Raw genomic sequence first — 62,672 nt, 5'->3', positions numbered from 1 at the left:
CTCGACATTTCATTTTTCCATACGTTTTTGCATACTGAAGACTATTGGCAACTTTTTTCCTCAAGAGAATTGACTTATCAGTCTGATATATTTCGAAATTGTGCATTTAAACCTATCTAAAAATACATATTTCATAATGCTCGCCGAAATAATACAAGAACTACGAGTAAATTTGTTTAAGTCGCGGTGCAATATCTGCAAAATTTTTACAAGGAAAAGTGAAAAATATCTTCGCTTCTTATTAGGCTTGATGGGCCCTTGAATGGAACAATAAATGTTTCAATAATGTTTAAAAATCCGGCATTCACTAAATCTACGAGATACAGATTTATCGATACTACGATTCGATAGTATCTAAAAGTTACCATACCACCTCAGATTGTCCTATATGTCCTATATGTTAGCAAGGTCCTGGAGAGGAAGCGGCAGATAGGGACCATTGCACTCCGCCCCACTGTGCACCATATTCAATAAATTAAAAAAGTAAACCAAACGGTAATTTTAGAACTCTAAAAAGGAGATTAAAAGGTTTGAAAGGCCTTTTGTTGGAACTTATGAGCCTTTTGAAAAGCCCACAATCTTTCAGTTTTGATTAAAAATGGACTTATGGTAAATTTTTGAAAATTCAATTGGCGAATAAAAAAAGAACTGCAAATATAGAGTATTTTAAGGAGTTTAGAGAAGGTTTTGATTATTTTAATAAAAAAAAAGACATTGCTGCTTAAGATCGGTCAAGTGTTGAACTTTGGACAAAGGAAACACGGATTTTGACCTGGACTTATCCTCCTTTATTACTACACAAACAACGTTTCGGAACTTTATGGCTCTTTCTTCAGGTATGCAAGTAACTAGTGGGAAAAGGGGGGTCACTACAAATTTTCACTACACTGTATTCACAATTGGACGAGATGGACATCACAAAGGTCAGAACGATAATTTTGATCGTTCTGACCATTGTGATGTCCATCTCGTCCAATTGTGAATACAGTGTAGTGAAAATTTGTATTGACCCCCCTTTTCCCATAGTTACTTACATACCTGAAGAAGGAGCCATAAAGTTCCGAAACGTCGTTTGTGTAGTAATAAAGGAGGATAAGTCCAGGTCAAAATCCGTGTTTCCTTTGTCTAAAAAAAACAGACATTTTAACTTCAGAACGGTTTTTGGTTTTAGGGAATCTACCAATTTTGCCTAAAATAATCTAAATTCGAATTTTGGAAGCCTAATTGATTTTTTTGACCTTTGAAAAAGCTTTTGAGAAAGCTTTTGAAAAAGCTCTCGAGATTCAAAAAACATTTTACATTGAATTTTTTATAATTTTACCGAGATTTTCTTTAAGGAAAGTTATCTCTAGTTGCTTTATGTAACCTTTTAGCATTCAAAATACTTCAAGTTCTTTAAGATTGGGTTTGTTTAAATTATATTATTTATACACGGAAAAAATATTTTGTAAAAATATTCGTAAATGTTTGTGAATTCCTATGGGGGAGTTACAAAATGCTCATGAATCGTATAACCTACAAACAAGTTCGTAAACGTTTGTACTTTTTTCACAAAAATTGTTCACAAGCATTTTCTGTTCTTTTACAAACATTTGTTTGTAAATGTTCGTAAATACACAAAAATGTTCGTAAAATTTTGTCATTTGTTCGTAAATGTTTGTTTTCCTGTCGAACATTTTACGAACATTTCCGAACAAATGTTTGTAAAAGTACAAAAAATGTTCGTCAAATCATGTTACGAACAATGTTTGTGAAAAATGTACAAACTATTACGAACATGTTTGTGGGTTATACGATTCACGAGCATTTTTCAACTCCCCCATAGGAATTCACAAAAATTTACGAACATTTAAAAATAAAATTCTGTGTATTATTATATACATTATATAATTAAATTATATAATTATATTATTTTCATAATTTTGGTAAGTATAGTGATTTGTTCTGAACTCAAAATAAGGGCTTTGCATTAGATTAAGCAGGTTCGAAGGAACAACTCTTCGACAGGAGACCCTTTCTGATACTTTTTTTTCAATATATTGAAAATGATTTGGTTTCCTTCAGAAAGGTGTTTAAATTTTATATCCCAATATGTTTTTTTTTTCAGGAAAAGTGTGCAGGAAAAAACTTTATTAAAATATATTGTCATAGATATATCAGATCCATTAAGGGGTATATGGGAAAAGTATGAAATGTTCGAAGCCAGAGTAGTGAGTGCGAAGCCTAAAAGACTTCCCCTACTGGAACTTATTGAAATAAAAAAAAAATAAAAAAGGTATTTTTAAGGAATTTGTTTCGTACCAAAACCCCAATATTATCCCTTAAAATAAAGGGTGGCTTATGCATAAAATATTTACAGATAACGAAAACGTTCTCTGAAACCATACTTTAATCTCTACTTTTTCCGCAATCCGTAGGTTTTTTTTTTTTGAAACGAAAGGAGTATCAAATATTTGTAATTGAGAATTAAGAAGAACGAATTTTTGAGTTCTTTGATCTTCTACGTTGAAACAATCTTGGTACATTATTAATAGTGAAATAGTTCTTAATAGAAGGCTTTAACTTGACATTTCGTCTCCTCAAAATGAAACTTTCCTAACTGCATTTAATTTATATCAGCATTTGTTTGTAATGACACAATTTTTCATTTCATTTATTTCAAGTACTGCTTTTGAGCTAGAGCTCTTGAAACCAAAAATTTAGACAGAGATTAGATGTACAAAGACTTCAATGTTTGTGTGATAGCTTCCACCGCCGTCTTAGCGTTGGTAACCAACCTCCAGAGTAAAATGGTGGAAAACTCTTTCTCAGGTTGTATGAGCCACCTGCATCAAAAAACAATGAAGCGTCGTTGCTACGATTGCAGATACAAAAAAAAAAATGCAGTTGGAACAGTTTCATTTTGAGGAAACGATTTTCAATTGAAAAAAATTTAGGCATATCAAATCTATAACGTAGACAAAATTTGAACCATCTCAAAAGGTCTGAAAACAACACTGAAATTCTCTTTGGGGTCCCGGTCAAAATCCCCAAAGCCAAAATCCCGATTTCTTAAAAGTGTCATAGGTACTTCCAAACGGAAATAATCTGTGTCTTAGGAAATTATTCTAAACATTTTCCTCCATATAATTTCATCCCTTTCAGGATTTTGAACATTCGGGATTTTGGCTTTCAGGATTTTGGTTGCCTCGAATAAGAAGATTATTTCCAAAATTAGTTTTTCGAATTTCGGGTACTCCTTGACATCCCTGTGAACATTATACCGGAAAGTTAATTATTCCCAAAGTTATAGGAGTTTCAAATCTTAAAAATTTTATACTCAGCACATAAAATCTCAGTTTGAAATCGCTCCCCAGTAAAGTTGACCATTCGCGACTTATTCCTTTTATATTCTGAGCCGTCGAAATTATACTGACCTGCTAAAATTTGTACCAGTGTATGGCTTTCTGGCTTCGCTACACTGTGGCTTTGAACACATCATATATTTCCCATATTCCTTTCATGAATCTGATCTATCTAAGTTATCATTCTCAGTATGCTAGCCTCCGGCGAAGTGTTCTTTTTTTATATGGAGCTGTTTGAAGCCAACTCACAAATTGATCAGAAACTCAGCTTACACTTCTCAGAACAAGACCACATTTAGACACATATATAGTGTATTTATCCCTCTTTACCAGGCTCAAAGTCTTGTACACAAAGCCCACCTCAATTTTGACATAATATCGTGTAACGGTCACGAGTGCAGAAAAATTCCCATACGCATTGGTATGTGAAAGTAAGAAGTTGGCTTCAACTTTGAAGGCCACTCGCCGGGGACTAGTCCGTACACTGAGAGAAGGTCTTTAAATAAATAAGTGTGAAAATGAGTGTTGAAATAACTCCGCCCTAGATGAGACTTGATAATACACATACACACATTCCCTACATTGAGTGTTGAATTAAATGTAATTTTTTTTTTAAATGAGTGTTGTAACAAGTCTTACTAAGCCTTGGTTAAACTCTCATCATGCTTGATCATATGAGTATTGGTACAAACTTTATATTTCTATGATGAGACTAACGCCAACTCTCAAATAAGTGTTCATCGAGTGTTTCATGAACCCTCATGAGACATGAGTGTCTGCCGTATAGACACAAAATCGACGTACTCGAATTCTAATAAAGAAGTCGATTTCACTTAATCATTTTAACGTCACTACCACAGTACAAGTTTTTTTCACGATAAATTCTTTTTATTTGCTATTATTTTCTAATTTCTTAGATAATTTTGTCGGTTTTTACCGAACTCAACACACACTTTTTCAAAAATTTTAGTCGTCCGACTATTGTTGAGTGATACGTCCGACATGTCAATTTTTTTTTAATTAGGATGCCACATCGTAAACAAATCTTTTAAACATTTCACTATTAAGGTCTTTTCCACACAAAATATTTATAACACAACACTCCAGAGACTTAAGCAAGCCCTCTGAACCACAAAACTCAATTTTCCAAAAATATAGTTCGTTCAATTTTCATGCAAAACACTAGTTAATTTTCAACTTATTTCTGTCGGCACTGTCTTTTTCCTAATAACAATACAACTGTCTAGCGGAGGAGCTTTTCCTCCCAATTTCCACTATTATAATAATTGAAAAATACGCGAAAACTATCACCACTTCGCAAAATAATTGCACTGTAGATTAATATTTTGTATGCCATTTGACAATTCTGAGTGAGTGAAAGAGCAACACTAATTGGAAGCCACTGGAAAGTTCTCACACTCGATGAGGCTTGAATTTCTCATTCATGAGTGTTGGAAGAAACCTCAAGTGTAATACCAAGCCTCATATGAGGGTTGGTTGATTCGAGCGTTGGATTTTAGTTGTGACAACACTCATTTCGTGTCCTGGTAACACTCAATCTTCTCTCAGTGTATGATATTGTGGGTGTTTCTGAGGATCTTGGGAGACCACAGAATGGAGAGAAGCATATTGTTGGTCCGAAAAATGGGTAAGGGAATCGACATTGAGACACCTCGATAGGGCGTCTGGTACGACATTCTTACGTCTTGGGCGATGAGTAACCTATGTTTTAATACCTAGTCTCAAGCTATAGGGTAAATTAAGCTAATTCAAAACCTGCTCCAATTGGAAATTTTTCGCTACTCCAAATGGAAACATATTTTTTCCACAATAAATACTTAACTTATAGTTTTATTCATACATTTTCTGTGGTACATTTTTAATATTTAGTTCCTTATGGTTCAAATAAAGCGAAAATCTATTCATATTAATAAGTTTTAACATTTAAAAGTCTCATCTCAATTGACAGTGTAACTTTTCACCGTCGAAAAAATTCATCGATCGACAATTTTTTCTAATAAAAAAGGCAAGTAAGCTGATTGTTGTTTATTAATTTTTTGACGTTTATGCACTATATCTGGCAAATTTTAGTGAAATTAAGTCTTAAATTTTATTGTTAACCGTAAGTGAAGTGCTCAATTAAAATAATTACATATTTTCTGAAGAAAAAGTGCATTTGTGAAATGTGCGCAAGTGCTTCAATGGGAAACACCGAAAATATAGGTTTATTGGAGCGATCTCCTTATTTTTTTTCAGATGGGAAAGGAAAATAAGACCAGGAAGAAGAACAAAACCTACACTCAAGAGCAACTCAACAAAGCTTTGGAAGCCTTACGTCGTGCAAAATCACTAACAGAGGCGTCAGTTTTGTTTCACGTTCCGAAATCAACACTTTATAATAAGCTTACTAGAAGATATCCGGAGGAATGCAGTGTGGGAAGGCGCCCCACTTTACCAAAGGTCATGGAAGACGAGCTTGTTGAATGGATTTTGGAATGCGCTGACAAATGGCATCCCATTCCCATAACTAAGGATCAAGTCCTCGACACTGTACAGCTCATGTAAGAAGTTCGAGATCACCAATGAGTTTGTAGATGGAAGACCAGGATATGCTTGGTTCAGGAAGTTTTTGAAGAGACATCCTGAATTAAGCCGACGTAAACCAGAATCATATACCACCCAAAGAGCTGGTGTTACCTCTGAGAACATCACTGACTGGTTTGAGAAAACCCGTGAAAAGGCGAGAATGAGGATACTAAAAATGTCATCTAAAAAAAATATGATTAAATAAACTATTTTCTTAATCACTTAGTGTTTGTCTCCAATTGAAAAATTTACCTTGTCTCCATTTGGATTAAATTGTTTCCAATAGTAGAATTTTGCACATGTGTATTTTTCTTGTATTAAAGTAGTTTTCAAACTCAATTTAAAGAATTTGTACTAAGTAGTAATATTCTAGAAGAGTCAAAGAGCAAATTTATGTAATTTTCTTCAGAAAAAAAAAAAAATAATTTAATGTCTTGAATCTTGTGTCAAAGTTAAAGCGTCTGGAACTGGTTTTGAATTAGGACACTTACCCTACCTTTCCATGAAAAGAGTAAGTCCGATTAATTGAAGGATTATGGAAAAATATGAGGTGTTCCAAGCCTGAGCATGTGTAAACCCTGAAAATCTACCCCCAGGATTTTAAAATTGCCCAAAATGTCGCAGCCGAAAAGTTTTAGTGCTGTATACATTTCAGTGACCCTCAACTGTAAACCAGGCGTCTCCACTGCTTGTTCTCCAAAAGCTTCAGCTAAAGTGCGTCTCAGCTTTTGTAGAGATATCATTTGTACTTCTTAGCGCCAAAGTGATTTCCCGCGCTTTTCCCTACCTCGATTTTCCATCGGTCACGTGAAAAAGCAATTGCCTTGAAAGCTGTGAGTGCTTAATGAAGTTACCACCTTCCCGTGAAGATGGAAAAAAAACGACATTCCTCAAGTCAATCGTTCAACTCTCCCTCCACATGGAATATCTTGCCGCACGCTCAAGAAAATCCCTCTTACGCAGTCTTAATTGTGAGTTTGCCGTGCTCAGTTGGATCTTTTGGAGGCACTTTAGCATTTCTTTGCACCGTCTCTTTCACCTGACTTGTTTGTTGTTGGTGGAAGTCAATCGGACTCAATTGAGAGTGAATATGAAATTTTCACATGAGACATTCAATTTAAATTGGCTCATTTGCTTTTGAGGCGAACGCAAAAGAAGTGGCAGAGACTTTATGGAATTCAGTGAACTCTCTCAAGTGACACAGTTGAACATTTTTTAACAGTTAAGCAGGTTTTCTTTTATGGACTTTCGGGGGAGGTGAATTGCTCAATAGTGCAAAGAAGAAGAATTGTGATCTTTCGATGAAAGAGGTGCATTGAGTGCAAGTGTGAATAACTCTTATGATTTCACGCTCAATTTGTCTTTTGATCAACTCTGCACTACCAACGGATTCACTTAAATTTCTGCTCTGTGGACAAAAATGCAGTTTCTCTTATCAACCATCGTTGCCATTTGGCTCTTTTCATCGGAAGTTAGTGCATCTGGATTTGGGAGGTGACTCTAAAAGTCATTTAATTTTTATACTCTATCAACACGAAAATCCCAAACTATGAGAACATTTAACAATGCTTTATGTAAGCCTGCAAAAGCTTCCAAAAGTAATTCAAATCTGCTCATAAATTATCCCGCAGTCTATCAACGACAAAACGTTCAGTCGACCTTGGAAATCGGTCAAATAGTGTAATACATTTGAAAATTCTTTCAACTTGTGCCTAAATCTGCCACCAAAAATTATCTCTGGGGCATACCCACCTGTTGTCCCTAGAAATTTCTCCACTCTCGCATGAACTCTTTCGACATCATCCATTGTTGGGTGTTTGAGTGGCGAAAGAAAACAAAAAAGGGGAGAAAGAGTTCGCGACTCGTTGCTTCTGCACTTTGCGTGCCAAATGCGATCACCAAATAACACTACGAAGTTGAATGAAGAGAGCTTGGGGGGTTTTTGGAGATTAGTGCGGCCTGGGGGGATTTCAAGAACATCCACAAGAAGTTAAATAAGAGATTGATTTTACAAAAGATTAACTTGGCCATTTCTTCTGGCGAAAGTATTGTTTCTTTGCTTGACTTGTCTTTTGTTGAGTGATTCATAAACAAACAAAACTCACTCCAGTTCAAGTTATATTTGCAGCATTATTGCAAAGATTGCAAATATTCGGAAAATCAATTGACTTATACATAGATTGATATCAGCGTAAATACTGAAATGCAATTCATATAAAATTGGGTTGCTGAACTTCCTGTGACCTTTACCAAAGTACTCAATAAATAGAGAAGAAAGGTATTTATTTCTCTGAATGTCCATTGTCCATAATATATATAAAAAAATATGTATTTAATGGTTAAAAATTCGAGTCAAACTATGGTTATGATGATTCTAAAGCGGTCTTCAGACTAGAGGCTTAGTCCAGTTCCCAAAGGTATCAAAATCTTAGATAGCGAGAAATTTTATTGGTTTTTGAGAACTTAATTGGTCATTTATCTTTAATAATCCAATCCTAAGGTAGATTTTTCTAAAAAAAATCGTTATATTGATAAGAAATTAGAGCAGGTGAGCCATTGGGCTGAGCCTAAAGCCCAAAATAGACACATGGATCGGCTTAGGGATCAGCCCGAAAAATTAGGATTGGTCTCAATTCACTCATGGATCAGCCTATAATTTGGAGGATCCGGCTGATCTTCTAAATTCGTGAGGTTTAGTGAAATTACGGAGATTAGGCGACATCAGCGCTAGTGCTGTAAATAAAAAGAGCTTCACTTTGGGTGTTTTTGGGCGCTTTCGAAATGTCAATTGGGTGAAAAAACATGGAGAGTAATGATACGCAATGTCACAAAACCTTAAAAAGCATTATAATTGGAGTACAGTAGAGTCTCTCAAATCTTAATCTCTCAAATTCGAACGACGTTTGGATTCAAAATGTCAATTGTGAGGTTATGTTAGAAAATTCGTATTCTTGATGAATGAAAATCATATTTATGTGCTTCTTCCTGAGTGGTCCTGAGTGGATACATTATGGTTGTGTAAAATGAAAAGGAAGTATGTTACCACTAAGACTTGCGAGAAAGTACGGGAATTTGATTCAAAGTACAATTTAATCTCACACAAATTTCGTTAATTTTGAAAAAATCGTTCGAATTTGGGAGGTGAGAAATTTCAAAAATACTCCCCGAGCGTTCGAATTTAAGAGACTCTACTGTAATGAGAAGGTCAGTTTGCTCTTTTTTGTACGAAAAAACCCTTGATATTGCACTTAAGAAGTCTTCAAGCGATCAAAGTGTGCACATTTAATAGAAATTTAGGCTGAAGACGCTAATCCTTAATCCTAAATCTTCAGTGTATGTCAGTTTTTGCTAATCCTTTACCGCCAAATTTTTCGAGCTGAGGATCAGCCTGTGTCTATTTTCGGCATAGGTCTGAAGCCCGTATAAGGGAAGAGCACACACAAGGCAATACATTTTAAAATCTAGTATTAAATTCACACTTTTTTTGAAAAAAAAAATAGGTTAGATTCATTAAAAATATAGGACAAATAATATGAAGTTTTTGAAGCCAGGGAATGTACGAAGTCTGGAAGTCTTCTAACATTTCTATTTTATTATTTATTGGTTTAGAATTGCCTAAAACTACTTCAGATTTACTAGGTATTTCATATTCCAATAACCACAAATTTATCAAAATTGGTTGAGACATACGGCGTTATCATACTTGCACATTAAAACATTAATGTGATTCACATTAATTCGCTTGTGAGCATCCAAATATGTTATATGTGTTTTTGACTAACTTAATATTTGGAGTTTTTCTATTTATTGATAAAGAAGTGGACTTGACCTGCAAAAATAAGTTTTTTACCTAAAGCATAAATATTTTTCACATGAAAAAATTAAAGAGAAAATCGCATTAATTTTTCGTATTAATGCTATAAATCAATTTATATCAAATTTTGCGGGCCAAGTCTACCTTTCTATCAACAAATAGATCAAATTTTGAATATAAAATGATTCAAACACACAAATTACACATTTGGACTCTCACCAGCGACAATTAATGTGAATCATATTAAAATTTTAATGTGCAAGTGTGATAACACAGATACTCTCTCTGAACACTTTTTAAACTTTAACGCAATAATGCCCACCTTAACAAGTAAAGCAGTCTTTAAAAAGCACGGGAAAGCACGCTGCTTTCGAGAGACTCAGGCTTTGTATAACTCATTTGTTTTCAATACAAAAAATAATTGTTCGAAGCTTTAGTTATCCGAAGGTAGTACGCTTTTCCCTATAATCGTTTAGCTTTAAGTCTGGCCTACCGTCGTCAGTCGGAGGGATAAACAGTACATGCGTCGCAGCAGTGGGGTAAAAGACGTGAAAGATAAACATTTCAAGCATGAAAAACTAATTTTTGGAATTTATTTAGAAATTGTCATATCCCTTTTAAAGTTCTCGAAATTATTTGAGTGATTGTGATATGATATTGGCCATGAAGCTTGTGTTTAGGTGTGATTCCTTCACAATCACACCTATTTTGAATGTTAAGAAACTAATGTTTAGGTAATGGCAGGAACTCGAAAAATATTATATATTAATTTTACGTACCGTAAATGAGGGTGATTTTGACAATCCACTATTCGTAAACTTTTTTTTATTTCTAAGAACTGATTTTTACCGATAAGACATGGTAGATGGGATCGGTCAAGACAAGACCATCCTTAACTCTTTCGCGTCTTTAGGGTAATGTCATGACTCGGGGAAAAAAGTCTTTTTCGGGTATTTACATTAATTGAAATCTATCTGTTCGTGCACGGCATCATAATAGAAGGATGTAAGATTCTTGGCTCATTTTCTCAAGACTCCAGTTAGATTTCAATTAATGTAAATAGCCAAAAAGAAACTTTTTTCCCCGGGTCATATATGACCCTAAAGACGCGAAAGAGTTAAGTTCTAAAAGTACAGAAAAGTTTACGAACAGGGAGGTGTCATTCACCGGCGGGGTACAAAGACACCCGCACTTACTGTATATTAATCTTTGTTCCATCATTTAGTGTCGTACAATAACCATGGTGAAATTAGTAAAATTTTGTTTATTTTTAATGTGTATTAAAAAAAATTAGTTATTTAATTTAAAAATTATGAAATATTATATTAAATCTAATATTTAAAAAAAGTAGATTCGAATCATGCACTGACCGTTAAATCTTGAAGAATGTTCTTATGAATCTATTCTGTGTTTAGTGTCACCTCTCTTCTTTGTCATTATACTCTGGGATATCCAGGTGATCATTATAATTGAAATGTAAAATATTTTATAGCAATTCACAGAAAAAAATGTTCAATTTATTTTAGTTTGTTCATCACATATTGTAAGATTTAAAAGACAAGAAAGATTAAAAGGGATGACAAAGCGTTCTAGTTTTTGTGAAATACTGAAACTCGTGACTTGATTTTATTCTCCAAAAGTAGTTTTGTAATAAAGTTCTTTAGAGCTCTAATTCATGGGGAAAAATGTTGTGTTCACGAATTGGAATGTTTTGCAAAGTTTTGTTATCACTAAACAATATTTTTAACGTTTTCCAATTTACAATTGATAATATAATCTATATAAACATCATCTTAAAATTTAGGAAAAATAATCTTTAAAACAAATTGAATTTTGGATAAGGCTTAATTTATCGGCTCATTACTAGATTTTTACTGACTCATAGTCAAAAGGAGACGATTTAAATTCATCAGAGGTTTTAAAAACTTTTTCAAGACGGCAAATTTTCCCAAATTGGTTGATCAATACATTCACTAGTGTCTTTTGTAACCTTTGACCTTAAAATCGTTATTTTTGCATTCATAGCTGAAGTTTGCAAAATTTGAAGATCAGTCTCGAGAGCCGAATGAGAAAAACATTTTTTTTTCCGTTTAGTCCGTAAGGTGGTTCAAGTATTTACTATATAAATATCGAACATCCTGAATGTCAACATATGTTAGTCTCCCTTTTGTTGCGAGGAAAAACAAAGTAAGAATTTCCATTATAATTACCAGGGGCATGACATTCTAGCGCGCCGAAAAAACTTTTGAGTTTGTTAGCTGTTTTCTGTCATTGTAGAATGAATTAGCAAAAAATACTAATACAAAATGAAAGCCAATTTAATAACAAAGAGGCAACTGAAAACCCCAAATTGGCAACCTACGTAGTTTTGAAGATATATCGTGAAATGTGTACGAAAACAGGGAAAAAATTAAAACTGGTCGCATTTTTTAGAGCTAATGTCACCCCCCTGATAATTACAGAGTAATTCTTTCAGAATGCCGAATGCCAAAAAACCAGAAATTAAAAATCTTGGAATTTGGCTTTTCTGGATTTTAGGTTTTTGGAATTTCGATCGAGAACTCTTTCATTAACGTCTTCAAAAATTTTCTCAACTCTATTTGAAAATTTAATTAGAAAATTCAAAATTAATTTGATTTGTGCAAATAGATTTGCAATTACCCTTTACCCAAAACATTATTGGAGAATCAAACTCTAGCTATCAATGAGAAGATTAAATTATAATTTAAATTGAGTCGACTTATGGGGATTCTCCCGAGGATCCTACATTTTGGCCTTATTTTTCTTTAGGTCTGGCGATGACCGGACAGATAAAACGAAATAATTCAAACTTTTAAATGTTCCGTAATCGACAATTCTAAGGGTTTTAACGATCATTTTAGTCTCAAATCCTTGTAGAACTCTTAAAGCCCCATATTAGCGTACCAGTTTCTCAATTATAATTTAAAAAATAAAAGAAAATTAATTTCATATTGTTTTCTGATTGTCCAATAACTTGAAAGGCTCCAAAACATTGAAAGCTTTATTTAATAAAAAAATATTTATAGTATAATAAATATTTTAATTGCATATTTCTAATGTTTTAGTTCGAAATTATTACAAGATCGTATTGAGAAAAAACTCGATATTGATTGTTTATTTTATGATTCGAAAAATAAAATAATTTTGATTGAAGTAGGGTTCCGGTATTACCTACTTATGGCCTCCTGACAAAAAACTTTGTTATAAAATGATGCCGAAGAACTAAAAAATTAAGATTTTTTTTTGTTTTATTGCAGCATATTAAATTTCATAATTTTGTGCTTCTTTGAAATCATTTTGTGACAAGATTTGAAAATTTCTACCAAGAAGTCATAAGTATATACAGGCCATAAGTCATGATCCCTATATGAATTACGTTCGAATTCGGTAAGCAGGGTTCCGAGCCAATTTATTTCGACGATTATTTAGATCAAGAATAGGATTTTTGAAAAAAAAATTAAATCAAATACAATTATTCTGTTATTTAAGAAAGACAGGTTAGTTGTTTTATTGCTTCAAATTTTATTAAATGTTTGAAATCTCTAGGGATTTCAATTTATGATATCTTTACAGTTTGATTTAAAGTAATATAGACACAGTTTTGTAATGATTTACTGCTTTTAATGACCAGATATATTTTTTACTGCCCAAATTTAAATTTATAATCAAAATAATGATTAGATTACATTTCCAACAGTTTCTGACTTATCCGCCTCTCGGCTTAAGCCGAAAGTGTGTCTAGATGAAGCATTATAAAATATAAAGTACTATAATTCTTTTAATTTCTCAAATAGCAAATTTTGATAGATCCGATAACCAAAAGATTTTTTATTGTTTTTTTAGGTTTTCTATCATACTAATTTATATTTTCTTTTTATAGTTTTTTTATTTATGCAAATTCATTGGACATTTTGATCAGAATTTAAACCCAGTGAAATATTATTATGAGCAAAATTTTTCTGGGATATTAATTTTTTATGATCGCTGGAATATCCCACTATTAAAAGTGTAATATGTAAAACAAAAAAAATTAACTGACACGATAATTTTTTGGAGGGTATCGTGTTTCCTATGAGCATTACACTATCATTAAAAAAAAATTTACAACTCTGAGATTAAAACATCAGGAGATTTCTGTGACGTTAATATCACAGTTAATTAAGTAAAAATTAATTGCGCATGTTATCATTTTGTTTTTTTTTGTATTGTGTTAAAAGAATTTTGTTTTTCGCTAAGTAGTGCATGATCTAAGAATGTATTTTTAAAACTCATTGAAAGTTTCTCAATCAAATTAATTTGCTTCCTCTTTACTTGGTTTGTTCTTTCGAATAAAAACATTAAACTCGATTGATTTGTTTTCAGTTTGTATATGGATTTCTTTAACAATTTGAAGTTCATTTTATTCTACATTAAACTGTATCAGAAAAAATGTTAACTCATCGTAATCTTAATGGGACTATGAAAGAGAAAACTTGACAAAGAAGGTCATAAAATTAAATAACAAGAGTTCACTTAATGTATTATACATTTCCATTTTGAAAGGAAGAGTTTTTGTGCCAAAAACTTAATTATGGTCTATGAAAAGGTGACTCAACTTTCTTGCGTAAGATTTCCCAGTGATATTTGAACTTGAAATATGTCTCAACGACCTTTCTCTCTAATGGTTTATTCTTCGGGAATTTGGCGAAATATTTCAACAAACAAGAGTTTCTCCTAATATTTGGACTATGCTGAAGATATCGCCATAAAATTTGTCTTTATTTTTTTTTTTGAAATTCAAAACCAAAAGAGAAAATATATTAGTGAAATCCTTTGAAAATAGCAGATAAGAAAATGGAATATTGTTCAATTAGATGAGCGTTAGAAATTGCGTTAATTTGCTATAACTTCTATTTAATCAATTAGTTTTCACCAGCTAATTTTCTCTCTTTTCTTTGCAGATGCCCAAAATATCCATCAATGCCAAAATACAACATGACTAAGGTACTTTTAGCAAATTTTCTCACTTCTTAAAAATGAATTGAACGTGATGTGTCATCAATAAAATTGTGTAAACAAGGTGGAAGTGCAAATTGAAAGAGCTCGATTGAAAAGTGTAACTACTGGAAATCACCAATAATTTCTCGTACGCCAGAACTCGATTAATTTTCACCATTTTCTCTCTTAAGCTTTACGGGTGATTTATCTGGAAATAATTGGTGGAAAATTGGCGCCAGTATTTGGCTGTGGGGATTGAAAATTTGACCATGAATTGGCACAACGCTATTCAATTGACTTTCCCGCGCTTGTATTTCCGCGACAAATACATTACTTTCCCGCTCCTTCTTTCACACTTTCTCCCTCTCTTTAGTGTCTACTATTTTTGAAATGGCACTTGCTGGTTTTGCCAACAAAATAGAGGAACTGCTATAGATGCCAACGGAGGAAGGAAGAAAGTCGTTGGGAAAGATATGAAATTTTAAATGTCGTCAGGGATGGTGAAACTTTAATTGAGCTCTAACCGTGGCTCAGTCATAGCAACAGTATCATTCGTAAAGTGTTAAAAATTTTACTAAAAGTTACTATTTTTTGAGTAGGGTAAAGTGGTACAAGTTGGACAATGGTACAAGTTGGACAGGGCTTTTTTCTTGATAAATTTAGTACTTCATTTTTATTTGTATATTTTTAATGCTTTAGTTTTATAATTTGGTTCCTTGTGCTTAAAAACAAATTTTTTACTGTTTTTATCAAGAAAAAAGCCATGTCCAACTTGTACCGGCGAATTGTCCAAATTGTAACACTATGTCCAACTTGTATCACTTTACCCTAGTTCCATAAAATATTTAATATTGAACCTCATGCTACTTGGAAATCGGAATTTGGATTAAAACATTTTTTTTTGGATCGAATATTTGTTTAATCCTTTAAGGACGAGTGGGACACCGGTGTCCCAAAAACAAAACCATATTTCTGACTATGTAGAGGACTCTAGAGTCAAAAAAAAGTTTTTGTTTTTGAGACAGCGGTGACCTGGTCGTCCTTAAAGGGTAAAATATGGATGACACTTTAATGGTATTGTTATCCATTCATGGAGACGACATAACTACAAAATTTATTATTTTAAATTTTGAAAACTCTTGCTTTTGAATTAAATCAAATACCGCATACAATTGTTTTTATTTTGTTCTACAATATTAATTAAAAAAACATTAAAAAATGTCCATTCAAATATTATTGAATATATAAATATATTCATCTCGAAAGATCTCAATGGTTTAACTTGCTCAGTAAAACTTTTCTTTCATGGGAGGGTACTATAGTCTCCCGTGAATAGCGCTAACAATTATTCTCAATTTTTTAAAAGATAAGTTCAGATAAATTGAATAAAAAGATAAGCAAATTTTTAACGATGGTATTAAATTTTTCAAATAAATATCCTTTATTTACGTACGTCATTGAAATTACTAATTTAAAAATAAATTTAATATAATATTTTGGAAGAATTTTCAGAGAAAATCTTTCGGATTTTTACTTTTGACTTTTAAAATTTTTTGAATGAATTACAACGGTCTTGCAAATTATAGAAAATTGGAAGAAAACGAGAAAACAGATTTTGCAAAGTTAAAAACTAGTATTAAAAAATCCTAACGAAATTCATTTCAATTAAAAAGGACAGATAATCCTAACCGGCTTATGTAGGTGAGATTCTTAACGTGAGCTAACTCGGAGTGCAAGCAAATTCGATTTAGAGCTGAAGTTGGGAGACGCCATTCAGTTATCTTGAATCAAATTCGTGAAATTATACAAATTTTGTATTTAAACCAAAATATCAAGGATTGGGATGAACTGGCACAAAAGTGATATATGGGTGAAATGTAGACCAGAATGTTCTCTATAATTTTGCCGTAGAACTTGAACTCATCGATTACTCAGAAGCCAAGATAAGCGAGGTTTTTTGTTTCTTAACTTGTTTTTTCATCCAGAGCGCCCCAAGTAGTCATTTGTTGAACTTCAACTATATCAAAGAATTGTTGTATTTTGCGGGACTTTCCATTTAAACCCCTATTTTAAGTGTCTTGGTGGAGTAGAGGCAGTCAAATTGGCATCTGAGTGATTTCAAAGCGTTATTATTGGAAAAATCAATTTTTTCACACTTAAACGGCAAAATCGGAGTGATAGCGTAGTCTGATCGGAAAATGATGTACGGACGAAATGTAGAGACAAATGTGCTCTACAATTATGTCGAAGTAATCATCAAAATCGGTTCAGCGACAGTCGAGATAATTGAGGTTATGTGATATTGAAATTGGTTTTTCGACTGTGGCGCCCCTGGTGTTGGTCCCACAAAGTTCAAATATTCTATAAAGTTGTAGCATTTGGTGAGATCTTTCGTTTAAGCCCTCACTCATCAAAATCGGTCACATAGAACCGGAGATATGATTTTTTGAATTTCGTGAACTTTGACCCCTCATATCTCCGGTTCTATTGAAACCACAGCGCGCATACGCACCATTTTGGAAACGTCCTAGACTGGACTACAACATACTAAAATTTCATTAACTTGCACAATGCCGTTTTTGAGAAAAGTGACTTTGAATTTCGATGAATTTTGACGCTATCACAGCGCCACCTGTGGTGACTTTTTGAACTTTCATCTGAAAGTGCTCATCGAGACGAAACCAAAAAGGTAAAATTTAGGTCGCTATGTTAATTAGAACCGGAGATAGAGGCCGGTCAATGTTCGAACTTTGACCCCTTATAGCTCGGGTCAGGGGTTATGGATCGACTTAAGGTTTTTTTTGTTTGATAGGTATAATCAACGGCTACAACATACTAAATTTTCAGCCCGATGCACAATGGAATTTTTGAGTTATTTAACTTTTAAGATTTAAAAATTTTCTTTTTAAAAAAAGCGCCCCTAGCGGTGGTTTTATGAACTTGCGATGTTAGAAGGAGAAGTGGCATTTCACGAGAGCTTTCCAAAAAGCCCTGACTTTTTAAATTCTGACAATTAGAACCGGAGTTATGGCCATTTTAAGAAATTTTTTTTGGACCCTTATAGCTCGGGTCAGGGGGGTCGGGGACCTTAAGTTTGGTATTGATGGAAAGCTCTAAGGCCCAGCTATAACATACTAAAATTTGAGTCCGCTGAATGCCATAGGGGCGGAGCTATTGAGAAAACAAAAAAAGGGGGGTCTTCAAAATGGCGGAAGGAGGGGTGGGGGGTGGGGGGTCTATGCACCAAGTTGCAATTTTCACCCGATATATAACCTTTGCCGAAAACCGCAAGTCGATATCTTTTTTAGTTTAGGAGCTATTAAGCTCCAAAGAGCGGCCGGCCGGGAACGTAAATTAGCCACATATATATTCGTGATCAGGAAGTGCTGAAACACATTTTGGCCAAGTTTGAGGTCGATCGGACGACATGAAATTTTGTTAGGATTATAGTAGGTGAGATTGTTAAGAATCTCACCTAATATTAAGTTTAAAAAATGATAATCGTTTTGGATCTGGGGTTGCATGACAGTGTCTAACTGTTTTTATTTAATTTAAGCTCAAAGGAAGAAAAAAGAATTATAACAATGAAGTAGGGTCGAAGGAACACCTCTTCGACAGGGAACCCCTATTGACACTTTTGTCAAAATGATGAAATCTACCCTTTCTTATAAAAAGAGATATTCAAATTTCATTTCCTAAATCGGTATTGAAAGTGTCATTAAAAATGGCATGATAAATTCTTAAAGTGCCAATAGGTGTTCCTTTCATTCTAATAATAATAATGTATATTCCATTCGTATCTGTGATAAATAATTCTTGTTGTTATTTTAAATTAATGATCTTAGTTATAAAGCTCATTTTCAATAGTGTAAAAGAATCCAGACTACCTAAGGTGAAAGTGCCAAATTTCGGCCGTTTTGAATGTAAATTCGGACAAACAACTAAATAAATTAAAATTGTGGATTTAATCTTCGAATAGTAAATGGATTTTTTTCCATTACATAAATATTTATTATTTTAGAATATAGTAACATAAAAATCTTTGATTTTTGGGTATTATTTAAATTAAAATGTGTTATAGAAACTTCGGCGTGGAAAGAGTCTTAAATAAAATATCTGGTCATTTGTGGGAAAGTGCAAATGATTTTAATTCGAGGTTTTCAGTAAAATTGATAAATGTTTTTAAATTTCTATGTTGTAAAATGTCCAAAAAAAGAATAAAAGCATCGCCTCTATGAAAAATATGATGTGAAAAGGGCCTCTGAGGAATTCCGAAAGGGCAAGTCGCTGGGGAAATCTGACCGTAAATTTCGGGTGCCAAGGTCAATTCTTTAGAGAACTTCACCTTCAGAATCAATTACACGGAAGATCTCGAGGATTTACGGATCATATAAAAAATAATTAAACTAATTATTAAATGCATTCCGAATGACATTTTGAAATTTACTATTTGTTATTTTGCACAAGGTGGTCATAAACAAGGTGGCCGAAATTCCACTCAATGTAGCCGGAATACTACCCAAAGCAAAGTCCATATAATTATTCATTTTTCAATATTTTAGGAATTGATATAAAGAAAACGAAGATGATAAACTACTTTTCAAGATTCCAAACAACACTCCTGAAAAAGAAGTAACAAGAAATTTTAATATTGTAGGGGAAAGTGCCTATGATTTGAATGGTCCCAAGATTCATTGTGACTAAATTTTCAGTCACATTTATTGAAACACATTGGAAAAAAATTAGTCATTATGAAGCTTGGAACCATGCAATGCATGAGCACTTTCCATATTCGAAACTTAACATTTTAATAACTAAATTTTTCCTAAGTTAAATATGAAATAATAATAATTAAATTAAATAAATAAAAAGTTATATGTTAAAAACAGGATACTGTCCCCTAGTTTTTAAAATATGGGTACGATGAGTCACATTTATTGAAAGACATAGAAAAGATTTATATTATGAAGCTTCGGACCGTGGAAAGCATGGGCACTTTGCCCTACCATGATCCGGGTAAATTTGCACCCCCTCTTTTAGCTGAGTTTTGTAACCTTCTGTAAAAATTTTTTGCTGCTTAATTAGTTTTAGTTCTTAGTTTATTTTCTCTTCTATAAAATTGTTTAAAAATTAAGAATTTGTTTAGATATGGACTCTCTTCAACCCCTCTCCCTCGATTTATCTAGTGGGAAAAACCCTAGAAATCCAGACTGATTTTAAAATGAGGTTTGAATTGAACCATGCTATTATGATAATATTTATAGAAATTGCTAAATTATGCAAGTAAACATTAATGCTTTAATTTCTTTTATTGCCGTATAAACTATTGAGCGTCATAAAACATTAATCATGTCCGTCATGTCACATACTTACTTAACAAATAATCAATCATAAATAAGTTATTGTGTGTTGCCCATAACTCAAAACCATTTACCTTTTTTTCCAAATTATTTTATCAATCAATCAAAGCTCAAATTGTACCATGACCTCTTTAAAAGTAAGTCATAGAATTTGCAATATTATTTTGGGTTTGGGGCAATGAAAGTTTTATTTTTCTTTCGAACAATTTATTGCATAATTTAGTTTTTTAAATAATCTGTTAGTTATTATCAGATTTTTGAAGATTCTTTAGTGACCTTGCAAGAAATTGAAGATTAATTGAAGTGTAATTTGTGCTATCAAGAACTCTTACTCTTGCTGAACAAAAGCTTAAAGAACTTAATGACTTTTTAGTTTTGTCGCACGATGCTTCTTTTACCTGTCTTTTAGTCGATGAAGACTAGTTTAATTTTAAAATTAGACAGATCAAACGATGCGAATTTTGTTTTCTATTTGCAAAGAGGTGGTTTACATTTCTCATCTTGTCTGGTGAGATTAATAATTATCTATCTTATCGATGACGAACAAGCTCTTTGCAAACAAATAGAAAATTTGCATCGTTTGAAGGTTCACTGTGTGCGGACCATGTCTACATTCCCCTAATAATAAAATGAATAATTTTTGTTAGTCATTAATCAAGAATCGGTAAATCGAGCGCCATTCTGTGAGAATATCGACAGCCATGCGATTAGAATAAAAATTTCAAATTCGAACATAGTTTATTTCTCTAAGTCTTCCGTGTATTTGTGTAAATGTAAAAAAAAACACGTTGAGCTTATTATTTATTCCTCTGACCAGTTTTAAACATGTACGCGAGCCAATGACTTGCCATCCCTGACCTATGCAATCTCACTGAACTGGATTCGGAATTTCTGCTCGACATTTTAACCATTTCAACGAGTAATGTCTTCTGAGGCAATTTTACTTTCATTGGCTCCAATGTGTTACTCTTTATGCAATCTTTGTGTGATTTTTATTACGTTTAGATAGCATCGCCAGCTATTTAACTGTGACCATTTGATTTCTTTGGCAGTTTACGGGGAAGTGGTACGAGGTTGAAAGATCTTTCTATTTGCCGGAAATAGCCTCTGGGTGCACAACCCTCTCCTTCCAGCCCGTTGATACATCTCAGGACTTGGAAGCGTCTTACGGGAAGCTCGAAGTTGCCATCAAAACTGTGAATCAATGGTGATATAGTCTCCTTCCTCGATGTATTATCTCACTAAAAAAATTATCGATAAATTACTGATAATTTTATTCAAATGATATAAAATAATTTTCTGTTTTTTTTTTCAGGACGGGAAATCCATCTGTTTCTCTCGGTTTTGCATTACCAGAGTCTGAAAATTCATCCATAATGCACTTCCAGGTGAGTTTGTTAATGCATTATAAAAAAAAAATAAAATAAGACAATGACATCGATCTAATTTATTTTAAGAAAAAAAAATCCCAGAGTCTGCATTGCACTAAAGTTTTTTGCCTCATTAAATGTGTTTAATTTTCTGCATTCGACGTATGTTTTTATTATGAAATGCTAAATGCAATACAATTAATTCAAATGGACTTTTCTCGCACGGTTGTCGTGAGATTTTGTAATTATCAATATGACTTTCTGTTCACTTTCGAGTGTGAGCGGGAATATATACACAAAAAACTTGTTCTTCACAGTCAAATTATGCAAATATTTAGCACACTGACCTCATATTCGGTTAAAAATTACAATAGGTCATATGTTACAGAAGGTGTGTTTTATGTCCATGAAAACAGGCATCTAATATTCACTTCGACAGCTTCATCAACATTTTTATGCATTTTTTTACGTTATTTTTTTAAATAAAATTTTGCTGAAGAAGATCAATACTACTTGAATTATATTCCTTCTGCAATTGAAAAATACACAAGACAGATTTGTGTGAATTTCCCATAAGAGTTTTTCAAATACTTTTGAGCAAATTTCATTTTCTTTCCATCTTTTTCATTGAGAAATATTAGGTGAGATTCTTAACAATCTCACCTACTATAATCCTAACAAAATTTCATGTCCTCCGATCGCGCTCAAACTTGGCCAAAATGTGTTTCGCCACTTCCTGATCACGAATATATGGGGGGCTAAGTTACGTTCCCGGCCGGCCGGCCGGCCGCTCTTTGGAGCTTAATAGCTCCTAAACTAAAAAAGATATCGACTTGCGGTTTTCGGCAAAGGTTAAATATCGTATGAAAATTGCAACATGGTGCATTGACCCCCCACCCCCCACCCCTCCTTCCGCCATTTTGAAGACCCCCCTTTTTTTGTTTTCTCAATAGCTCCGCCCCTATGGCATTCAGCGGACTCAAATTTTAGTATGTTATAGCTGGGCCTTAGAGCTTTCCATCAATACCAAACTTAAGGTCCCCGACCCCCCTGACCCGAGCTATAAGGGTCCAAAAAAATTTTCTTAAAATGGCCATAACTCCGGTTCTAATTGTCAGAATTTAAAAAATGAGGGCTTTTTGGAAAGCTCTCGTGAAATGCCACTTTTCCTTCTAACATCGCAAGTTCATAAAGCCACCGCTAGGGGCGCTTTTTTTAAAAAGAAAATTTTTAAATCTTAAAAGTTAAATAACTCAAAAATTCCTTATGCAATCGGGCTGAAATTTTAGTATGTTGTAGCCGTTGATTATACCTATCAAACAAACAAACCTTAAGTCGATCCATAACCCCTGACCCGAGCTATAAGGGGTCAAAGTTCGAACATTGACCGGCCTCTATCTCCGGTTCTAATTAACATAGCAACCTAAATTTTACCTTTTTGGTTTCGTCTCGATGAGCACTTTCAGATGGAAGTTCAAAAAGTCACCACAGGTGGCGCTGTGATAGCGTCAAAATTCATCGAAATTCAAAGTCACTTTTCTCAAAAACGGCATTGTGCAAGTTAATGAAATTTTAGTATGTTGTAGTCCAGTCTAGGACGTTTCCAAAATGGTGCGTATGTGCGCTGTGGTTTCAATAGAACCGGAGATATGAGGGGTCAAAGTTCACAAAATTTAAAAAATCATATCTCCGGTTCTATGTGACCGATTTTGATGAATGAGGGCTTAAACGAAAGATCTCACCAAATACTACAACTTTCTAGAACATTTGAACTTCGTGGGACCAACACCAGGGGCGCCACAGTCGAAAAACCAATTTCAATATCACATAACCTCAATTATCTCGACTGTCGCTGAACCGATTTTGATGATTACTTCGACATAATTGTAGAGAACATTTGTCTCTACATTTCGTCCATACATCATTTTCCACTCAGACTAAGCTATCACTCAGATTTTGCCGTTTAAGTGTGAAAAAATTGATTTTTCCCATAATAACGCTTTGAAATCACTCAGATGCCAATTTGACTGCCTCTACTCCACCAAGACACTTAAAATAGGGTTTTGAATGGAAAGTCCCACAAAAGACAACAATTCTTTGATATAGTTGAAGTTCAACAAATGACTACTTGGGGCACTCTGGATGAAAAAACGAGTTAAGAAACAAAAAACCTCGATTATCTTGACTTCTGAGTAATCGATGAGATCATGTTCTATGGAAAAATTATAGAGAACATTCTGGTCTACATTTCACCCATATAACACTTTTCGGTCAGTTCATCCAAATCCTTGATATTTTGGTTTAAATACAAAATTTGTATAATTTCACGAATTTTATTCAAGATAACTGAATGGCGTCTCCCAACTTCAGCTCTAAATCGAATTTGCATGCACTCCGAGTTAGCTCACGTTAAGAATCTCACCTACATAAGCCGGTTAGGATTATCTGTCCCTTTTGAACTTAATTTTGAATTTATATTATCGATCAATTGTGAAATTTTTGAGATGAAATTGTAGCTTGTGGGAAAGTTTGTTTGATTAAAAGAAATTGATGGCATATTGTGATTAAAAATTAACGAAAGACTATTGTACGAACTTAAATAAAAATTTCTACACAAACAGCGAAATTTTCTTATAGGGGAAAGTGCTCTCCCTTCGAACGTTCATGCCTTTTGTTTTTTGCAAGAGATTTACACTAAATTAGCATGGAATTATCAACAATTGTTGATAAGCCAACTAATATTTAATAGAAATATTTAAGTCTCTTAGGAAAATTAAAAGAAAATTCAATTATTCGAGGGCATGAACGTTAGAAGAGAGAGCCCTTTCTCCTACCGCTTAGTGATTTTTTTAGAAATGTAAAAATAATATAAATGGATTTCTAGTGATCATTCTTGGTAACCGTAATAGGGGAAGTGCTTATAATTTTGGACAGTCTGCATATAAGCATCGATATCCTAAGTTTGAAGTGCCATATTTTCAATACTAATTGACTTTTCTTGTTACTCTCTTTTCAGAAGGATTGTTTAGAAACTTGGCAAGCTATTTATCATCTCATTTTTACTAAAATTAGTTTTAATACGTTTAAAAATGAATTGATATGTAGAGGTGAATTTGACTCTTATTTTGGACAACTTGGTTATTAATTTTTACAACTTGTCTGTAAATTTGGACAGATAATCCGCCTCAACAGGATGCCCATTGTTCTTCATTTTATGAACCAATCTTACCAAGTCCTCTTCCTGTTTATGTAAGGGAAACGTAGAATGTCACAAGAAGCCCGGAAACTTTCCATATCATTCATTAAAGTGAGTTGACTTCGGTACTCCAAGTACGTGCGGATTCGCTCATTCCCTGCCCTTTCCGGGAGCCTTTCAAGGCATTTCTCACTGCATCTCTTTCGTAGAGATGATGCTCCTTCATTTCTCCAGGCATTTGTCCAACCTAGTCATCACAAAAGCTAAAACTTCACGAAATTTCGTGAGAAAAACACCTGTCCAAAATAAGAATCATCACCTCACTGGTGAATGTCTTAAAAAATTTCCCATTTTTCACACGAAAAATATAATTCACAAGGCAAATCTCACTTCAGGTCAAATGTACAAATCATCAGTAACGTGAATCAACACAATATTCAATGAATATTCAATAATATCACTCAAAAACAGCGAACAAACTTTGTTAGTACTTCACCAAAACTAAATAAGACTGAAGTAAGCCACGAAGTTCTGTCATATTTCTCGTAAGCAATTGCTCACACTGAATTTTCAACAAAGCAATTTCAACTCAAATCATATTCAAATTTTAACGTATTTAGTGTTAAAATATTCCAAAAAGAACAAATATTTAGATAGAATTCATTTTTCATCAAATATTGGAATAAAAATCCATCATTTTAATCAATTTATTTTTAGTGTCCAATGTTATCCTCAAAGTGTCCAAAATAAGAAACTGTCCAAAATTAGAAGCATTTCCCCTATTTGCAGGAAAACCTAAAATATTTAAAATGTATTCATGGTCAGTGGATGTATAAGTGGGTTCAGTGGATTACTCTGAAAGCCTTCACTAATGCTTAATTTTTAAAAAATAATAAAAATGATAAAGAAACAAGGGGTAGATAACTGTGCCGTTTACGGTTCACTCGTTGTGAAAATTGTGCCGATCTTCTTATTTCATATGGATTTTTCGATCTTGTGTCGACCTGTCAATTTCGTGCCGGCAAAATTTCCGCAGAAATTCCATCGAAATTTCGCAGAAATACTCTGCGACACGAATTTAAGCGAACCAACGAACGTTATTACTCGTTGTTACTGATATTTAAATCTGCTGAGTTTTCGCTAAAATCGTAACGATTTGCCGAATTTTTGCAAAGCAATATACTGATTTGTCGATTTATAGTCAAAGTATGCCGATCTGTCAATTTTTAGCTCCAGATTGGCCAATTTTGCCGATCGCCGGTCACGGTTCACTCTGATGACTATGCCACATATAAGATTAATATTAAGATTAATACTTTCTGAACTGCGAGAATGGCAAAAAAGATAGCAATTATTTTATCTTGCTTCTGTCTCGCATTTTCCCTTCTGTGTACAAAGTTGGCAGCAATACATTCGCTCGAAAACTGACCGAATTACAGTTGGCACGCATGAAAAATTGCTTGAATGGCCTGTAATACGATTCAGAAAACAATTAATACGAACAGTAATATCTTACTAATCGGAATACTCCACTATAGTGTACTCTTTCTAACACACGTGATTTTTCATTTTAAATTTTGTGACACCACGGTGAGATCCACTTATTCACCCCTTGTAATGAAAGGAAAATATTAAAAAAAAAGGTTCAAACTCTAAATATTTATTAATTTTAAATTAAGATATTTTTGAAGAAGTTTAGTAATTTAAGTAGTAACTTAAAATCATAAGTGTTTTTTTTATCTTAGAAGATATGTTGTTTAATTAATAACGTATCCTTATTCCAAAGTATGTTAAGCATATAACGAAATTGCGGCTCAGATCATTAAGTTTGCATAAAGAAATTGTATTTCAGAGATAAATTTTGAAATAATTAATTTTTTTCACAATAAATTTTCTCATCGACTTTCTTTTAAGAAAATGGTAACTATTCGTATTATTGATTGAATTTACATTTACCATTATTTATCTACTAACAATTCAGTTTTTCAATTGATTATGTTATTGATACGATCTGTAGAGTATTTGCTTGCAATTGTATCTATGCATTTTTATTATTTTCTCTTAAAATAAAAAAAGGATTGCAAAGCGTCGCAGGTTTGCGAATTTCTCAAACTCGAGACTTAAGATGCTATAACTCAAAAGTCCTTAAGCATCATTTACCGTGTACTAGTTCTCAACCAATTTGAACCGATTTAAATCACTCAAAAGATTATCCAAAATAAGAGCAATGGGAGCAATATAACTGAATTTCGGATAAAATATAGATATCGTTTATGAACCGATTCATTACCGGTTCAGAATTGATTGGGATTGTCCTAAGCTTGTCAGGAATTCCAAGACGGATCCAAAATATGATACTATTCTGTTTACAAATGCATTTTCTTGAATCTTTGACCTTGAAAACCCGTTATTAGAAATCATTCAACGGTATTTTTGAATAAGGCTGAAATGTTCGATTGGGTAATCTCTGAAACATAGTATGGGAAAGTGGTCTGCTTCTGCCTTTGAATGCGGCAGCCTTTGAACATTTGTTTTTTCTCTTATTTCCCAAAGCAAAAATTCTATTTTGTTAATCGAAATTAATAGAAAATAGTTAGTTGTATTGGTTATAGTTTAGAGAATAGGGTTTTTGCTTTGGAAAATAAGAGGGAAATTGAAATTTTCAAAAAGGTTGCCGCATTCAAAGGCAGGCCACTTTCCTCTAACATCTGTAAAACATTCCCAACAAAACAAGGTTTTGGGTGGGGGAAAAAAGGACATGTTAATAGTCCCAGGGTTAACTTATGAGGGGGGTCCTCTGAAGTTGCCAAGTCTCTATGTTTAACCGTTTGGGCTCTAGGCATGGTAACAGCCGGACAGACGAACAGATTGATAAGCAGCGTGACGATATCTCTCAGAAATTGTCTGAAACGTGGAGATATGTTTAGAAAAGTGGTCGCTGGGGGGTGGAAAGTGGAAATTTCGGGGTAGTGAAAAAATCAAGGGAATATTTGAGACGCTCAGAGCAGAAGTGGTCTCCTTTCTCTATTGAACCAGTTCACTTCTGCTCTGAGCGTCTCATATATACTGGTCTCTTCGTGGAGTTCAAGCAGTAAAATTTGTATAGATAAGATTGATTTATTATTATTAATCGTGTCGGTTACAATGTAATCATGTTATATTGCTTCTGTTGTATCCCGTGTTGGAAGAATCCGCTAAGTCCATGTTTAGACCGCCCAGGAGCGCCTTCCTCGTGATCAATAAGATAAGATTGATGGAATACTAGAGTTCCAATTGGCATATACAAAAAGCCAAGAAATAAAAAGCTTATAATTTTAAGGGAATAATGAAATATTTTTCAATTTGACGATTCTTTCTTGACTTTAAGTACATTCTGTCTTCTATAATAATTTCTTCTTTTCCACGTGAAACATATCTATTCCCTTATTTCTACAAATACTTCAATAGTATTAATTAAAATTTTTATAACTTAAATTAAAAAATATTTATATTTAAGACAGATAATAACAAAATTAATTCGGCCATTGCGTCTTACGTAGGAAAGATTGAAATTATTGTTTTAAAGAGTTTGTAGAAAACCGCATTTTGCTGAAAATTATGAAATACTTAATTTCTGAATCTGAATCAAAATTGAGAGGAATTCTTAAATTTATAGACAAATCGCTACCTAATTTAATAAGCTTTCAAATTAATAATGGACTATTAATAACAACACGGTACATAAGTAAGGAAGAACGGGCACTGAATGGGTCAAGTGGTAGAGCACTCGCTCTATGATGCAAGTGTCCCGGGTTCGAATCCCCTTTAGGTTACCAGGAATTTTGCTGGCGTTAAAGGTGTTCGAATTGCATCCAGTGAGCTTCACTGCACTTGATTCCACGGGCATGGGACTGACAACCTCATCCCGTACAAGAAAAAATAATAATGCATGTCTAGAAATCCCCTTGCGGGAAGGCCTAGTTCCTTCATGGAATGTTGTGCCAGCATTATTATTATTATTATTATTATTATTAATAATAACACGGTGCGACAAAATTTACCTTTTTGTGGGTGTCTTTGACGAGAGTGCCAAAACTTGTTAGAGGGTCATTTAATGACCTCAAATCTTCAATCCGTTTGTCCGGGGTCACCTCTAGATTTTTTTGAAAAAGCATATTTAGTTTTTTGATGTTTTATAAAATTCAAAAATTCATATCTCCGGTTCTAATTATCCGGTGATAGTCACATAAAGCTAAACTGACGCGTAATTTCATCCTCTATAACTCTTGTGAACATATCAAGCATCTACGATGAAAATGAAGTATATTTTTTAAAGATTTTTTGAAAAAGGGCACCTAAAATGGTGCATTTTTCTGTGTTTTTTCCATCTTCTAGTAATTTTCCCACTTTAATAGAGAATTTTATATGTCAAATAACTATGCCTAAAAGTTAGAGAATTTAATATTCTTTCATTTTCTTTTGGTTTGAATTTTCTATCATAATCATCATTCAATAAATTATTGTGAATAAACGAATTAGGATAGAAAATTTAAACCAAAAAGATATGAAAGAATATTAAATTCTCTAACTTTTAGGCATAGTTATTTGACATATAAAATGCTCTATTAAAGTGGGAAAATTACTAGAAGATGGAAAAAACACAGAAAAATGCACCATTTTAGGTGCCCTTTTTCAAAAAATCTTTAAAAAATATACTTCATTTTCATCGTAGATGCTTGATATGTTCACAAGAGTTGTAGAGGATGAAATTACGCGTCAGTTTAGCTTTATGTGACTATCACCGGATAATTAGAACCGGAGATATGAATTTTTGAATTTTATAAAACATCAAAAAACTAAATATACTTTTTCAAAAAAATCTAGAGGTGACCCGGACAAACGGATTGCAGATTTGAGATCCTTAAATGACCCTCTAACAAGTTTTGGCACTCTCGTCAAAGACACCCACAACGTGTCGCACAGTGTAATTAAAGTACTACCAAAATTACGTAATATCTATACTAATTATCTTAATAAAAAGCAATATTGTTGATATATTATAATAGAAACAAAATTGAGAAAGTTGTAACGTTTGCCTCTTACACATTAAATCCATTTCGATGTTATCAAAAAAAAATGTAACAGTGAATATTAAAACTTTAAAGTTTCTAGAGAAATTCACAGTTAGTTGTTTAAAATTATTCGAACCATTAATCACTTTATTGAGGAGCACTTGAATTATTATAAATTTTTAAATAAACTGATTAAAATGTGGTAGGAAGGAGAGATTTTATTAAAATAGTGTTTACCACTTAAAATCACTACAACTTCGCTCTTGATTTGATTTTATAAAAAAACACCAATATTTTTTTAAAGGGGAATAAAATTAAATATTTAAATTGAGAATGCTACCATAATCGCAGTTATCAAATAACGTGGAACAATCACTTAAATTAATTAAGGAATGCAAAATAAAATATTTTTATGAAAATAAGAATATAATCAACTCCAATTTTAGTGTGATCATTTGTGATTTTTCTGTACTCCATTAAGTCCATTAAATTCAGCTGCAATGTGATGCTTTTGCAAAAAACTTTTTCATAAATTCAGAGTATATCCGTTTTTTGTCGATAACGATAAAGTATTCACAATGAATATGAAATTTATGGATTTTTTGCATAGTATATAATTGAAACGATTTCATTCAAAACATCTCTGTAAGAATTGAGATTTTCTGATTATACAAATAATGTTTATAAATTAAATAAAAAAAACTTAAGAATGTAGCCAGAAACCATTTCGAATAATCTAATAACTTTAAAATTCAAATCGTTCTAAACATGAAATTAAAAGATCGGTATATGTACAAAGGACTTTCAACACTCTAACTAAGCAGTTAGATAATTTTGTTCTGAATATAAAATTTTGAATGCTTAGAATTATTTAAATTTTCTAAAGTAAGACTTTGTATTTCTTATCATTCTAAAATTAGGATAGGGGAAACTGGGGCACTATCGAATATGGATTAGAAACGAATATTGAAGGATATTGAAGGATTATGAATTCTGCAGGTCTCGTCCTCTAAAGTCTAATATCTAATTTAAAAAATCGCAGTATATGGTACTACCCCGTGTTCGGTGGTGCTCTAGTTTGCCCTATATCAATCATTCTTAAGCAGAAGTTACTTAATTAAAAACCAATGCTAATATTGTGAGAGCTTATGGGAGTTAAAAATGATGTATATTTCATACAAGTTGTGAAAGACTTGAAAAAGTTTCGCAAATAAGTAGTTATGGATATTTTTTCCACATCATTTTCTCCTAGGGAGCTGTGATTCTTTCATTTAAAATTCTGTTTCCATGCAAACTTTAAAGAAATTTATATAGAGCACCTATTGAAAATTTAGTTTTATAAAGACTGTCTTATTTCGGTTCAGTTTATTTTAATTTAGTGTTGGTCCACTCTCTTGTGATAAAAAAAATTAAATCTAAAGTATTATTCTAGATCGGTACCGACCTAAATTCAAAATGCCAAATATCCTTAAAACCCACAATCCCGAAGATATAAAATTCCGATTAGGTGGTAATTTCGAAAGCCAAAATTCCGTAGAGATCAAAATTCCGAAAAGCCAAAATCGTGAATAGCCAAAATCTCGAACGTTAAAATCCAGAAAGCACCAAAATCCCGAAAGCCAAAATACCGAATGATCAAAATCCTGAAAAGGACGGTATTACTCAGAGAATAATGTGTGGAATATGTTACCAAAACACAAAAGATTTCCCTTTGTCTTTTTCAAGGGAAGTTAAAATTCTTGTAGTTATGATACTTAAGAATTTGGGATTTTCGTTTTCCGGAATGTGACATTAGGGATTTGACATTTTGATCCATATGGAGTAACAGTTATTCGGGATTTCGATCTATATAATTTTGGCTTCTGGGTATTTCGCTTTCGGGATTTTTGGGTTAAGGTGTGTAGCGTTCGGAATTTTGGCCTTTCGTAATTTTGGATCTTCCAAGACTTTTACCATTCTGGCTTTTCGGGACTATGGCTTTTTGGGATTTCAACTTATTCGGGTCCTTTGGCTTTTCGAAATTTTGATCCATATGGAGTAACAGTTATTCGGAGTTTCGACCCATATAGGATTTTGGCTTCTGTGTATTCCGCTTTCGGGATTTTGCGGTTAAGGAGTGTGGCGCTCGGAATTTTGGTCTTTTGTAATTTTGGATTTTCCAAGACTTTTACTATTCTGGATTTTGGCTTTTCGGGACTATGGATTTTCGAAATTTCGACTCATTGGGGTCTGTGACGTCCAGGATTTTGAATTTCGGGATTTTAGGTTTTCAGGAATGAAACCTAACCGGAATCCTTCTACATTTGTATAATGACTAAATTATAACTGGATTATTAGGGTGGAATAACCGGCTATCGCCATGTTTAGGAAAAATTAAATTCATTTAATCATAACTTTTGAATCCTTGTTACAAGATAAGTCAAATTTGACACAAAGTTACTTAGATGTATTGGCTCTAGATACGTGAAAACAATAATCCTAAAACATAACGCTAGACTACTTAAAAAACTGATTTTTATTAATAATGCAAAAATAACCATTTCGTCGCCACTTTTTACCACTTTTCGCCAGTTTTGTAAAATTTGTAACCACTTCTCGCCACCCACTTGAAAAGAACCACACTCGGTTATTTTAGGCAATGCTATGAAAAGAATACATTCACCATTTCTTTTTCCTTGTGATCACTTTATTATTACTCTCTTTAAATGATTTTTCTTCACTTTTATTTGAGAAATCAAATTATGGGGCTTTTGCAGAAAGTAAACAATGCAGATTTGACAACTGAGAATGTACGAAGTGAAGTTAGCGTCGCCTATTGAAAAGATATGGCGACAGGTGGTAAAATCAATTCCAGAATATTACCACTTCTCGCCATGCCTCATTTTTATACAAAAATAATATAAAATGAAATATTAATTGACTAAATACAAATTTTATGTATTCCACAAGTGCAATTAAATATTCAATAGACAAATTATTTACCCAAATAGATATTTTTGGCCTGATGAAAATTTGACGACACTTAGTATATTTGGTAATAGATGTTGGATTCGATGCACTTGCTTAAAATATTGCTCTAAAAAGTGATCAAAATCGTGAATCCAAAACGAATAATTATTATTTTTCGATTCTATGCGTAGAAGCAGAAACAATACAAAAAAATTGCGACTCATTTATTTCATAAATTGCGAAAAATAGCGATTTCAATGTAAGTGGCGAGAAGTGGGGCACTGGCGAGAACTGGTGATTCCACCCTAAAGCATGAACTTTAAATTTGATTTTTTCGAAATTCCTCGTATTACCCTATTAGCTTTTACAAATAATGAGAATAAGACGAAAACAAAAACGTATACGGTTAAAATATTAGTTAAGCAATGAGCAAGTACTTAATTTTTTGCAATTCCTTTATTTTATGTATTTGAAGAATAATATGATTTTTTTTTAATGTTACAGAACATTTTAAAAGCAAAATTTCAAAAGAATTACGGTTTCGAAAACTTGTAGAGTTTGCCTAGATATTTTCGGGTCAACAGATGTTTAAAACATTGTGAATATAATTGTCCTGTTACCCAGACTATATCCAGCTAACACTTATGAAAAAAATCACTATAATTTGAAACTTTTAAAGTTCAAAAGCATTTAAAAGTATTAAAGTTTATGTAGAATTCGTAAAATACAACAAATTAGATTATCAAATTAATAATGAATGTAGGAAGTTCCTCTTAAAATAATGAAATATTTAGCATAATTTAGTTGTTGTTTTACGACAGCGAGCAACATTATAAATTTTATTGAAATTGCATAATGGGAAAGCCAAAGCTCATAAATTTATCCCTAAATTGCAGTTGTCATCGAGACTCCCAGCGGCTTTAGCACGACTCCTTCCTGGCACTGGAAAATACCAGATTCTGTTCACAGACTACGACAATTTCGCCATCCTTTGGTCCTGCTTCAATTTCGGATTTGCCCACACTGGTACGCCAAAAAAAATCACTATGCTCTAACCACATTGTGGCCAATTGCAAATTGAACTGGGCATGACTTTAGTTTGTATTATTTGTTGAAATTGCAATTTTATGTGTTTTCATCATAGTTTATTGCCTTTAATTTGCCATGAAGCAATTAAAAATATGCTTTACTGTATAGTGATATTATTTCTAGTGAATATTTCATCTGTTTTCATCCAGCTGCTCTCTCCACATGAAAATTGAGAGATTCATATCACATTTCATATCTACCTCATTTGACAGGGGTTAATAGGTGCTTTTGAATACTAACGAAAGCCCTTGGAAATGTGTGGGATTGTTTATGTGGTTTAATGGTTAATTAAAAAATAATTTACAGTCCTTATATTCTGTAAATTTTCTAAATATTTTTACATGTTCTTTTTCACAGATCAAATCTGGCTTTTAGGACGCGACAGAGATTTTGTCTTTGAAATCCGAAAGAAGATCTACGATGCTCTGGATCAATTAGGATTAGATTCCGACCGTCTGGTCATCTCAAAGAATAAAAACTGTCCGGTAACTCTGTGAATTGGATGGCAGCTCTTTAATATTTCCTTTTTCGAGAAAAGGGGTACAAGAACATTTGTAACTGTTTAAATTCTGTGATAAGAAACCTAATTATTTTCTGGGTGTAAAGAGGGAATTGTAAATTGGAGCCCCAAGTGGGCTGAAATGAGAAGGGGTAGGAAGTTTTGCAATAAAGCTGAAGACGAGACATAGAAATTTGTATGGAAATTTTCATACTCAGAAAAAAGATTTATCTAAATATTTCTAGAATTGGAGGTAATTTTATTTGAGGAATTCCTTCACTTGGCAAGAGTTTTTACAAGTTTTTTCTTTCAAAGGTTTGTATTTTGTTTTCGTGGATACACTTTTGCTCATACAGGATTTTAGGTTACGCCCCGTCAGAAGATACGTCCAAATAAAGCTTACAAAAGTTTTCAGCTTTAAGTTTCAGCAAATAGTAATTTAGTTTAAAGTATAAAATTCCGTTAAGCTAACTAAACAGAAGAATATCACAAAATTCATAAGTTATTAAAAAAAAGTAAACTTGGTTAGTGAAACATCAAATAAGATCAGCAAAAATCAAAATTAGATCATATAAAAAATAAAATTTTTGTCAATCGAAAATCAAGTTTGGTCAAATAAAATTAGCAAATGATAGCAAAAAGATAGAAAATTAGACGAAAAAATCCATGTACCTAATTTCTCACAACAAAATTGGACTTTTGTGCGAAAGAATGGAATAGAAATATAAAAGGCATTTTATGGATGGAAAATTCGATTGCATGAATTTTGCCGATCTAAAAGATGTGACTGTGACGAGGTCATAAAAAATTGTCAACAGTATTACTATTTAAACAACAACTACATGCTATAAGTACAAATTAAAATTTTGTATATAGAATATATAAAAAAAGAAAAGTATTTTTTTGATAAGCTTAATTCATTAAGTGATAGCTCCGGCATACCTTTAGATAAGAAAAATTTAATGAAATTGAAATTCCCATCCCCTTCTTCTCAAACGTTTTGCATAATATAAATCTCATTCTTGCGCACTCCAAATTAGGTTGAGCTTAATTTAATTTGTCATGATGTTTAAAAGAAAAAGAGAAGTGCGAAAAGGTTTGAGAAAGAAAGGTATGTGAATTTCGACTTCATGAAATTTTCCTGATCTAAAAGGTGTGTCGGAGTCATAAAAAAAGTTAAATTGATATGGGGAGTTTGAGCTACTTTGAGCTGTGGGACTACATTAATATACAATTTTTTCGAATATTCCAAAAAGAAACTGGACTTTAACGAATTGTAATTTAGATAGACAAAACAATTGTGGATATAAATTAAATTATGGTAGGCCCAGCTTCCTTTAGAAATATTCGAAAAACTCGTATTTCAGTATAGCCCTGCAGCTCAAAGTAGCCCCACTTCCTCCTATGTAAATAATTTAAAATGATCAGTAAAAATTTCATTTTGGTTTATAAAATAGTCCATTTTGGTTAGTAATGCCTCCAACCCACCTTTTAGATCGGTAGAATTTCATGAAATCAAAATTCGTGTACCTTTTTTTCTAAAACGATTTGCAGAAGTCTATTCCACTCTTTCTGACTCGAAATTGGACTGAACTAAATTTAATTTGGTGTGATGTTCAAAAGAAGAAGAGTGGAAAAGGGTTAGGAAGGACATATACAAAACTTAAAAAAAAGGGATGCGAATTTCGACTTCATGAAATTTTCCTGGTCTAAAGGTGAGCCGGGGCCATAACATCCTAATTTTTTCTAAAAGATCAGATTCAGTCAGCCAAAAATTGAAATTTGATTAGTAAATAAACTCTTTATGGCTTCGGCACACCTTTTAGATCAGAAAAATTTCATAAAGTAAAAATTCACTTCTTTTTCTTTCTTGAATGATTTGCATAAGTCTATCCTAATCTTTCGGTTTCAAAATTGGACTGATCTAAATTTAATTCGGTGTAATGTTCAAAAGATGAAGAGTTCGAAAGAATGAGGTAGACAAATGCAAAGCTTTTAAGAAAGAAAGAGATGTGAATTTTGATTTTATGAAATTTTCCTGATCTAAAAGATGTGCCGAAAGCATAAAGTTCTAAATAAATTAAGTAATATACTAATCAAATTTCAAATTTTACTGACTTATTTTTATTTGTTGTCGCTTAAAATACTTGGAAGACATTCTGAAGAATAAAGCCTTTACGACGGTATATATAGGGGAGACTGGGGCAAAATTTGTCAGAACGAAAATTTCAATATTCACTATTTTCTAAAATAAAAGAGACTGAGGCTTGAAATTTTTATTATAAATAGTCTTCATGAACCTTCTTAAACTTACAAAGTTTCAAGGGATTCAAGGAAGGATTATGTAAAATAAAAAAAAAAAACAATGAAATTTTGAGCCCTAATTTTGGAATATTTGGCTTATAGAAAATATCAATACTGATTAGCTCAATTTAAGCACATTTCTCGTTTAGATAGAGAAAAATTATCTTCGACAAAGTTGTAGAGGAACAAATTTCCTTTAAAAATATGTCTATTTGATATTTTTAACGTTTGCGAGAGTAATATATCACAAATTATCCGAAGACTGACAAAATTTACCCCAGCAATTTTGAGAATCTCCACAAAATCGATTTTTAGAAAATGATTCGAAAATCACATTTCTTTCGAGATATAGGAAAATAGTCTTCTGCAATGTTATAGAGCAGTAAATTTCCTATAAGAATATACTCATTATAAAACGTTTAAGTTTTCTCAGAGCTCGCGAAAGAATTAAATATGTATTTTGACAAGTTTTGCCCCAGTTTCTCCTATACTTTATATCGGGGGCCTCGCTTATTTTTTGTGTAAAATACTGTATCGGTACGCTCATAGTAAAATAGTGGTTGTAGTATTTTTGAGTGCTCGTGCAACATCCACTTTTGAAACAATCAAAATATGGATACAGTCAATTCTCTGTTATCCGTATGATTGAAAGTGATAATGATTGATAAAACCCATACAAAAAGTATTTTTTTTTAATGTTAGACAGCTGTCATGCTGTCATCCTCGATTTAAGCTTCAATTTGGCGTAAACTTCTGAATGGGGTGATCTAAAATAATATATATCTATAAGTGGAGCTTAGAGTAGATGACCCATTTTTTTCATGCCCCATTTGATGCCACTCCTAATAAACTTATGTATCTTTTTAATATTTTGGCACTTTGGCATTGTAAAATCAAAGTATTTAATAAGTATTTTATAATTCACTTCTAAAATGTTGAAATATGAAAAATACCATTTTATTAGGTGGCATCAAATGTAGCATGGAACTGAATAAGTCATCTACCCTAGTCAATAGTTGAAATATTAAACTCTCTCAAAAAAGCTAAAATAAAAAAATCAATAAATTAAATTTCAACGTTTTATATTTTAGAGGAAAAACATTTAAATTGTCTGAATTGTCTTGTTCGATTTTATAGGAAAGTTTACAAAACAATTTACAAATTGGTTTGTCTTGGAGCAAAGGGTTTCTAGTATAGCAAAATTGAATAGAATTGAATTGAATTTTATTGTCATCTCTGTTTTTTCCCCACTCCCTATGCGACCATCGCCGTCTTAGCGTCGATTTCAACCTCCGGGATGAAAACGATGGAAAATACCTTCATTGGTTGTATATTTTGGGACTGTACATATGCACGTAAGTAACTTATATGGGAGGATGGTTATGCTCACAGAGAGAGGTTTGAAAAACCTAGCCACTAAGGCTGTTTGGTTTTCTATCTGACTAAAATAAATAATTTACAGTAGACTCTCGCTCAATCGGCTCTTTCTCAATCGGGCGAAAAATTTTGATGACAATTTTCACATTTAATTAAGAAGCTAATTCGATCAAATTCGCTGTAGTTCTTCCTGTTTTATCGTGATTCTTTATAATTGAGCGCTTTTTGTGGAATTTAAAAAGGCTTTGACGCTCAATTCTATCGCTAAACCGGATGACATTTTGCCCCATATTCCCGATTGAGAGAGAGTCTACTGTAATATATAAATTTCACTTAATGGTATGGACTGGCAAGTTCAAAAACACTCATTAATCTCACTAAACATACGTGGAACTTAAATATTAATTTTGGAAAATCTACAATATTTGGTAACTGGAACCACAATCTAGATCCATTTGTGACTTTCCTACAAACTTATTTTTCTGAGTACATATACTTGAATTGAGCTATGGCGGGAAGATTTTAAGTGGAATTGTGGAAGAGGCAGTTGAAGGGGGTGAAAGGATCCATAAGAGCAGTGATTTACATTTTATTTGAGTTGAACTGGGAAAAGTTTTTGGCCAACATAAATAACAATTGTGCCATTCAAAAGGCAAAAGGAGTTAGGCCATGTGCAAAAAGTACAAGTCGTGAGTCAGTTTGTGTGAGACTATGGGCAAAAGATGCCTTCAAGTTCTCTTCTTTCCTTGGAAAGAAAGAATGTCTTTCTGAGTATCTCTCCAACAGGAAGGCCCACTTCCTCTCTCCCAATTTCCCCTTAGGCTTCCAGTGATATATGCGAAATATATCAACATCAGGCAACATCCGCATAATAATGTGCAAAGAAGATGTGCTTTTGTGTACCATTCATATTAATCAGGGGAAAGTTTTGTTGTTTATCCCCCATTGTCTCAAGTTTCCTTTTGCACTGCGATTCAAGACATTCCGCATCCCAAATTCGCATCCTCACTTCCGAAAGCCTGTGGGAAGACAAAGTGAAAACATTATCACACTGCCATTCTCTCCACTGACATATACTCCGGATCTTTTTGCCTCTAATTCCACCACATACCTAATTACGGAAGTTCTCATGGGATGTCGGATTGGAGGTTAGAATCTTAATTGAAAGTTCTGTTGTGAAGGAGTTATGGGGTGCAGCACGAAAAATCTGCAGTTGTTTCTTTGATTCATTTCAAGGCACGAGGCTTCCAGATGATGAGAAGAATATTCAGTGGAAAACGTGGAAGACGCAAGGTATAATGAATTGTACTTGATATCAATTTTAATATAAAAAAAGTTAGTGATAAGATTAGATCAGCTTATTGTTGTGAGATTCTTAACGTGAGTAAACTCGGATTGCGTGATCGGATTCAAGAAACAGGACTGAATTTTTATGTGAGAAACATACATTCTATTAATGTTACTGCTCGAACTCCTCAGAAAGAGCAGTATATTATAATGTCTTAATTTTGAGTTTATCTATATCTCGTCTACTTAACCCCAAAAAAGGAGTCGTATTTTGGTAGAATTTCGGAAATCTGAAATTGCGAGTTATTTAACGTCACGCTGTTGGTCCATCCGCCCGGCCGTTACCATGCCTAGAGACCAAACGGTTAGGGATAGAGACTTAGGACCATAAGTCGACAATGGCACCATTAACATGTGTCTTACTTTCCCCCACCCTTCCCTTCCCCTATAACCCAAGTTTTGTAGGTTTTCCTGTCCAGGCGGACATTTCATTTAGTTACAAAAATACCATTGAATCATTCCTAATAACCGTTTTTGCTTTATAAGTAATACCTAGAGTTCTTGAATAAATTGTTAAAATAATTTTTTTTCTGACCAAATAAGCATAAAGTGTTTTTTTTATTTTCTCGCGTCACAAAATAGTACACATTCCTCTCGTCCAGTAATAACCTTCCCGATTTGAGAGCTCTCTCCGATTGAGGTTTTTCCATTACCGATTCGAAGGTACCGTCGTTGCGGGTGACTTTGCACGTTTTTTCGCTGTTTTTCAACTTTACCCTCTAAAAGTGGACAGTTAAAGTGAAGGGAGGGGGGTGAATGGGTAAAATTATTTGTATTCAGTTGTTAATGAATGGATTTTGTGCCACTAACATTAATTTTATAAAATTTTACTATGTTAAAAAAAATCAAGAAAAAAGGCTTGCACTGGGGATAAGGTGCGGGTGACTTTGCACTTTTTAATAAACACTAAAAAATCAACAATTTCTGTAATAAACGACAATGAAGATCTTCAGTTCTAAGGGTAAGATGCACGAGATCTACAAGATGACGTGGTCGCCATCTTGATTTGACGTTTCTGTCCGCCATTTTGAATAACTGTCAAAACCTAAAACTAGTCCGATTGGGTTGAAATTTTAGTATGTTATAGCTGACGTCAAGACCTTTTCAAAACGTATCTATGTTCCAGCCTACGTCAAGTATTTACCTAGACACAGAGGCTCAAAGTTTTAAATTTTGTAATACTCATATTTGGCGGTCTTTATTTTTTAATCTTCAATATTTGAAACCTAAACGAAATGCCTCAGTAACTATTAAAAATGGTTGAGACTTTTATTTTATATATTTATTTACTCTAACATAATTGAAAAAAAAAATAAACGAAAAGCGCATTTAATTAATTTTTTATTTTTCATCTTTGCGAAAACAGTTTTTAAGATTCTCAAATAATGCGCTGTTATAAACAAAAACATTACTTTTCTTTTTGTTTGTTTGTTAGATCTCATCGCCTAACGACAGCGCTGTCTTTTTTGTGATGGTTTTGATAAAAGAAGCTCCCTGTAGTTCTGTATTCATGAAAATGTCAAAATTTTGAACTTGGAGCCCCTATATCCAGACAATCACTTGACCTAGGTCGGATTTTATATATGTTCTGAAAAGGCCTTGACATCAGCTAGAACATACTAAAATTTCAGCTCAATCGGATGAGATTTTTGTTTTGACAGTTATTCAAAATGGCGGAAAGAAACGTCAAATCAAGATGGCGACCATACCATCTTGTAGATCTCGGTTATTTTATCTTAAGTTCCCACAAAATTGGATAATTTTTAACCAAATACTTCTATAATAAAGCTTTAGAAATACCATTATATGCAATTTTATAACATAAATCATGCGTTCTTAGGAAGATAATAAAGAAAAAAAATATTTTAATAGAAATAATCAACAAAATCGAAGTGGATTATTCTAGCCAGATAAATTTAGATTGGATTTGGGCAATTTACTATTCTGAAATCGATTTCGGAATTGCACCTTCAGATAACTTTTTCACGAACCCGTTTTTTGACAAAATTCCTATATTAGCATTTCATTGACTATTACTGAAACTACAAGAATCCTTTTGAGGATCATTGTACCTTACTTGGTACAGAACATATCCCTTTATACTTTGACATGGTAGACCGGATCGGCGAAGACCATCAATAAGTGCTGGAATTTATGAAAGTCTTACGGACAGCAGAGTGCAAAGTCACCCGCAACGACGGTATATCAGAGAGAACTTACCTAAAAACTCGTTGGAAGTTCGAACGTTTAAACTTTAAACCGATGAGTTACACAAAAGTGAGCAAGTTCATCAAAAGCCCATTTCTTTAAATGAAATAGCATTTAAGAAATTCTTCCATCCTGAAATTCCGCAAAACTACACAAAAAATTACTTTTCGCAGCAAATTTTTGCACACTGTTGTTGACAATGTTGACGATTGAAGTGTCAAGAATATCGAAATTCGAAATGGCAGAACAATCAGCGCTAAAGCGGCGGGTATGTTAACTTGTACTTTAGGCTTCCGGTAGATTTTCGAATAGGTTTGGAGTGGCTTTGGAGTGGCTTTGTCTCTTCGAAAGATTATTACTGAACGGAGCCATTAAGGCACAGGCAAACATGCATTATTGTTTGTACATAATCCCGTCAGGTGCACAATTAACAATTTCTTCTGATTTAATTTGTATTTTTTTCTATGGAGATTCAAAGTGATGAAAAGTTTAAAATATCTTATTCGTATTAAAAATTAACAACCTTTTAAAAATGAAAGTATTTTCCAAGAATAAAGTGACTTTTTTAAATAAATTAAAATTGAAATAGGAAAGGGGACATGACTTTTAAAAAACAGAAAACAGTATTAACTTTCTAAAATATTTCAATTTGTTATTGCCTATGTCTTAAATGTTTTATCTTAAAAATTTCTTTAAAAGAATATTGTAATTTAGTGGCCAAGCAATAGAATTCTAAGAAATTGAATAATTGGAAAAATTTCCAAAGGTCCACTGTTTAATGGTTTGCTGCATTATTAAATCAATATCTTCCGCCTTAGTTTAATTAACGAAATTACTCTTACATTTATCATTTTTTCTTTTGATTTTGTTCTTTTCCTTTTTATACTACCACACATTTATGAAGAATTGCACCCTATCTATAGTGGTTATCGAATAAATTGAAATCTAAATTCATAAAGCCCATCAAAATCTTCCCTACAGCGTTTGATAGAATTGAATGTCGATTCAAAATTATTTGAAATCAAAGGGCTTACAAATGAATTCATCACTGAGAGAAATCCTAAAAAGCTAAAATAACATTCAGGAAATGTTAATTTTACCCTGCATTATTGATCCGAAATCGGTGTAAATATTATGCTTTTTAGGTGTATTAGGGGAGACTGGGACAAAAAGTCACAAATCGAAAATTTGAAAATTCAATATCTTCCAAGATAAAGGAGATAGCGACTTAAGTTTTTTTTCTATAAATGGCCTCCATAGACCTTCCTCAAAGTCGTAAGTTTCTTAGAATTCGAACAAGGGATTCAGAAAATAAAAAAATATTGAAATTTTTAGCCCTATTTTTAAAATGTTTTTCTTACAACAGATATCAATTTTGACCTACTTATTTTCCAAAATTGATGCACTGGTAAATATTTCCTAAATGATTTGGATTCTATGAATACGAAACCACTATCTATTTTAGAGTTTTACAAATATTCTTTTCTCCAGAAATCCTTTTATTAAAAATGGCCACTTGGGGTAAAAAGTAACAAAAGGTATGGAACAAAAAGTAGCAAAGACCGAAGCAATTTCTGATGTCTCACGGCGAGAAGAAACGTCATTTCCGCATCTCGCCGCTTTTTGTTTGCATTGGTCAAACGATTAGCAGTTTCTTGTGTGTTTTTTTCTAAAATAGCTTGAAAAGCGCTTTTCTCGTTCAGATAGTGAAAACTGTGTTTTAGAAGAATAAATTTTCTATGAAAATATATCACCTATCTATTTTTTTAAATTTATGAAAGTCCGTAATAAAGCAAATGAAAATGTGATAATATCCCATACCTGTTACTATTTGCCCCAGCATTTTTGAGAATGGTCACAAAATTACTTTTTAGAAAACAGCTCGATAAATATATTTCCTTACAAAATAGAGGAAAATGACTTTCACAAAGTTGTAGAGCAGTAAATTTCCTATAAAACTGCACTAATTAGAAATTTCTGGGGCACCAGGGTAGCTTGTAAAAAACTAAAATATCCGTTTTTTGACTTCTTGCCCCAGTTTCCCCTAGGGGTTAAAGTTACCCTTTTTCATATTGATTTTACCCTTAAAAAGGGGCAAAATTAACATGAAAAATTGTTGATATATTTTTACACCTAAAAAGTGTTAAAATTATGAGGAAAAAGGTTAATCGCACCCTCTTTTTTTCTCAGTGATAGAAGTTCAAATCTGTTAAAATATGCATTACGATGGGCCATCATAACGCTATACGATAGCAAAAGGGGTGGCAAAGCATTCTACGCTTTGCATGATGCTCGAACTCGTGACCTACATTCTATAGGGGAAAGTCGTCTGTCTTTAAATGCGGCAGCTGTAAAATATATCAATTTTTGTTTTATTTCCCAAAGCAAAAATTCTATTTGAATAATCGAAGTTAATAGAAAACAGTTAGTAATATTAAGTATAGTTTAGGTTTAGAGACTGGAATTTTTGATTTGGGAAATAAAAGAAAACTTCAAATACTGGAAGGCTGCTTTATTTAAAGGCAGACGACTTTCCCCTATACTTCAGAAGTACTTTCACATCATTTATATCTTTTACCAGATCTCCATCAATTTGAACCGATTTATCACTTATAGAAGATCATCCAAAATATCTTAAGAGTAATACAATTGATTTTCGGACGAAAATTGCTTATTGGTTTATAACCGACTCATTACTAATTCATAACCGATTGTGACTATTTTAGACTTGTTAAAAATTCCTAAACCTTTTTTCTGCTCGAACTCCACGGAAAAAGTAGTATAACCCCTCGATTTTTCACCCTCCAATATTTCCACCTTCCACCCCTCGGAGACCACTTTTGTCAACAAATCTTCACGTTTCAGACGATTTCTGAGAAATGTCGTCACGCTGTTTGTCCGTCTGTCTGTCTGTCTGTCCGACCGTCGCCAGCTCTATAGGCCAAACGGTTAGAGATAGAGACTTGGGATTGGGAATCTCGGGGCCCCCTCCCCCATAAGTCAACTCAAAGATCGTTAACATGCCCCTCATTTTCCCCCACTCCTCCCCTTCCCTACCAAAACCATGTTTTTTGGGATTGCTCGAAAACACGTCGTGCGATTTTTTTCATTTTTGGATATGTTTTAGAGATGATCCAGGCGCACATTTCGTCCTTAGTTTTTCAAAGTCAAAGCTCATGTCATGTTTGGGCTCGTTGGAAATGTCTTGGAATTTCCGACAAAACTGAACTGGTTCCAATCGGTTTGGAATGAGTAATGACCCGGTTCATAACCGATAAATAATTTTTATAGGAAATTCAATTAAATTACTCCTGAGGTGTATTTTGGGAAATATTGTGAGTGATTTATAAGTCAGTTCAAATCGGTTGTGAACCGGTAAAATACCGGATATTTACCGATAAGTAATTTTTGTTCGAATATAATTTTTATTACTCTTCAAACTATTTTGTGGAATCTATTGAATGATTTATGAATTGATTCAAATCGGTTGAGTACTTGTAAACGGTAAATGATGCGAAAGTACATTTCGCTCCTTGGAAATTACAAGGGGCCAACTCAATCTGAGCCATTCTTCAGGAGACAGTATGAAAGATTCAACTTTGTATAAATAATTATCTCAATTAAGTATGTTAATAAAAACAATTTAATTCTTTTCTATTTGTATGAGCATTATTATAAACATCGAAATATACATAATTTTACCTTTCAAAATATGTTTTTTTTATGAGTTAGCTCTTTGTCATTCTAAATGATGCGCAAATTTTCATGAAATTAGAATGACAAGGGATCAACTTCCTTGAGTTAGTCCCTTGTTTCACAAAAAATTGAACGATACATTTATTTTGTGCCCCTTGACTTCAAACAAAACCGCGCAAGCAATCATAAAGAGTAAAATTTTGAAAAACTTTTCTAATAACGAAATTTATTGACTCATATCATCTGAAATTTTATTAAATTCTCTGTCTGAGTGCACTTAAACCTCAAAATCGCCAAAAAGTGAGTTGGCCCCTTGTAATTTCCAAGGAGCGATTTGAGGTATAGTATCTGAGTTACGAGTTCGAGCATTTCTCAAAGCCTGGGATATTTTGCCACCCTTTTAAAGAAAAAATCAAAAATGGTCCAATACAATTAAAAAATATGCTTTCTAGAGTCTTTTTAACATTCGAACATAAAAATCCCGTCTTACTTATTGTAAAAGCCGCTTTTGAACGCGATCCCAAAAATATGACTTGAAAGAGGTGGGTGAACGCAGGAGTGAATGAAGGTAATTTCAATGGTCTTTGAGTCGGTTTATACAGGCTTCACATCTAAGGCTTAGCGGGCCTAGCCATATGGCTTAACTTCTCTTATTTGCTATAAGTTAAGATTTTTGATATATGTTTAGGTATTGAAAGCATTGCTATTTAAGATTTTGAGACCTTCAATAACTGGACTAAACTTCCAGTCTTCAGACCGTAATTTGGAGAAGGGTTGACAGATCCTTAGTCGCTATCTCTAACAGTTTTGAATTTTCCCAAGAAATATACTTTGTAGAGGAAGGAAAATTTTATAATTCAAATGATTGGATGAGCAACGTAAGGGCAGTCCGGGCAGTCCCCTAAAGATTGCCACTATAAATTTCCAATCATTTATCTTATAGCTTTCTCTAGAGAGGTTGGAGATTTTCGTGAATTTTCATTAATAATCGCTACACGCAGTTCTAATCTCCAAAACTGCGGGTTTTTATAAAATCAATTCTAATTTATTGAAAATATGTTTTCTATTTAGTATCCAAATTACACTGGCAACGAAAAATGTAATTATTCTGAAACCTTTGTAATTTAGAGGGAATCAACAAAAATAGTGAAAAACATGTGGGATTTAAAAACTTTTTTATACTGTGCTTTTTTTTAATACTATTGCAGGAAACTAGTTGAACTGATTTTTTTGGTAAATTGTCAATCTCTCTATACGTAGTAGTGTGTAGGCGTGTAGGGGAAAAATTATTAATTTTTATAGGTCAACCAAAAATAGTGAAAGGGTTAAATCTGCAATATTTCCGCTGTGACTATCAATGCGAATTGTCACATTAATCATATTCTTTTTTGCAACTTGACCTCTTTTTGTCAAAAAGATAAATTTCTGATTTGAGGAAATCTCCCAAAGCTACCACCTTCAAATTTGATGAATTAAGTGTTAACTGGTTTTCTACGAAGAAAATTCTCACGGTGCTTTTGAGAGAATCATCGTGATCTTGGCATGGATTTATTCATCATACAGACTCTTGCTATTTCACCAAGCAAAAGTATCTTCGGATTAGAGATCTACCATAAATCCCTCGTCTCATGGATTTCAATCCCTGTGGACGAGGAAGTACAAGTAGTCTCAGTGTCACGAAATAAACTTGGTGTGAATTACTGCATTTTCAGCATGATTTGTGTATCTTTCTTTGTGTCTCTGAGGTGTTGGGAAGGTCCCAGAAAAAAAAGCGCTACGCTTAAAATGAGACAGTTTGGTTAATGCCTTTTTAGAATATATGCTTCTGTTGCCAAAAACCTTTGGAGAGCAACATTTCAGACACCAAATGTTTCGAAATGACTCTATTTCTTCTAAACCAAGTGCAAAACTCCACCCACAATTCTTTTTTTTTTGGACATGTTAGTGAGATCCATAAATTCTATGGCAGGAAGCATGTGAAAACTGAGCTTCCAGGAGCATTTTGTGTTGTATCACAAAATATATATGGACAAGAAGTAACAGAGGAACAAAGAAGAAATTTACTAACCACCTTTTATGTACCACTTAATAAACTTTTTATGGCATTCTCAGTGTCACGACGTTTGGTGCACTTTTTCCCGCCAAAAAATCATGATACCTTGAAGGATGCTCCACTTTCCAGCATCCGGACTGCCTGCTCTGCTGCACCCTGACAGTTGAGAAAGGAAAACGTTTATGTATTCAAGGAAGTGCTATATACACTTTGTCTGTTATTGTATCCTTGTAATAATGTGGAAAGAGAAAACTGACCATTCATTCATTCATTCATTTTCAACCGCTTATCCCTATTGGGGTCGCTGACCATAGTCACTGTAATTAAATTCTACTTTGTGAAATGGAAGGAAAAACTTTGATAAATTTTCACAAGATAGAATTAACTAATAATGTACATTTTCTCTCACAACTGTAGGTCACTCGTTAATTTATTTATTTAAAGCTTTCATCATCATCATGATAGTGGTGGTGTTTTCAATAACAAATTGTGATCCAGAACTATGAAATGTGATAAATATTTTAGGATAGTAATTCAACATTTTGGTTAGAAAATCAATTTAATTTGGTCAGGAGAGAATTCACACTAATAAACAGCATAATATTACATTTTGGAAAATAAATGACCAAAAATTTGTCAGAAAACAGTTCAAAAATTCAGAATTAGGGGAATAGGGTGTAAAGTGTGATATAATGAATATTTTAATTTTTCACGAATTCCTACACTTCTAAAATATCAGAGAGATTTTTGATCAGAGGATTACCATTGGATATTTATCGTTTTATGGCCTCTACACAATAGAGAAAATTATGTTCATATTGAAGAGTTATTCCTATACAAGCGTAGGGAATTTGCTTCAATATGGACATAATTTTCTCTAGTGTGTAGAGACCATTATGGTAAAATTTAGAAAGTCGGACACTCAAGAAAAAGTTCAACATTAAATGCAATTTTAAAGCTGCAAACTTTTTTCCTTTTTCTTGCATCATGAGTTATTTTACGAATTATTTAAAGAATTGATTAAAAGTTTTTGTGAAATATTTGAAAAGAATAATAGGAGAATCTACGCAAATTGAAAAACAACATAGCGCATACTCAGAAGTCGGACCAAACCTGTTGGATAATTGGACATAGTGAATAATGGCTAATTGAAATAGTACTTCGAAAAGTAATTTTTTTGTGATTGTTCTGTATAAGGCAAAATATACGAAGGTAGAAACTTAAGAAATAGATTAACTATGCATATCGTCGCTTGAAACAGCAATTGTCGTAACTTACTCATCATATAAATCAGCAGTTCTGGTCCAAACTGTTCCAAGAATTGCTAACACAAGTAAAATCGTCTTTCATAGTCCGACTTTCGGTGAGTATAACTTTCAGCGCTGTCCGACTTTTTGTAAATTACCCACATACTTCTTACATGTTGGGTGGTTGTGCTATTCTCTCCATTATCTCCGAGTAACGCTTGGGGAATCCTAAATTGTCAAGAACTTCCTTTATGTTCCACCAAGTAAATGTTATGCAATTTCACATAGAAGCTCCGTGTTATCCAGGAATTATACCTAACAATCTTTAGCAAAACATTGGGGTCTTACCATTAGAAAAGTTGGATAATAAATTGGCTAAAATATTTAATTTGAAATATTTTGAACATTTTGAATTATGATTTTGTGTGCACTAAGGCGCTTATGTACGCACTCATGAACACAAGTAGTAATCATAGGAAATTAGAACAGGTCGTACACTAACAATCTTCAGCAAAACATTGGGGTCCTACCATTAAAAAAGTTGGATAAAGAGATGGCAAAGCATTACAGCATCTGGATGTGCTCGAACTCACGAGAAAAAGCTATCCGTGTAGGGGAAAGTGGTCTGCCTTTGAATGCGGCATCCTTTGAACATTTATTTATTTCTCTTTTTTCCCAAAGAAAAAATTCTATTTGGTTAATCGAAGTTAATAGAAAATGGTTAGTTGTATTGACTATGCTTTTGAGAATAAGGTTTTTGCTTTAGAAAATGAGGGAAAAAGTGAAATATTCAAAGGCTGCCGCATTCAAAGGCAGACCACTTTCCCCTACCGTTTTACTACCATTTAAATTGATTCATCATTTAAAAAAAATCATTACAAAATAATAAATTGCTTAAGAGAAGTAAGTTTTAGAATATTTTAGTATGAGTAACAAGCTCTCGAACATATAAAAAAGTATATCCGAGAAAGGTAAATCATTTTAAAGATTAAACGAACTTACCTGTGAAGTTTGATCCTAATTCTACGAATTCCTTTTTCCGAAATGAATACTCTTGTAGTCCTGCGTTTGTACGTGATTGACCACACATTTATAGCAAAATTTTTTCAGTGTAGCTCAATATGCTACACTAGCGCCAACGTTGCTAACTGAAATCATTAGTTTAAAGCTGCTGTAACGTTCAATTGGGAATATATGAATTGTTTCAGAATATAGGGGTACTGAAATTGGGTGGGCGTATTCATTTCGGAAAAAGGAATTCGTAGAATTACGATTAAACTTCACAGGTAAGTTCGTTTAATCTTTAAATTCTACTTCATTCCTTTTTCCTTCAATGAATACTCTTGTAGTTGTTTAAAGCATACGTTACAGCATTAAAACAAACCACTTAATAAAGGTTTGTAATAAACACCTTTATAAATCAGAAAAAATTCAACATACTTATAATTTACAAAATTCAATTATTCTCGAGAATATTCCTTGCGAATAGTCCTCTATCGTTTACAATTGGGAGGTTATAGAACCTCGCAAAAGTTTTAGATTTATCAGACCACCCAGCTGTCTTTTTAATTATATTAATATCAAGGCCACTCCTATTGGCTGCTGAGGTGGCTGCATGTCGAGTAGAATACCCAGAAAACTTAGTAATATCAATATTACACTTAAAAAGAATCTTCTTAATCCATTTACTAAGTGTTTGAGCTCCTACTGGCTTATGGGGTCTTGTATAACTTAGAAAGAACGCTTGTTCATTTCCCCGGATTTCTTTAGTCTTAATCAAATAATACTTCAAAGTATTAGCAACACATAGCTTAATTTCATCTTTGAATTCAGGTAAGATTAAGATAGGTTGCTGTCTCTTCACTCCCGATGTTTTAACTTTATCTGGGATTCTAATTTCTATCGCATTATCTACTTCTTTGATTTGATTTACTTTAATTAAAGCGAATGTCTGCATTCGATGACCCGTGGTTAAAGCCAACAAAATGATTAACTTCATAGACAACTCTTTAAGGGATAGATTCTCATTTATAGGTAATTTCCTATAAAAATCTAGCACGAGCTTAGGATCCCACGTTTCCTCATACTTAGGTTTGTTTGGCCTCACATTAGCAACCCCTTTAAAAAATCTTTTAATATTATCATCCTGACCTAGGCTTGATCCTGCTAGTAAAGCCAAAGCTGATCTATAGGAGTTTAGCGTTCCATAAGCGGCCCCATTATTAAATTCTTTTGTCAAAAAACTTATAACTTGATGAACAGTCGGATTCAGATAATTCATACCTAAATCACAACAAAATGTCCACCATTTTTTAAGAGCAATTTCATATTGCTTCCAAGATGAATCTGACAACGAAAGGATAAAGATATTGTGAGCCTCTTCTGGAATGTTTTTCAGTCTATAGCTTTCCCTGATTATTTCGCGTCCACCAGGGTAAGCCATTTCCAAAGTAGAGGTTACCTGTTAAAGAACGTCAACCAATGAAATAATTGGTAAAATAAGTCAACTCAGATGAAACTATTAAATTTTACATCTCATGAGTTAAGGCGCATGATCCTTCTAAAAAGTTCAATTGCACACTACTAATTTCCTTACTGAATCTAATGTTGACGCCTCGAGGACTTGCTGTCCTTGGGCCTCATTGAATGTTGATGGCTCTTCGATGACTGGAACGACTGCTTCCTGTATGGTGGTTTCTGATCCGATTCTACTATCCCGTCCGACTTCCCATAACTCTTCCATGAAGCTCGAGACGGGCGCTTCCAGTTTTTTGATTTTTCTGGACCTTTTTTGAGATCTTTTCCTGTTGTTTGCATTGCCTTGGCTGACTTCACTGTTTCCTCTAAGTTTATACCGAAGAGGAATTCATCAATCACAGTGGATTGCAAAGTGTTTTGCATATTTTTGTCTACATTGGACAGAATCAGATTTCGCCTAATCATAGACTCATCATGATGGAGATCTGACAGCAACTTACTTGCAGTCAAAAGACTTTCAATAAATGTCTTTTTATTTGAGATTGATGAGTCATCAATAATTCCCGTAAGCACTCTTGCAATGGCTGCAATAGAGGCAGAAATCTTTTCTTGTCTTACCACAATCTGACTATCACGGGAAATAGCTGTATCAGGCAATATTCCTTTAAGGATCTCATTTATTTTTGGTGCAACCAAACGTGGGCAATTTTCCGGTGGTGGATTGTCTTTTAAGAATGTTTTCAAATTTTCTTCCGGTATTCCTTTAAGAAGAATCTCTTCCCATCTGACAGCAATCTCCGAGTTCACATTTGGTGCCCAAACAGTGTCCTGATACAATCTTTCTCCAAAAAGATCGTTCACACACAACTGGGCTTCTTGAGATTGATTCTCTACAATCTCTATATCTGCTTGTGGAGATTGGGCATCTATCACAGGCTCTTCAGCCTCTGATGAGCTCTTAGATTGCCTCGATCGGGACCTGGTCTGCTGACGTCTCTCACGGCGTCCCGAACAGCTTCTCCCTAAGTTGAAAGAAAACAAGACAACCAATAATACATTGTAGCATAAGCTATGTTTTGACATGAGAACATGATGTGCTCAAGGAATGCTCCTGCAGAGCACTGCAAAGTATTGTGGACGTTCCACAACACTTTGCACACAAGGAAAACAAATATTTCGTGGATGCTCCACAGCTCACGTGTAAAAAACTTCCGGAGGATGCTTTTTTCAGCATATCTGATGCCTAGGGGGCGCTCCCCGTTAAGCGCAGAAGATTTTATTAATGCTAAATTAATGCACATTTAAGAATATATTCTCCGGAAGGTGAATACAACTGAATTGCAGGGGACGCTCCCCGTTCAGTATTGCAGAGTTTAGTGGGCGCCCCACATCTCAATGCAAAACTCCCAGATGAAGAATTCCATGATGCCTGGCTCTCAGGGGACGCTCCCCGCCAAGCACAGCAGAGCTAATGAGTGCCATATAGCTCAGATGTTGGTTGAGTCTCCAGAGAATGTTAATTGAAGACATCGCTTTCAGGGGACGCTCCCCATCCAGCACTGCAGAGTTTTTTGTGGACGCTCCACACTCATGCAGACCGCCGTGGATGACCTTCAAGGGCGCCCCCATCCAGTCAAAGTGTTGTGGATCCCCCACAAAACACTCAGTCCAGTCAGGCCATTTAATAGCATTCAAATGGGCGCCCCAATTGAAGCTTGGCCACACAAAGCAAGTAGGCGCCCTACTTAATGGCTTTGTGTAAAAAAACTGGACTCCCACGGGGTAATTCAGCTGCAGAAGCTCCTCCAGAGGTGTCCGGAAACAACACGTGGCGTTTTTAGGTTATGTGACCAGGAATCCACTTACTACGGCGACTGCGACTGCTCCGCTTGTATTTACGCCTGCACTTTCTCATCTTTCTCTCCATGCGCTCCATCCTGTCCAGAATTTCGCGTATTTCCTGATGATCTGCCATCTCCAACACGAATTTTTTCTGAGGTGACGTGCGGTCTTCTCAGCACACAAAAACAGAATGATTTCAGTTAGCAACGTTGGCGCTAGTGTAGCATATTGAGCTACACTGAAAAAATTTTGCTATAAATGTGTGGTCAATCACGTACAAACGCAGGACTACAAGAGTATTCATTGAAGGAAAAAGGAATGAAGTAGAATTATGGGTTCTAAAGCGACTCATGACCGATTAAGTCCGATGCAGGCGGGTTTGGTCTCTAGTCGTGTCACAAGTTGAAAAAAAGTGGATTAGGGTAAGTGTGCCAAATTTCGGCATAGTTGCATGTAAGCACCGAATCCCTAAATTTGAAATGCAATATTTTTAATTCATATTGATATTTTTTGTTACTTCCTTTTCGGGAGGGTTGTGTGGAACCTTCAAGACTAGTTTATCATTTTTGTTTTCTTTAAATCACTTCCTAAAATATTGAAAAAATAATAAAAATATGGACATTGCTTTGGGTAGTATTTCGGCCACTTTGTGTGAAATTTCGGCCACCTTTTTTCTGACCACATTTTGTGACGCAACGGATAGAAAATTTCAAAACGTCAAACGGAACGAGTTTAATATTTAATTTAATACGTTTATATGACTCACAAGCCCTGAGATCTTCCGTGTAATTTGTCCTAAACACCTGAAGAGTAGCATCCCAAATTTACGCGCAGATTCCCGTAGCAATTTGCACTTCCTGAACTCTTCCAATGACTTTTTCACATCATCTTTTTTATAGAAGCGATGGTTTTTATCTCTGGACATTGTAGAATTCAGAAATTGAAAAAGAAAACATAAAATGAATAAGATATTTAGGAAAGCAAAAGATGTTGCCGGAATAGGCAACACTTCCTCACCGGAGAGACGCTCACAAAGTATATTACTTTTTTACACGGAATACAGGATCCAGCTGGGAAATTTTGCCCGAAATTTAAAGATTGATTCACTATTAACATAAACAGAAACAATCTTTAATGAAAACTAATCAATTTTCAATGAAAAACACCGAAGGACAACCTTCTGCACTTCACCACAAATCACAACACTGCTAGAGACACAATCGATCTGTCACATTTTTTGTAAGACTCTTTCCACACTGAGTTTTTACAACGCAATTTAAATTCAAATTATACCTAAAATTTAACTGTCTTTGTGTTAATACGTCCTAAAATGAATAAATATTTGAAAGCAAAATGAATTTATTGACTATTCGAAGATTACATACATAATTTTAATTAATTTATTTGCATGGCCGAAATTACACTCAAAGTGGCCGATATTAGAAGCTGGCCGAAATTTGGCACACTTACCCTATATAACTGCTCTCTCTTTGAGCTCGAGCAGTAAAATTGAAGTAATTCTTTTCGAGGAAACTATTGATAGAATTGAGAAAAAATTGTGGATGATTCCCTCTACTATGAACCCTTTATTGGTTAAAAGAGTCATAAAAGGCGAACTGGAGACAAGGTGGGCTAAACACAAATTACTTGCATTGTAGATTTTTGTCGTGGATATATATATGTAATGTTGGTTATTACAATGGCAATCATTTGGTGCTCAAAATTACTCTAGAGCAATTTGGTACTAGCGATAGCCTAATGAAGCATAAATTTTGAATAAATTTTATTGCAATGCAGTTCCAGTTACAAATGGTTTATTTAATTATTTTCCCAAAACATTTTAATGCGAATTCAACAAATTCATTTACAAACCATTAAAAAAATTTAATCATTTTTTTGTCCAATAAATCAATAAAATTAGTATTTTTCATTCAAAATTAATTCAAAAATAATTAATTTTTGTGACTAATAATTGCATTAAATTCAGCAGAATTCTGATAAACTATATATGAAATAAATCGTGCGGTTTCCTAATTAATTTTGCACTGGAATATGAATAATTGGGATCATATTATGTGCTTAATTCGAGAGCCACTTGAGTATGGATTAATAATTTAATTTACCCCTTAGAGGGATATCTGTGAGGCCCAAAAGTTGGATTGTGCGTTTTATTTGCATGTGCTTTCTGACTCACCAAATTGAGAATAATTATAAATGAATGAAACGGAAAAATAGAACGCAGAAATATGGTCAGCGTCAGATGGGATCCTCTCATATGCACAGCTTCAGTCTTTCAGAAGTTCAGTAAATCTTGTCTGATTGGGGTTATACTTACAATTTAAATAATTAACATGTAAGATTGCTGTAGATAAAGATTCTCTATTTTCTATTTTTCGAAAATTCATGATAATTTCATTGATTCTTTTCAATGCCTCCGGAATACGTATTAGATCGGCGAAAATTTGTTTCGAAAAAACAAATTTCGCGAAGGAGCTTTTCCACCGTTTTGCTCTGGAGGTTGGTCACCAACGCTAAGACGGCGGTGGACGCTAACTGTCTCTTTATTTGTTCAAGCTATCTCTGTGTTTTCAAGGGATTTAATCCCAATAGCACGCATTGTAATTAAATAAAATAAATAAATAAATAAAATATAAAAAAGATTTGCATAAGTCTGTTATATTCTTTCCGACTCAAAATTTAACTGAACTAAGTTTAATTTAGTGTGATGTTCAAAAGAAGAAGAAGGAGAGTGTGAAAGAATGGCATAGACATATGCAAAAACTTTTAAGAAAGAAAAGAATGTAAATTTCGAACTTTATGAAATTTTCCTGATCTAAGGTGTGTTTGCTAGACCTTTAAATTTCTAATTTAAATTTTCTGTTCTAATTAGCTGTTTTATATTTTTGGAAATTTAAAATGTAAATATTTTTTAATAACAGCATGTCAACAGTTTTTAACAATTGAGTTATAATAATATTTCATCTAGATTTTGAGTTGTATATATATTTTGATCTCTTACCCCTTAAGCGATCTAAGTTCATTACTATTTTGGAAATTTTAAATTTCGAGGTTATTGATGCCACGCTGTTTGTCCGTACGTCCATCGGCCGTTACCATGCCTGGAGGCCAAACGGTTGGAGAGATACTGAGGACCTTCGGAGGACCCCCCATATGTCGATCTTCGGGCCGTTACCATGCCCTTTACTGTTACACATTTTTCTCCTTCTCCTCCATAATCATGTTTTTGGGATTACTCAAAAACGCATAGTACAATTTTTATTAAAAAAAATTTTGGATATGTTTAATGGGTGACCTAGACGGACAGTTCGTCTATATACGAAAATACGAGAAGTATTTTAGATTTTAACGTTACTATAGAATTGATCACGGCTCTCACAAGCTAATGCAACCTTATCACTGTCTTTTTTCCATCTCAATGTAAATTTTACTCAACTTGAGGATTATTAAATGGGCTCCACAGCATAAAAGTTAATTAATGATGTATACTCAATTTTCATTATTATACTGAATTAATGAATTAGCCCGTGAATTGTACGGAAATTTCAATGTAAAATGAAATGTTTATGCAATATCATTGTAAGAATGATAAATTTATCAAAAATTTACAAATTGGATTTATTTTTGATTTTGCCTGCACAGATATTCCGATGATGCCAGATTGGCTTCCAGCCGAATCGCATTCAGGTCTTTTACGGTTAGATGTGGTAGGACATGAACGGAAGATGGAAAAATTTCATTTGGGTGATAAGACGAAAAGGAATGCAATAAATTTTTCCCATGAAATATAACTCGAAATTTCTAAATTGGGATATTTCAGACATTTAATATATTCATTGTTCACCTCATACTCTTCAGTTCTTAACCATCCATATAAATAACCCTCTCTGCCGAACTGAATTCGTTTATATGGTCATTTATGGGTATATTTACTAGGATATTTCCGGATGAAATGAAATAACATTGAGTCTACGTAAACAGATTGAAAACGATAGATTTCTTTTCATCATACACCAAAAATCATCCCCATAGTGCTACTTTGGACAATGTCCTTCCGAAATGATGTTGATAAATCTGCTATTGAGGCCTTTTTTTGTGAGGGTTGGGTAGCAAAAGAATGTGCGTGAAAATTAAATATGTAAAAGGGTAGAACAGTCCCAGAAGCCATATATAAATGGGAAGTTTGTGATTGTCCTGGCCTGTTTTGCAGTCCACAACAGCCGTAGAGAGAGATATTCATTTGGGACTAACAAAAAATTTTTATGGAAAACCGAAATGAAAAAATAACAAAGTAGAATATATGGTAATATATTTTTATATTAGATTATCTTGTGGGATTTGGAGAAAAGCTATATGATTATTTTTTTCATACAAAATTAATCACTTGAATTTGTACTATAAATTTTTACTTTTAATAGATTTATTTCAAAAACCTACTCGTTTGAGCTAAAATTATGGAAGGATCGATTTGTACGATTTATATAGGGTGAAAGGAACACCTATTGATACTTTAAGAAGTCGTGTCAGGACTTAATGAATCATTGACACCCTATTCTGTATAATTTTGGAATACGAATTTTGAACATCTATTCTTATCAGAAAACATAGATTAAAGAAAAAACGTTATAATATTTTAATAGATACTTTAAATTTCAAGATTTTGGCAAAAGTGTTAATAGGGAATCCCTGTCGAAGAGGTGTTTCTTCGACCCTATGAAGCTTTGTAATTGCTCTTTTGAAATTTTGCATAGAATCTCTAGAACAAATCTATTAGCAAGTGAGAGTTATGCCCTAGACACATTTACGACTTAAGCCGAGATACGGTTTAACGTAAGTGTAATCAAAATGATGTTTCGATTGAATTCCCATCAGTTTCTCACTAACTAAGCTGTTTATCGGTTTAGACCGAGAGACGGATTAGTCAGAAAATGATGGAAATGTCTTCTGATCATTATTTTGATTAGATTTACATTATGCCGTCTCTCGGCTTAAGTCGTAAGTGTGTCTGGCACACTATATTCACATTGAGAGTTTAAGGGGCTACGTGGGTCAAAAAGTCTGGAAGCAGCATACTTTCTCTATTTTTTCCAACATTTTAAATTTTTATTTTAATTCATCTTCTTAAGCATAATAAAAGTACAAAATTTAAAAATTCTTTTTGCATTGATCTAAAATCATATTCATGAGTTATTTTCAAAAACAAATTGGTCATGAAAATTTCCCAAGAGTTTCCGTTTATGAACTTTCTATTTTCCTAAATGAAAATATAAATGTTTTGGATTCTAAAGACGAATCCTTTCTATATGAGGCTACATGTTTTTGAATTAATGTGCATACAAATTGGAAATTAATGCAAATAATCTATATGGACCAATTCACTGCACGTTAAAGAAGAAATAGTACCAGACAAGTTATATTATTAGAAACATAAGGAGCACAATCGCAGCTTTGCTTATGAATATTCATATTAAGTTTTTGATATAATTCACAATCCAAATGGAAAGTCATTTGTTTGCAATTCAGAAATCTAAAAGAAACATCTTACCGATACAAATACTGAATATTGCTTTTTGAAATCTATTTGTTCTGTTTATAGAGATTATATTCTAAAGGTGCTTCTGGTACTTTTGTTATTTTTTCTTGGAGTTGTGCTAAAGTTGAACAAAACTACGTTAAAATTTATGTCTGTCCCTGGACAAGAATTAATGCTTTGTCATTCAGAAATTCAATAGGCGAAATTTCTTGTCTTTCTCCCGCTCGAACTGTCTCTCATTAGAGGGTACATCTTTATCATGTGTTCACACCATTAAGCGATACTTTGCGACAGGAAAATCTATCGTATTCCATTTCCGACCACTTTGTCTCATCCCTCTAAAATCTCCTTACCTCTAGGATAATATGAAGAGTGTCCAATGGAATTAAATGAATGGAAATGATGCGACAATCGATATGGAAAGCACAAACAAATGATAAAATTTCTCCCTTACATTCAGAAGCATCAGGATACTATATCTCATTAACTCCCCCAGCATAGTCCAATTATTTACACGATTTTCGAGTGCAAGTACACCTCTCCTTTTGGTATCCATCCCAAACTCGTGAGAAATTTTTAGTATGCAAATGAGGAAATGACGAGCAACGTCCAGTATTGAATACTCAATGAGGGAGAAATATCATTTTATATCCTCAATCCATTCACTCTACTTCCCATTCACTCATGTTACTTCGGCTAACTTCCTGCCTTTGTGCATATAAATGAAATTTTGGAACAAAGTTTTATTGACCCAACTTCAGGATGTTCAACACAGATTTTGTTGCCCTTTACCACTACTGTCCAATCCACAATTGTATCCACTGAATCGATTTGTTTTCGCGGAGTTGCATTAAAAGAAGAAAAAAACTGTGTGAATAATATAAATGATACTTTTAGCTCGATAGATTTAATTGACTGGAATAAATGTAGCTCTTACTATTTTTCTCACTTTCATTCAGCTAAAAGCCTATTCTTGAAGAATTTTTCACTTAGTTCCATTTCCTCTTAGTTGTTTTTTGCAAAATAGGGAATTTCAACACAATAATACACTGTCAGAAATTACAAAATCAAACAAATACCTTAAAGTTCAATTCAACTGAAATGAAGGTTTGGAATTAATAGTATTTTAGAATTTCAATACACACGGCTTTTCGTTATCCGGCTGACTGGGGGACAAAATTACATTTAGGTTTTTTAAATGATCAACGGTTTTTCTATTTTGTGCTGTGTGAATTTATTTTCTGTTGACAAAGAACAAGAGAATTTTCTTCATAGTGTGCTTATGTTTCATTTTTTATTACAATTAGGGGAAATGCTCATAATTTTGTCCAGTTTCTTATTTTGGACACTTTGAGGATAACATTGGACACTAAAAATAAATTGATTATAATGATGGATTTTTATTCCAATATTTGATGAATAATGAATTCTATCTAAATATTTGTTCTTTTTGGAAGATTTTAACACTAAATTCGTTAAAATTTGAATATGATTTGAGTTGAAATTGCTTTGTTGAAAATTCAGTGTGAGCAATTGCTTACCAGAAATATGACAGAACTTCGTGGCTTACTTCAGTCTTATTTAGTTTTGGTGAAGTACTAACAAAGTTTGTTCGCTGTTTTTAAGTGATATTATTGAATATTCATTGAATATTGTGTTGATTCACGTTACTGATGATTTGTACATTTGACCTGAAGTGAGATTTGCCTTGTGAATTATATTTTTCGTGTGAAAAATGGGCAATTTTTTAAGACATTCACCAGTGAGGTGATGATTCTTATTTTGGACAGGTGTTTTTCTCACGAAATTTCGTGAAGTTTTAGCTTTTGTGATGACTAGGTTGGACAAATACCTGGAGAAACTAAGGAGCATCATCTCTACGAAAGAGATGTAGCGAGAAAAGCCTTGAAAGGCTCCCGGAAAGGTCAGGGAATGAGCGAATCCGCACGTACTTGGAGTACCGAAGGTAACTCACTTTAATGAATGATATGGAAAGTTTCCGGGCTTCTTGTGACATTCTACGTTTCCCTTACATGAACAGGAAGAGGACTTAGTAAGATTGGTTCATCAAATGAAGAACAATGGGCATCCTATTGAGGCGGATTAGCTGTCTAAATTTACAGCCAAGTTGGACAATTTAATAAACAAGTTGTCCAAAATAAGAGCCAAGGTCACCTCTACTTATCAATTCATTTTTAAACGTATTAAAACTAATTTTAGTAAAAATGAGATGATAAATAGCTTGCTAAGTTTCTAAACAACCCTTCTGAAAAGAGAGTAACAAGAAATGTCAATTAGTATTGAAAATATCGCACTTCAAACTTGGAACTTCGATGCTTATAAGCAGACTGTCCAAAATTATAAGCACTTACCCTATATATTAAAAATAATACTAAATAAAAATAAAAATAATACTTTAATTCACACTGGAGAAACTTGATGTTTAGTAAAAATAATTTTGAATACATCAACCGCCAGTGTTTGGCAGCTGTCACCCGGATAACGAAGAGCCGAGTGTAATTAGAATATTAATAGTTGTAAAACCAGAAGTAAAAACTTAGGAATGTTCAAAATTGCGAAATTGCTTATAAACAATCTTGGAAATCGAAATACACAAAATTAAATTAACTTTTAAGACGTCTAAGGGAATTTTTTTCCTATGGCCATCAGAAGTTATATATTCACTCTAAAAAGTCGGACAAAAATAATATTTTCTGGTCTGTTATTTTTGACCCTCTCGAAGGCTTAAATCTTCTCGATACGACTCTCGACATTTGAATATTAATTAGGGTGAAAGAAATACTAATTGGCACTTTCAGAACTTGTGGTAAAAAAAATCCGAAAGCCAAAGTTTCGAATGGGCCAAAATCCTAAACTTCAAAATCCCAAACAACAACATTCCGAAATCACCAAAATCTCGAAAGTCACGGTTACTCAGGTGATTGCACTGATATCCTCCGTATAATAACGGCCCTTTCAGGATTTTGACTATTCAGGATCTTAGTTTTCAGAATTTAGCCTTTTTAATTGTATTTAAAGCAGTAAATGTATTAATAATACTCTAGAGATGTTTAACTCGATTTTTGAATGAATATATGAATTTAGGAGCTCCCATTAGGATGTCTTCTTAATCTCCACAGATCATGGTGCTGGTATATAAGTTCTGATATATCTCCAATAGCTTTGCTGGGATGACGCATTTTGTTCTTAACCGGTGATGATGCTTTTACGAAATCTCCGTTGCCATGGTCCTGTAAGGCAGTTATTCTGTTTCTTGGGTATTCATCGCGTGCCAAAGTCAATATTGACGTTGATTATTTAAAAATTATCATCATTACTAGATCTGAATGACATTAAAAATTATGAATTTTTCGTAAATAAAAAAACTTGCCGGAAAAGCCCCTAACGGACTCAGGCCAAACTTCAAGAATATTTTGCCCGTAAAATTCAACGGATAAGATACAGATAAAGTAAATTGATGCAAAATGTCTAATCCATCACATACTAAACTCTCACTCAGTCAGTGCAAGAAAGTTTAAACTGATCCTTCCCCGTTAAATCTTACAGACGAAATATTCTCGAGGATCAGCTTCAGTTTATTTGGAGCCAAAGTGCCTTAATGGACTCAGGCTGATCCTCGTGAATATTTATCTTGTATAATTTGGCGGCAAAGTATTACGTAAAGAATGTTTATGCAAAGGACCTCTAATCGATAAACCTATACGAGCTTCAGACCTGAGGCTTAGCCATGTGGCTTAACTGCTATAATTTCTTATCAATTATGATTTTTTGAGAAAATTTAACTTGGATTGGATTATTAAAGATAACTAATCTATTAGGCTCTCAAAAAGAAATTAAATTGCATGCTATTTAGGATTTTGAGACCTACGCAAACTGGGCTAAACCTCTAGTCTGAAGACCACTCTAGGGTATTACAGTTTGGGATAAATCTTTACTGCAAGATTTTCCCGGCAAAATATTCCCAAAGATCAGCCTGTGTATATTTGAACCCTTACTTAAAGCAACTGTGCTTTACCTTGTATTTCAATTAATTATCAGAAATTTACATTTTAATACTGGCTATTTTTTATGAAAATTTTAAGCTTTTTACCTATAAAATTTCTAATTGATAAACACTTCTCTTGTTTCACTTCTTATTAATCAAAATATATTTTTTCACTGATTAATATTTTCTTCAATATTTGGCGGTAGCATATTGATTTAAACTGTTTACGTCTGTATAACGTCTGTATAGGGGCAATTTTTTAGGGCAGTGCTATGGGTGGAAAACTCAGAAATACTGTCAAAAATAC

At 33.3% G+C, this 62,672-nt stretch overlaps 1 protein-coding gene across 2 annotated transcripts; it reads left to right on the top strand.

Annotated features, from left to right (window-relative positions):
• The first annotated feature begins 6,891 nt into the window (after positions 1-6,891).
• On the top strand, positions 6,892-34,449 carry LOC129803935 (apolipoprotein D). 2 transcript variants are annotated; one of them, XM_055850817.1, is made up of 6 exons: positions 6,892-7,424; positions 14,706-14,748; positions 21,155-21,309; positions 21,418-21,490; positions 33,565-33,694; positions 34,115-34,449. In XM_055850817.1, the coding sequence occupies exons 1-6, from the start codon at positions 7,351-7,353 to the stop codon at positions 34,252-34,254; spliced, it is 615 nt and encodes a 204-aa protein (XP_055706792.1). In that variant the 5' UTR covers positions 6,892-7,350; the 3' UTR covers positions 34,255-34,449. The 2 variants fall into 2 exon arrangements, with proteins under 2 accessions (XP_055706792.1, XP_055706793.1); XM_055850818.1 differs by having other exon boundaries at positions 7,411-7,436.
• The last annotated feature ends 28,223 nt before the right edge of the window (positions 34,450-62,672 follow it).

Source organism: Phlebotomus papatasi, chromosome 2 (assembly GCF_024763615.1).
Source record: "Phlebotomus papatasi isolate M1 chromosome 2, Ppap_2.1, whole genome shotgun sequence".
NCBI lineage: Eukaryota > Metazoa > Arthropoda > Insecta > Diptera > Psychodidae > Phlebotomus > Phlebotomus papatasi.
The sequence above is the reverse complement of the archived record's forward strand: the minus strand, read 5'-3'. Positions and strand labels throughout refer to the sequence as shown.

Excerpts from the sequence above, each read along its gene's own strand:
- LOC129803935 (XM_055850817.1), top strand. The coding sequence starts at position 7,351 with ATGCAGTTTCTCTTATCAACCATCGTTGCCATTTGGCTCTTTTCATCG. Across the intron at positions 7,425-14,705 it reads AGTGCATCTGGATTTGGGAG|ATGCCCAAAATATCCATCAA; the intron begins GTGACTCTAAAA and ends TTTTCTTTGCAG. Across the intron at positions 21,310-21,417 it reads ATCAAAACTGTGAATCAATG|GACGGGAAATCCATCTGTTT; the intron begins GTGATATAGTCT and ends TTTTTTTTTCAG.